This window comes from Eucyclogobius newberryi, unplaced genomic scaffold (assembly GCF_026437365.1).
Source record: "Eucyclogobius newberryi isolate DKJ021-1_F unplaced genomic scaffold, fEucNew1.0.hap1 SCAF_7, whole genome shotgun sequence".
Lineage (NCBI taxonomy): Eukaryota > Metazoa > Chordata > Actinopteri > Gobiiformes > Gobiidae > Eucyclogobius > Eucyclogobius newberryi.
Genome location: NW_027316389.1, coordinates 27,259,237 through 27,331,325, shown reverse-complemented (window position 1 = coordinate 27,331,325; position 72,089 = coordinate 27,259,237). Strand labels below are relative to the sequence as shown.

Below are 72,089 nucleotides of genomic sequence, written 5' to 3'. Positions count from 1 at the left end.
TTCATGTGAGAAGAGAATCCGAGCGTTTGAAATGACAATGAGGGTGCGAGACAAAGTGTACCACCTGGAGTGTTTCAAATGTGCTGCCTGCCAAAAGCACTTCTGCGTGGGCGACCGCTACCTGCTCATCAACTCGGACATTGTGTGTGAACAGGACATCTTCGAGTGGACTAAACTCAACGGAAACAGCCTAGTATAGGACATCCTGCTCTGCAACAGCCTGTCCCATATGCTGAGCCCAGTCCACAAGTCTTCTAGGGCAGCTATAGCTCAATGATGCACTCTACTGGACACCAATGACAAGTGCACCTGCTTTTAATGAAAGTTTCTTAATGACTTTGATGCAAAAATATGAAAAATGCAATAACATTTTGTAAAAGATTTTTATATGCTTGCTGTGAACAAAAATATTTTAGTGGAATGATTGAACATAATGCAAACTATTGTTAACTTTTGGATGGATCGATGGATTTTTGGTGTAATATTCATTTAAAAATATTTTTGTAGTACAAGTCCTTCACTATAATTAACTAAATATATGTTATGCAAGAGAAAAGGGCCAAGGCAATAGTACACCATATGCAGTAACTTTAGTTTTGCTTTAGCAGTTATATACACAAAAATATGCCAGTATATTATATTGGGACAGTGCTTCCTTTTGGACAAATAAATAAACAATTGATATTAAAAAAGGTGTTTTTGATATATTGCCCATTACTGTTTCCCTATTGTTGTCCTACATTTGACACAATAATAGATTTCGATACTTTAAAGGTGCATTGTGTTCACCAACAACTTCTCTCCATAAAGAGGTCATTGCTTTGAATAGAATATTCTACAGTGTGGTATTAATCGTACCTGTTTCCATAGAGACAAACGGGTGATACCATAACGCTTTTTAGTGATCTGTGAAGAAAACCACTCAAAGCAAGAATGGCCGTCAAAGTAATTTCTAGTCATAAAAATACATCTTTTATGCTATACCATGGAACGTTTCTGGCATATCAAGCAGGCAGCAGACCCTCTACCAGAAAAGGCCCAAAGTGGACCTTTAGTGAAGGTGATTTACATTGTATTGTGCCTTACCCTTTTGTGCCCACTAGATGTCACTAAAAAGCTTATCCTCCAGTAGAGTTTGGTCATAAGTGATTGAGTAAAACCGTGACAGACCTGTGGCTATAGCTAATGCAGTCATGATGTCCTGTGCACTGGAGCTCGCTGTGTTCAAAGATGCTGTCTGTCACTGGCCCTTTCACATGTATTTCCGTCAGCACATTCTGGGGCTGGGATGGCCACAAGGCGTGCTCCTGCAGAGTCCACCGCAGCATCATGTCACCCCCAGTTATCTTTACCACCACAGCAGCTTTAAGTAAATGTGTCTGTGAGGAGGTCTGACTTGTGAGAGCAAGAACGAGAGGCTGACCACACTGCATTAGTCACTCAATGTGAGACAATTCAAAACACAACGATGTGCAGGACCCTCAGGCTGTTATAGCATGAGATCATTATTCACAGATAGTCAAACTAATTTTACATTACCCATACTGCCTTTGGGTCAACCCGTCAGGAGCAGTGGCACATTGCAGTAGTGCAGCGTCCAGGGGCCCTTTTCCAGTTATTGAGGTAAGACCCTGGTGAGAAGATTTTAAGCTTCAATGTATTCTCATGTCTGGTACTGTTGACTTTGTCTTGAGTTTGTCTCTAATATTCATCATTAGCCTTTACAGCCTATGTGAAACCCCCTGTTTTAGCCTCGTAAAAGAACAGTATTTATTGAATGTGACACATTTCTCACACATGGATTTTATGGAGTAATTCCTATGGGTCAATAAACCAGATGGCACAAATGAGACGATTTTGGAGGGCTCCCAAGGACTTGTGCAATCAAGCATTGCTTGGAAATTTTAGGCCTACTGGTGCTCTCGTGACCAGTTTTCCCTCTTTTGGTTTTCTTACAGAACCATTTAGACCCCAGTTCCAAGTCCCAATTATTTAGACAATGTCAAAAAAATATGATGTCACACATGCTATTCCAATCCTCTCTGCGTGTTATGACTGATTAAAATAATCCTTTATTCAGCCTTTATTACATAGGGAAATTTGTCCTCTGCATTTGACCCATCTTTTTCTACAGTTTGAGGGGTTAACCCAAACTGTGGTATAGGCCTAGGCCTATCCTAGACAAACTCCAACTGGATATCAGAATGTGAAGAGAGATGGAGAGTGCTTGATGTGTGTTGTTTTCCAGACTACTTTACAAGCGTCTATAAAGGGATCTTATATTGGGTCTCACCACAAAATTATAAGTAGGTTTGTAAATCTTGAGCTTAAAAAACTTGTGGTACATTGTTTTTTATATTTTGCCATAGTTAATATTCACATGCATTCATTTTCTGTATTGTGCAGGCTTTAAAACAGTGATAACTAACAAAAACGTTTAGGGAATTTTAAAAATGCATATTTTTCCATGGGCTCAATGGGATTGAACAGCCAATATGGGCCTTTTTGAGGCATAACAAGGTGGGCCAGTCTCACCTCACAATATCTGCCCCCCATAGAGAGGTCCTGGGAGAGGCGAAGGGAATCCTGTCTTCTATTGGGCCGCTTGCCTTCTCCTGGTCTGGCCCGCGGGCTGAGCTTTACCAGAACCCAAAAGCAGCCTCAGCCCAACTCAATAAAGCCCTGTGCGCCTTGTGTCATCCCGAGCAGCTGCACACAAGGCCGGGAGTGTAGTGAAGTAGTGTAGTGTTTGTGTGCCGAAAGGAGGTCTGTTTCATCTCCTATGCCCATGCCAGTCGGGTTGAGCTAAAAACAACCAGCTGCGCTCATGGAAACTGAGGAGACTCTCTGAGGGGAGAACCCACCATGGTTTACAGCTTGTTTTTGTCAAAATGTCTGTGCAGTTAAAACAACTTCTCACGAATCTCTCCTCACTGTAATGTCAAGTGTCACCAGCAGATAGCGGTAGTAGTCCAGGTAAACAGTTTTAATACTTTAACCCTTTTTGTCTGGCTAGTGTGCCGTTTCTAAAATTGTGAACTGGAACACTAAAATTAGGCAAAGCTAACAATACAATACTATACTTATTTGGCAGTCATACATTTTCTCAAGTCCATTATTGTTGTCATTGAGTTACTTATCATGATTTTATCCAGCATAAAGAGCAGCCTCTACTTAAAGGTGCAGTCTGTAACTTTCTGGTGGAGGTCCGACACTTGTTTATCTGCTAAAAATATCTTTAAAAACATTTATTTTGAGTGGGCAAGACTTTGAAACACATGACGAAGTGAGAATAGTGCAACATTTTGAATTTGACGTATGTTTGATGAGTCACAGCATTTTTAATAAGTCTTGGAGCAACTTTGTTAGGTCTGTATAACATCAAAATGCTTGTTATTTAGGTTATTTATATAAAATTGGTTATTTATATAAAATTGGTTATTTATATAAAATTGATTATTTATATAAAATTGGTTATTTATATAAAATTTATTATTTACATAAAATTGGTCTTAGGGCCATAGTTTGGACACCCCCGCACTAGAGCCATGGCCGCCCCACTGTGGCACTTTAATATGATAATGTAGGTCTATTACTTTCAAATTTAAAACTCAGAAACCTACCATAAATAAAAATCCAGTTCTTAGATTAGTGTCATCCATGCAATTGCTCAGTCAGGATTCTGATCCTGTACCTCTCAGTCCTGACGCCTCTGGTCTCTTCTTTCCTCATAAAAAATCCTGCTGCTCTGATGGAGGATGTGAGAGACAGAGTGGACCGCTCAGTTTGTTTAAGCCGCAGTTGCACAGGAAACTTTCATTGCCTGATGATTTATGACTTGCTCCGGCTCCCAGAGGAATTAGAAACGCTTTTTTCTGCATGTAATAAGCCAGCGTAGAACATAAAACTTGCATTTGTTCTTTGTTGTGTTTATCCAATGTGAAAGGTGTTAGGTCCAGAGAGAGCAGAGACGAGCCCTTAAAAAATCCAAACACATCTGCTGAAGACCGCAAAACCAATCGACAAACTGTGACCACAGATTTTGAGTGTGGAGTGATAAGGGACACTGTTTGTCTGATTGTTGTTTTGATTTTGACAAACATTCAACAGCCTTGTCTTTCAGCACAAGCCACTTTGGCACTAACCTCAAAATGATCGATGGGTTTTGTTAGAAAATGTCAGTGTGAACAGGTCCAATTTGACGGAATTATCTAATAAAATGGAACAGAATAGTTTGTTGTCATTGTAAGCTATATAATCAGATGATTCACCCTTCATTCAAAAGGTTTTGCCGTTACCACATAGGCCTAAAATAAAAAGACAGCATCAACATTAACCACATGCACAAGATCTGAAATGTTTTCATTTGCAAACACGCTATTGCCAAAAAGTAATCGAATAAGGCTTGCAGTTTGCACTTTGTACAGCACGATTTCAAAACAAAATGTATTCGTGCAATAGAATATTCTTCCATTTGTTGATAAAACATATTTCTAATTGATAACACTGGTAAAAAGATATCTGTTTTTGCACATGAGCTAGTTTTTTGAAAGTAGATAGTTCTTTGCCAAATCAAAATCGCATTCATTTAGTGATGCAAGAAACTGGGAGACCACTATACTTTAAAGATACAAGCAATACATATTTATCAGTGTTTTACTTTAAATATGCAAAGCTTATAATTTTGCTGTTTTACTCATTCATTTTATCTCTCCCGGGGTGATCCAGAATGCCACACTAAATAAACAAACGATTCTTTAAAAAAATAATATTGCTCTCCCTGTCTTGAGGACCCTGTGGCCTTACACTCGTCCCATGTCACATTCAGTATGGTGCCCACGACGCCCCATCCCTTGACAGGAAATAGCTGAAGGAGGGCAGGAAATGAATCTCATGGGACATCTCCTCTCCTCAAGCGTCACCACTGTCCTGTGTGAGTCACTGCCTCGAGCATGTGTTCTCTGTCCACACGCCGTACATTTAGCTGATAACCACAAATGAATGACCCCGCTATCCCATGTGAGGCCACCACAGAGCATTATCATTACACAGGGTAAGGGTCGTTTAAGGGGGGTTACAGTGAAGGATCGCGGCTTTGGAGTCATTTCCTCACTGGTTCTTTTTTTTTAGAGGGACCACATTCCCATATTTTGTTTTCTCTATGCTGGAGGTTAATTCTGCTGCTGCTGCATTATATTTTCCCAAACATCAGGACAGACGTAGATTTTTTTTTCCAATAGGACAATATTTTAGTGATATTACTTTATTGAACTATTGCTTCTATTACTATATTACAAGAGGAGAAACTGGGTTGGACACTGCTTTCATGAACATTTCTCAAATATTTTAATGGAATCATATGACATAAAATCTAGCTTTTAACATTATTACAACCGTGTTTTCTCCTCATTAGTTTACTCAAAGTTGTGTTCTATAACTGAGGCGCCGAAAATTCCTGTTTTCGCCCACCCTCTATCCCTGCCTACATCCCTGTATTTATTTGTGATTATTTCGAAAGACTCTGAGTGATTCATATTGGGTTTTAAAATGTAATAAACTTTTCAAAAATAAATACATGTAACTAATAATCTGCTGCTTGTTATGGTGAAATGTCACTATAAAGAGGCGGGGATTATCAGTTCTGCAGTTTTGAACAGGAAGTTCATGGATCCGTTTTTGTTGTTTCATATCATTACAGTTTACAATGAACAAAATTTAAAATAATTATCTACTTATGTTATAATTCACCACTAAGAATCTGGAAAAAGCATGATATGTCTCTTTTAATAAAAAAAAGAACATTTCAAATTGTGCTTTCTTCCTGTGATGGCAGGTGCTTAAAAACACTTACCCATTCACACACACATTCATACACCAAAAACAGAGACTAGAGATAAGCAGGCACGGTGTCTGGCTCAAGGACACAACAACATACTAAATGCACTGTGGGAGCAGGGATTGATCCGTCAACCTTTTGGTCCATTGGTGAAATACTACTAGTGGAGTTATTGCAGTACCTATTTTTTTCTTCTTCATATAAACTGAAAACAGGGGGGGAAATGCAGACAAAGGAAAAGTAACTTCAGTCTTCATAATTAAATGTCAAATATTGATTCTAATAATTTAGATTATTATATTTCCTCATTTTGCCGTGCAAGGATTTGAACTACCAACCTGCTGATCACACAGGTCCCAAGTGACCCCACGCACTCGAGTCCGCTCGGGTCAAGTACTGTGTGTTTCTGACCTTTGCCCTTTGCAGCAGGAGGCTTTCTTCTTGTGCAGAAGCATTGAACACTGTTAGACGTGAGCGTGCCATAAATCACAGGGATGATTCACTGCTGTCCCATATTCACAGGATTCATAATTGGAAGCACATTTCCCAGAAGAGAGAGACAAACTCTTGAGCAGAGAGGTGGGGTGGCTCAGAAACAGAAGATAAGAAGTTGAAATGCACTGCGGAGGGAAGAGGGCAGCCTACTAATGCGTGTTGACTCAAGTAATTTGATATGGTTTTCATTTTGGTGTGGAAATGTGCCAAGAACAGCTTTTAGTGGTTCATTTTCAATTTCCATTTGTAATGTATGTGCTCCATAATGAGTTGCATGTCCTTATTAGCCTATTCGTCTTTACCATCCCCAAAAGTATGTAAAGTACATGTGACAGGCTAGACTTATGATTTTATTAACTATATATAAAATGAGTAGAGTATTCGAGGAACAAGTCCACGGTGCATATTTTGTGTTCGACTTGAACCTCAATCAAGACATTTACATGCACATTTTAGCACATTCCTGACGCACTGTTATCATAAAAAAATCAGTTTTGGAATATTCATTTTTTTTCAATATTGCTCAGCCCAAAACCAGGGTCCTCATCTTTTTATTCTTTTGTGTTTTCATTGATGGAAAACATCCAGAGCACCTGTAGTAAAAGTCTACGCATAATCTTTTTCTGTCACTCAGTTGTATAAGAAATTGAATACATTTTGAAGTAGACGCAGTTTTATATTTACAGAGCTGCAGATGTGCTTTGAGCTTTAAGGAGAAAGACTGTATAGTATTATAAAGCTTAGTGATAAAACGTGAGATGGGAAGATCTGGTGGTCTCACGCCAGAGTCCAGGAAAAGAAATGCATCTTAGATATTTCTATAACTTTAAAAGTAAAATTTTAATGTAAACTAGAATCAAATAAATGTAGCAACGCTTTCATTTGATACAAACAAAAATGACATTCAAATAAATTTCATTAGCTCAAAAATGTACAACTTGTTATGAGGTTGTAAGGCCTATAACAAGCCAATCCATTGTACGGTAGTTATGTTCATTATTTTTATTACAAATACAGGAAGGTTAAATGCATTGTTGCATAAATTAAACTTGGTGCTTGGTGTAGGGTCCTAGACCTCGATTTCCCCATGACATGGCATTACATCTTTACATCTTACATTTGGAGGTGTTCATTTAATTACAAAAAAATACCTTGAAAAGTAGCGTGTAGTCTCCTCTCCACAGATGTGACCTGTACCATGTATGTCCACTGCTTGTCTCCATGGAGCTAAATAAGTTGAATGTTGTACAGTGGAACATGCAAGCAAGCAATAACTGCAATCCACTGCAACTCAAATGCACTGCTTTTATTTATTATGTAAGAGTTTTGGTACAGAATAATATGCCGTTTTATTTCCACCTTGTTTTCTGGTTTAAAAAGGCTGAAGGTTTAAGTGAGGATGCAAGCCGCTGTAAATGGCCCCTAAGATTGCATCAATATATTAAGTCTCTTCTGGTTTGATTTAAATTCACACAGTCATTTAGCTGGGTCTTATGTGAGGCAGAATTCTCAAAATGAACGAGATAATATAAAGAATGACCGAACAATGTGAATCAAAATTTTGATAAAAACTGCCATTGGTTAGGTGTTAGTATCGTTGCTTAAAAAAGCTGGTTTTGTCATAAAGGATGTCTGATGTAAAAAGTAGGTAAAAAAGCAGGTGAAACCCATTGAGATCAAGGATGACCTGGGATGACCACCTATGGTTCCTTGTTCACTTTAAAGGGAACGTACAGTACTTTCATGAACTTCACTTTCATCACTAGTTTGCTCAAGTTGTATTTGGATTGGTTCATGCATGTTTGAGTAATCCTGTATTGTTCTGGGTTTGAGGCTTGAGCGCTCAGGAAATGTCTGTCACCTCCCCCTTGCTCCACCTAGATTTTTGGACATCATAAACAACATTTTTAAAAGCATATTTTTTGTCAATGAAAATGGCGTTTCATTGTAGCCAGCAGCGGAGAATTAAGTTCTGCAGTTTTGAACAGTACGTTTTTTTTATTATGTCGTAGATCAATACAGGGGTTTAAACATAATAATTTGAAACCATGATCTAATAGTTTAAACACTATCATAAATAAAGCATACAATTTGTCTTCATTAAAGAACAACAGCAACAACTTTGAATTGGAAAAAAAGAGACAATATTGTGTCTATAATTGGCCACTGTACCTTCTTAAATCTGGTTGAAACTGCCAGTGATTTACTGTGCATGCAATAGCTTTTATTTTTCAACCCAAAAGAACCTATTAACACAGTGTGCCACTTTGTCACATTTACCTCCAAGACATTTTCTAGTGAAATTATGATCATTTTTATGACAATGAAACAGACTCAGAAATGAAACCCAGTGGAAAATGTTGGCCTGCATAAGATTGACATGATAAAAACTGTTAAGAAAAGAGTGTAGATTGGTACTGTGTTTGTCCCCCATGTCCCCTCTGTCCCGCATCAGGTGGACGCTAATGCAGAGGTGAACTTTGAAGTGCCCTAATGGTCTTCATGGTCCCGTCACCAGACCGACCTCTATTAGGGGTGTCAGTGGAGCCTGGCTGGAGCGGCGTGACCTATAAGGTTTAACGAGAGCAGTGTTTGAGGGCACTCTGGACTGCTGCTCTTCCTCTTTCTGTTTATTTATGTGATGGAGACTGGCTGTAGCCCGAGAGGTATACGGGCTCGGCCGGGGGATGTGACTTTAACTACATTTGGACCTTAAAGTTTCAGATTTCTATCAGCTTTCTGAACAACTCAACTTCAAAAAGGAAGTATGGAGAAACTGAGTGCAAGTCAAATTGAACAAAAACAAGTTTTCTAAGCAATAATATGCTATTTGTGTGAAACTGTTTTACTACTACTACTACTACTAGGCAGGCTAAGCTTTCATTGTCAGTGAGGAAAATTCACAAACGTTGAATACTCTTTTGTGGTTAATTGCAAACTATAAGAAAGGGTAAGCATAATGTAATATAATAGGTTTGCACAGTTAAAAGGTTTCATGATTGGGGATGTCACAATATGAAATATTAGCATTACAATGACCAACAAACATGGTTCTTTAATTCACATCATAATAGATCATTCCTCAAATGTGACCAGCTTTATGAAGTCAAACTTTCTTAATGAAGTATGCCTATTTATGCTATTATGACATAACCAAAAGCATTTTATATTTAGGTTTACTTTTTTGGAGTAAGTTTTCTTCTCAATTATGCCCACAATAATTATTTTCATATTTTTCTTGTTTTTACTTATCATGCATGGCTCCAGAGCATAGAAATATTTCCTTCATAAATTAAATCGTACATTTTCTTCAGAAGGCCAATCTCAGCAATTCACAAAAATACATTCATTTTAAATTTTGTGGAACTGTAAGGAAATAGGAAACTACTTTTGGTTTATTGTCAGGTCTTTTTGTTTGCATTTATTTCACTTCTATACCCCTCTCTGCTGTTTTTTAACATCTCTTTAGGTAATGCATTGGGTTTGGCTGATGTCAGATTCTGCACTGTACTATAATATTTTTAATCTTGCTTTGATAAACAGGATGCTTTCTTTTTTCTAAGTTTGCTCAGAAACATGAAAAAAACACAGAAAAAGGTAATAGTTTCCTGTTTATTTTAGCTTTAGCCACGTCTCACAGGGCCAGTGTTTTTATTATTATAAATATTTCCTGCTTGAGATACATAATTTCCTGTAGAACGTCTCAAAAAATAAGGCTTGCTTGAGTTAAGCTAGACCTGCACAGATCCTACCAATGTCACCAGTACGTATAACTGGAAAACCTGTGCGATCCAAACGAGACCAGCCGGCCATCGCAGTCAGCAGTGAATGTACAGGAGACTGGATCTGAGTTCTGTTGTTGCCTCCTCCAGTTTCCTGCTACAAGACATACCGGTATAACGGAAAAGAGCCAATCGAAACATGCCTTTATTTTCTATTTATGTGTCGACGTTTATTATGTTTTCTTGTTTTCTCTTATCCAATCATCTCGCTCCAGTGTGTAGCTCCTCCTCCGTCAAAGAAGGCTAGACTCCTTTGGAAGGTACCTTCAGTGGACTCCTCCAACGGTTCCCTTAAGATAGATTTGGGGTTGCATAGGTCAGGTTTGGTTCAAGCTGTTGGTGACTAAGACAGAATCAGTTGTCAAGCCAACACATTGTTTCAGTTAAACTCTTGCACAAAAAATTCTCACAGGAAAAATAATAATGGGTGCATTTTGCAGAGTTTTGCTAAACGTGTGTGCCATCACTGAGGATCACATTGTCCCTGTTGACATTTTGTTATTCTAAAGAGGATTTGGGATGTCTTATGAAAATGTTTTGTTGCAGACCATTGTGCGTTGCATGACTAAGCTCCCAAACAAAGAACATGTGTTCAAAACAATGTAGCGTTCTGTGTTGCATGACAGAAAACTCACGGGCGGACCATGGCCAGGCAGTTACAGAGACCACCTGGAGGTATTTAAGGCCCATTCAAACTATTAGTCTTAACTCTGGTCTAATGGTCGACAGGAGCATCCCTTCTGGTGAATGCCGATGGGACCAAGAATGGATCCAACTTTATGCATCAGATTAGAAGGTATCATGACAATTACAGTTTGAATTGTACAAATGTCCAAAATACACAAGATCACTGCGTCCTTGTAAGATTAGGACGAGGACTAGGACTAAAACAAGTAAAAAAGCATTCATATAAAAGCCACTAGTTGGGCCAAACGTCATTATTCAGAGATTTCAAATAGCCCAATCACACATATCAGACAATATTTCACTCAAGAAACAATTTTATTTTATATTCACTCCAAAACAGCCATCATCAGAAACGGTAAGTTAACATTGTCCTTCATCTTGAAAGCATTATAGTTCATTGCAGTGTAAATATGGACGGCCTTATGGGAAACTGCACTGTCCCTCTCAATAATTTACAGCAATACACTTTATGGAAAGGCACAATCTGGTTTAGAAAAAGATTAAACTATAAAAAAGCTGCATAGGAGAGTTAGAAAAGCATTTTAACACTGTCAAAGTCAACCCTGGACATCATAATACTTCATTGACTTGTCTCCGGAAGTCCATTGTTTGACAAATTAGCAAAAATATGTACAAGCATAACAACAGTATCAGCTATTGTTCATATTCACACAATACAATATCATAACTGCTTAAATTCAGTAGTATCAAAATGGACAGAGCTGCACCAGAGCAACAGGCAGTAGCTCTCCAAAACAGTCACACACACAAACATACATTCATTTAGGCCACATCCTGTTGGGATATTGGGCATTGGGAGTCATTTACCATGTTTATTTTACAGCACAGTGCAAAGCTCCAACAGAAAACTACTAATAAAAGCATTGTATAATAGGATGGATTTGGGCAATGTGGATAGTGATGGATGTATTATGCAGCCATGTTTCGATATGATTCCTGGTAATTTAGTCCTGGTTTGATCCCAGTTAAGTCCTGAATCTGGTAGTTTAGTACCAGTTGATTTCAGGTTTAATTCCAGGTTTAGTCCCAATTTTGATGTGGTGTGTGAGTCTTCATATTGGGTTATGATTGACTAAACATTTTAGTTATCATGTTATTTCCAACCCATTACCATGGTATTACTGTGTGGTAAAGTAAGCATTCTTTACAAACTTTTGTTAATGAGTGATCTGGGTCCACACCAAATAAGCCACTTTGTCATTAACTCTTTTTCACACCTCACTAAGCCCTTTGTACAATACTGTGACTATAAAGATCTGACACATCTGTTTGTTGTTGACAAAACAGTTGGTCACTTGAGATTTTGAAATGGCTTGATGTGTTAAATAACTCCTTACTGGAAATCGTGGACTAAAAACTATGCCTTTAATGAAATTGTGATTTATTTAAAAAAAACAAAACTGGCAGACTTTCCAACATCCCTCAGAATGTAACCGATTAGTTTTATCATGACCAAAAGACTGTTAAGTTTTAATCTTGGTCCATTTCTCAGGGCTAGCATACAGAGACCCTCTTGCAATCACTGGATAGCCTCTCCACATTCCCCCCTACAGTCATCTCATTACCTCATTTTAAAACCACTGATTTTGGCTGCTGTCTCTTGGCATTTGACAGGCTCGAGCTAAAACCACCTCAGCTTAAATTGATGACCGCAGTCTGTTCTCACCATGTCCTTCGTGTTCATACTATTGCGGGGCACACGGTTCACTTTGAACTTTAACTAAGTGTGTCTATTCCCGTTGGTGGCTGATTACGGTGACTGAGGTGCGTTGGTGTTGAAGGCTGCTGCTGTGCTTCATCTATTGGAGAAGACGGGTATTTCCTGTAACCTGAATCTGTATAGTTTATGAAGGAAGTACTTGAGGGGGGGACGACCTGGGGGAGGAAGTGACACAGTGGGTTGAAATCACTGCCAATGCATCACCCACACAACCTGGACATACCGTAACCTACACTCTACTAGGCTGAAACCACATTTTTGGCTTCAATGTGTTGTGCAAATGGAACTTATGCACGATCAGATCATGCAAAATCACATTCTTTGAAAGAGTTTCACAAATTGTCTGTTTTTCTTTAAATCTAGGAATTATAACGTTGGGCTGGTTTGAAGGCATTGAGTAAACTAGGACAATTGTCTGGGGAGGGGGAAGTCATGGCATTGCTGCTTTGGCTAAAGTCCAGAGAAATACCATTACTGGAGACAAAATATGTGAAGCATCTTGTAAACAATGAAATATGACAAGTTCTGGTAGCACGTTTCTGATACCAACGAGCGTGTAAACGGTTAATATTGCTTATTTAACTGCTTGTAACACTGTAGTTTATCAATGACTTAAGAAGGCACAAAAGTTCAGCGTGACCTGAGAGATGAAGAATCAGAAAGTCTCTCATCTGTAGAATGTCACCATCACAGTTGTTATCAATGGACTCGCAATGGCCTCTTCTATCTCTTCCTGGGTTATCATTAGTGCTCTCAGAAAACTCCCCACATTTGAGAGGACGGTTTTGGAAGGGGTGCGCAGCGGGTCAAACTTGATGATCGGCCCGGGACATCATGTAGCCCAGGAGATGGCGGCACTGTGCTCCTTGGCCTTCATTCTCAGTGCGGCTATACTGGATGACTTCCGGTCAGGGTCAACGTTAAGGTCGTAACTGTTGATGCCGCCACTCATGGCGGGCCCACCAAAGAGGCTGCCCATGTGGGTCTGTCCCATGTGACTGCTACTGGGGCTAGGCACGCCCAAGAAGTCAGACACACTGCTGGGTGCATGTGGGTGCGGGGGCATGCAAGACTGAACAGTGTCGCAGGGCACCACACATCCGGGGACAGGAGAGGCGGCGCTGGTGCTGCTGAGCCATGATGGGTTCTGGATCTGAGGGAGAAAAATTATGTTTCATTAAGAGACATTAATCAAATGTTTCCAATATAACCCAATTAAACATACAAATTATGGTGGACAGATATCTTATTCAATTAAACGTTGACAAGAACATACAATACCCAAAGTCTAAGAGAAACTGGTATAAAAATGCAATAGTCAAATTTTGATCTTTCCTGATCAGTGGATAATAGACACTATAAAGAAGTGGATGCTGTGCTGCGGTGGTGGAGTGGTTAAGGCACAGCACACGTATGCCAGGCTGCAAGTGCTGCCAACTGCAGTGTCGAGTCTGAATAGCGACTCTGACAATTTACTTCATGTCCTCCCTTCTCTCTCATCCCCCATTTCACACTTTCCTCTCCTGTCTAATAAAGCCTTTAAAAAATCTAAACCAAACTTTTTTTTTGCTGCCTCGTTCCAAGTAGATCAAAAATAAATCTCCCATTCACTTTATAAACATTGGTGCCCATTTCTTTGTATTTACTGCTGTTTTAAAATGCTCTACATGATCCTGTTTTTTATTTTGAGAGAAGATAAGATGAAGATATGAACTCACGTTAGCAAAAGGTTTGTTTGTTTGTTTGTATTTTTGTTTGTTTAATTGATAGCTAGCATGGCTTTTTGCGTGGGTACCTTCAACAAACTCACTCCTGATTGGCTCTGTGGTTGCCATGAAATGCGCACTCCAAATATGGAACTTGGTTCCCCATTAGCTGCAAAAACTTCTGCATTTTAACTTAATTTGCTGCAGCTGAATAGTATGACATCCCTTCGTCCACCTCTCTATATTGTCTATGGTCTGGATCAGCATCAGTGTAAGACTTTTTATTAAAGAGACAACCATTATTTTTATTTGAAAATGCTCTAATCTTAATGTCTCTTTTCCTTAATTAGAACATTGAGGGTGAAGAAGTCTGATGAGCCTAATTTTCTGCTGCTGTAGCTGAGATCGGATTGAACTTGAGGAATGTTGCAGCATGCAAGGGAGTCAGCATTTTTATGAAAGAATTGAGTGGTGTATGAGAGGGAGAATTGGCAGGCTACAAATGGTTAGTGAGTCAAGAACTTACGGTATAACTATTTGCCGATACCTGTGCATAGTTTTCAGGCCGAGCGAGCAGGGGCAGTTCGTAGGCTGTGGAGAAATGTGTGCGGACCTGCTGCATCTGGCCAAACCTTTCTCTCTTCCTCCATTTGGCTCTGCGATTCTGAAACCACACCTGTAGAAACATGATAGAGCAGCCATCAGCATGGTAGAAAGAGCACTGAAGATGTGTACGCACGTTACATGGCTAAACGTCTGCTCAAGTACACGGATTGTTGCTAAAATGTAATGGAAGTGAAAGTGAAAAGTATGCATGAAAAATACTGAAATGACTAGTTATATTTTAATGAAATTTAAGTAGCATTTTAGATCATGGTTTAACACTGAATTAAAGCAACAATGTGTAACTTTCAAGAGCTGGCTAATCGCAAGCCTGACAGTCAAATCCTTATTTCTGAACATTCCTCTTTCTACTGTTATCAGTGCAACAAAACGTCCAAAATGGGTTTTCGCACTTGGGTTTAAAGTTGTTTAAACAACTTTCAACTTATTCTTATTCTGCTTATAATGCAGTGATGTAGTGCTGTTTCATGGCTAGAATTCAACTCAATTACATGACAAAGTACATATTTAAAACATCTTCTAAAAACACAATTACCCCAATAAGGAATAAAGTAACTTAAGTTTTTCTATTTAGGTAATTTTCCACCCCTGTACATCAGCTAACAAATATCAGTGACATTATTATGGCAGTTGTGTCACGACAGCAGTGTAGTAAAGTGTTGGCTGCCCATTGAGACAGACTGTTCCTCATAAAGTGAAGAGCAGGAGAATAAATAGTGGCGCAGATGAAAGTCCAGTTCCAGGACTTGACGTGCCTTTAAAGTGCAGTCTCCCTGTGCTCCTCCCTTTGATTCTCCGGGTCTGCCTCCCTTCAGGCTGCCAGCGCCGACAGATCCACATCTGGGCCTGTAGCCGCCCATAAATCACTAAAGAGAGGTGCGTTCTCCCCCACACGTACGCTCAGCGGGGTCCAGGGGGGAATCCCTCAAATTATCGATGAAACTAAGGTACTAAAGTTCAAATTTGGAGGGGAAAAAATGCTCTATCGCTCATTCTGTTTGTGTTTGTGTAAATATTGTAGGAGTAATATGAAGTCTGAAGTTGAGGGTAAATTGTATGTCCGCAAATCTAGTTGGACACGGTGCTTCACAGAAAACGGGTGCGCGCCACACCTGCTGACAGACCAAGTGCAGGCTACTGAGCTCACATCTGACACTGGAGCACAAGACAAAAGAGGCTCTGCATGTTTGACAGGAATAATTGTTTCTAGTTTTTCTATTCACATGTTGTACAATAATAGGGATGATACAATATCAAATTTTAGCTGTGCGATTATTGTAAGAAGAAACCATTATTGACACATAATAAAACTAAAGAAAAATCGTGGTTTTCTTTAATTCTTTTACATTACTGTTAAGATACGTAGTATGTAACCAGCTTTATGAAATCAAACTTTTAGAATGCAAAAGACAATGTGTATAAAAAGCTACAAATGAAATATTTTTTTCTTTTAAAATAGTCACAATTATTAGTTTTGAGTTCTTACAATTATATTGCGATCTGAATAATCACAAATATCAATTAACAGAATAATCTTGACAAGCCTATTCACCTTATTTTACCCGGATCCAGGAAATACATTCACTATAATGATGAACAGGGGAAAAGTCTCTCAGCTAAAATATGATAGTAGTAGATAGATTTGTGTAAAATGTTCAATGTTCATGTGCACCAATGTTCATGTGTGTTCATGTCAACACTGTGTAGAATCATTTGCTATGGAGATTGGCAGCTCTATGTTAAACGATACAAGCAGAAGGATGGGCACAATTAATGGCAGGGCCCATGGCAACTTCCGGAATAAGGTGTACACCTTAGGGTTTTTTTCCACTGTTGTTTTGTTTTTGTTGTTTCCATTTTGCAATGGAAGAATTAACATTTCGGAGCAATTCCAGTTAGAATTTCATTGCTCTAATATATGTATATAAATATATAAATATATATATATATATATATATATATATATATATATATATATATATATATATTTATTTTTATTTTTTTTATTTTTTTTTACAGGAGCTTAACGTAATGTTTTTTGTTTTGTTTTCTTTCCTTTACATCAGTGGTCCCCAAAATACGGCCGCGGGCCACATCCGGCCCGTTGGGTCTTTCAATCCGGCCCACCAAGCTTGTCCAAGTTATAAGAAAAAAAAATAGAAAAAATAATGTTTCTTTTTTTTTGCCGTAGGCTTTATTAGACAGTAGATGGAATGAGAAAGAAAGGAAGGGGAATGATGAGAGTGAAAGGAGGACATGCAGCAAATGTCGGAGTCTGGATTTGTTACAAGTTACAGGTCAAATCTTGCGTGTAATTTATTGTAATTCATTAGTTCACACAAACACACCATATTTTCCTGGCCCACCCCTTCGGCCAAATTTTAGAACCCAATGTGGCTCTCGAGTCAAAAGGTTTGGGGACCACTGTTTTACATTGTATCCCAGTCAGGTTAAGGTTAGGTTTTAGTTAATTTGGTTAGATTTAGGGCCATGGGACAGGGGTCAAATGCAGAATATGCAGGGTTATATTGGTCTATTTTTTTAGCTATTGTGTTTTTTTGTTTTTTTTTACAATCACTATTGATATTGTGCATAGTGGCAACAATGAGTCACTTTATGATATTTGTTCCTTGTCTGATTCTCTCCATCCCTTAGAGAGCACGGGAGAGAGATATACAGAGGAGGAAGACAAGAAAGAGACAGAGTCATCTTTAAAGCAGAAAGAGCGGTCCTTCTCCATCGCTAAGTCTGAACTTGGATCCAAAGTTGATTCCCAGCCTCAATCAGCCTGTGGTTTTCTCAATCCCTCACATGCAATTTCCCCTCAGTCAACCTCTTCAAATCCCCTGGAAACTTCAATACAATGAACTTTAATGGCTGTAATTTCAATTGGAAACTTCGTCGTTAGCCAACTCTCATCAAATGGTATGTTGTTGTGCTATTAAAATGTATAAAACAAATGGGGTAGTACAACAGTGACCTATATTTCAAATTGAAACGGACCCAAATAGTTTTTACTGATGATTGCACTTAATTATATTAATCCAATTTTGGATTGACAAATTTTCTTTATTGAATATGATTTCCTTGTTAATACTATTTGAGTCATTTTTGTCCTGACTGGTGGTGCCCTGACCAACATTTGAGCATTTGCTGCAAAACAAATCTACACATGGCAAGTAATGTTGAGTCATAAAGGGGACATATTAAATAGTCAAATTGACTTTGATGAGCTTTTAACCATATTATAACAACGCTTCCTCATCATAAACATAACACGTTTGAGTAATCCTGTATTGTCCTGCATTTGAGGCTTTTGTGCTCAGAAAATTCATGTTTTCACCTATCCCCTATCCGGGCCTACTGCTCTACTTTCTTGCGATTATTTAGAAATTCAAACTCTGGGTCATTTATGTTAAGTTCAAAAGCCGTTTTTAAACAATCAATACAAGTAAATGAACATATGTTGCTTGCTTCGGTGAGCAGCAGTGAATCAGTGCTGAAGTTCTGAACAGGAAGTCAGTATTTCAGTTTCTATTTTAAAGCCATTTTAAATCAATATTACTTTATTTATTTGACAGGGATATTGAGGACAGTAAACAGAGATAGCTACAAGCTAAATTTCATCTGAGGCAAAGTGACATTTAATGTAGAGCTCAAAATAAACACAAGACAAACAGACACCAACACCAATCACTAGGGAACACCTCATCAGCAATTCCAGAAGTCGTAATTAGGATTTACAATGAACAAAATATAAACTCAAGATCTAATTATGTTAATGCTAAATATCAGGGAGAAAACGCACAATAAGTCTTCTTTTGATGATGTCCAATAAGTTTTGCACTAAAAAACCCAGTGGATTTGACAGAAGACACGGATAAATGTGTATTGTTTTGTGTGATTGTAGACTCTTATCAAGCAGAAAAGTCCCCTCAAAAATGCTTCAGCCTCAAACTCAAGCCCATATATGGCTTTTCTGGCATCATGTTTTTGGAAAAGCTGACGTAAAGAGATGTCGTCTGTCTCCAAATTCCTCTTTCGGTGGCGACAGGAGGACAGCCTCACAGAGCGTAAACTGATACCCAAGTTTGTGACTCAACCTCAATGTCAAGGTGAGGGGTCGCTGGCCTTTGAATTATATCATATGTTTTAAAGTCCCAGCGTAGCTGGCCCCACAGGATTAGAGTCTATTATTGTTTAAGGTTCAGCGTGTCTCCTCTCTGGTCCTTCTTTGGTCAACACAACGTCATAAGTTTTTATTTAAAATCTCAAGAGACAAAGCATAGGAAAAAGGAGACTTCTCTGGTTTTAATACAATAGCTTCAATCACTTTTTAGAATTACGTCAAATAACTTGTCTCTTCATTTTGATGTGACTTTCCCCCTTCTTCTCTTTCTCTCTCTCTGTCTCTCTCTGACCCCAGCGCCATGTCTCCTGCCGCCTCCTCCTTTTAAGTCACTCAGGGGAAGTGGGGATATTGGAAAGTGAGATGGGAGAATGTTCAAACTGGAGCTTGTTTTCATTTCATGTTTAATTTCCTGACGCCTAAGCCCTTAGCTTTCCGCGGCTAACCCTCCTGACCTCTCAAAGGCGTGCAGACCAGAGCGACCGAACCAGCTTCAACACACACACACACCCCCACACACACATTACGCACTCAAAACACTGTCAGGTACAACGTTATGGGTATAATATGAAAGTTAGTCCATGCTAAATGCCTTGCTTGCTCTCAAACGCTCACTGGAGGCGCTGAGTCAATATACAAACAATTAAAAAATCAACACAGCATGAACAAAACATGCACTGCTGCTATTTGATCATTGCAGTGTGTCATGTTTCACTTGTAACACCAGTGCGGCTGGGACCAAGCTGAATACTTTGGCATGAAGATCATTCGGGAACATTGTCAGTCAGACGTGTCCTTTGTTGCTCCATGTCTCCAGTTCCCCACTCTATAAACTTCTCTGCTTTTTAACGGGAAGCTTTGGCCTTGCACATTTTCCAATTAAAGGTGCACTATGTCATTTTCAAGAAGAGGATGTTATTGTTTTGGCTGTAATGTGACAGCATGATATTAAACTTTACAATTTTGTTTTTATTTAGTTGTTTCTATTTCTTTCTTTCATTACAGGGCATGTTCCAAAGTGTTGACCTGCACCAAATGAACCTAATCCTATCCCTGACCTTACCTTAATTGTCAAATAATATATAGTAGAAAAGAAACATTTGCTAAGAAGATGCGAAAACTTTTGAACACTACGCTCTGCCCCCGGAACGAAAGGCAATTTTTTGTTTGTGCTACTGCTGGAGTCGTCACCTGCTTGAGTTTAAAGAGGCTGTACCTGATTTTTATTTTATTTTTTCCCCTTGTAGAGATAGATTGTAAAAACAGCTATTTGTGTGAAAATTAGTCCATTGTGCGCTCTTTGCATCTAATTATAGAGCGATTTAGTGCGCTGTTAGCATGCTTGTTGTTGTTAGCATTACCATGATAGCAAAATTCCCTCTGTTCACAGACAGTTGTGAAAAGCACTTATAAACTCATTGTGGTAAATATTTTAAGATTCCCAAAACAAACAGCAGTCGTTCCAAATGAAAAAAGCTCAATCCCAAATTAGTGTTCGTGTTATTTGGAGTCATCTGAGAGTTAGGTGAATTTGGAGTTTGGGGCGTCCACACAGTAATTGCTAAAGACGTTGACAGCAGAAGGCAGCTTACAGACCATTAAAGCGCTGAATTTATGCTCCAGAGCTGGTCGGCCCGGAGACGAGAAGGGAGCGAGGGAGTTCAGAGTGCAACCGCTCCAAAAGCAGCTTTGAAGTCCAACCATCTCACCTCATCGCTGTCATCCAGGACCGGCCCGATTGATAGACTGGCTCATGAGTCACTCACACACCACGCGGCCCTCCATAATAACTCAAGGTTCCAGTCTGAGGCCTAATAGAACTTAATAAACCAGTCACAGCAGAAGTGATTACGCCAAACTGTAGCAACTTTATGAAGACATTTATCATCAAACTCAGACGGAAACTACAGGGCCTTGACACTGGCATTGGCTGAGAACACATCTGTACCACAGGATCCAGTTGTTTGTGAGTTCAAAAGATTTTTAAGATCTCTTGCCAAGCTCGGAGTGCCCCATCTACAATTGCATATCCCTGGACTTTGTCGTGATGGACCTTCAGATGAAATTGGGGGCTTTAGTCTTGATTGCGTGCATATTTTTGGGGTATGATTTTGAAACGACGGGTCAAACCACACAGTGACTCAACATAGTGGGCTGCAGTGTGGCTGTCACATGAAGAACGTAATTATACTCATCTGGGAAAAGGGCTGTGTAAACGCAAACGCACTTATTTCACTGTACCACCACAAAGCACAGACCTGGTTCGCTGTCCCTGACTATGTCTCCAACTCGCCCTGGAAATTGGAGCTGGCATCTCAAAGTGTTTTTTTTACATATCCTCGCAAATAGCCCCGATGGCTTGTCTTTTTTCCATGTGTTTTTCCCCACAGAGCGGCGTGCATGCTGCGGTGTAGTTTCAACATGGTGGCGCTGGAGAGAAACAATTGAACTTTGACTTTTGTACAGAGCCTGCAGCATGTACAAGCCAAGAGTAGTAGTATTCCCAACATTCCCACTCCCATCCACAACTGGTGAGCAGAGGAGATGCAGAACAATGGGATCTGTTATGTGCTGTTCCCAGAGTTTACTGACAGTGTGCCAGACCAGCTCTCCCTCTGCGTCAGGACCCCAAGAGCCTGTACACATGCAAACAGGCTGGGTTCACACTGCACAAAAGGCTTTCAAATCTGATTTCGTCAAGTTTAATATGAGTTTGAGTTGGTCCAAGGTCTGGAGTTGCTGTAAATTGGAAGAAAGCATGACATACGTGTATCTAAAAGTCCGCAACTAAATATTTTGATGTTTTGGTAAGTTACGTAACTTTCCAAAACAAGCTGACTGTATATATTTCATGTGAGATGTCTAAATAAAACATGCAGGTTTATCCTCCAGCTAAAGGTGCTCCTCCTGACCATTTTCCAGGATCGAAATCTAAACGGTGCATTGCAACCTCATAAAGAGTAAAACACATTTTTGTATCCTAATTTCAGATGTATAAAATAATGACACCAAAAGGAACAGTATTGTCTTCTTTGCACCCCTTTGAAACTGCACTGTGATTCCCCATTTTGAGTCATTTGCCAAATTTGATCATGCAAGTGATTATTTAAGTTATAAGAAACTGTTAAAATGTTATCTGTCAGTTGTAGTTGGTCAGTCATTTAAGTCACCGTAAACGGACTTAGTTAAGAATCATAATGTTTATTTTTAATGAAGACACTTGCACTAGCCGTAGTCACCACACATTAAATATGACACTAAAGTCAGTTGGCCTTGATGTTTCTCAGCACTGATTTGTTTGCTTTAGTTTATTAGCAATAAATGTTGTGTCATATTTAAAATAAACATGTTAAAGACAAATAATATGCATAGTATATTAAATATAGTTTGTCCACCTACCGTACATGTTGCCGTATTAAGAGACCAACGTTGATAAATTGAATTCCTGTACAAATTCCTGTTTTATTTCACAACATGAAGTGAATCTAAATCTTCCATTCCACCCATGTGATTCATCAAAAAACAATGCTTGCCCTGCTAAAACCGACCATTTTGTTTTCAACACCCACATCCCAAAACAGAACGAACGGTACGAGTCTGAGCTCTCATACCTGCACACGGGCTTCAGTCAGGTCCGTCCTCAGAGCCAGCTGCTCTCGTGCGTACACATCTGGATAGTGTGTCTTCTGGAACACCTTCTCCAGTTCCTCCAGCTGATAGCTTGTGAAGGTAGTGCGGTTGCGTCGTTTCTTGCCCTTGTTGCTCTCGGCTTCGCTCTTGTCCAAAGGGCTGGACAGATCTGAGCTGGGCCTCTCGTTGGGGCCCTTCACAGAGTCCTTCAGGGTCAAGTAGCTGCTCTCCATCCCAGACGACTCCACGCTGGGGGGCAGGTCGGACTCATTCAGGCCACTGCTGTCTTTGCCTGGAGGTCAGAGACACATGGGGAGTTATACAGGTCATAACTGGAAGCATTTTAAAGGTCCTATACATTATTCAGACATTCAAATCAACCTTAAAGCCAAAGTTGACATGACATTTGTCCATGTATAAGCTAACTGAGGGCACAGAGGTGGTCATTACCAGGAGCATTCATTTATATTAATTTAAGCTACTGTCAAAATGCCTGAATGCATTGGGGACAATTTAGCAATTATGTCTGGCAAAGGATTATGGACAAAATCTATACAAAGAACTTTTAACCATTTTTCGTCATCAATAGTTTACTCAAAGCAGATTGAGATTGAGTAAACTTGGGTGCTCAGAATATTCCTGTTTTCTCCTCCCCCTATTCCCATCCTTCAGGTTCTAAAATTTCATGTAGCCATTTTTCAGATATAAAACCAGCAAATGTCACTATGAAGAGGCGGAGCTTATCAGCAGTTTTGAACAAGAAGTCAATGAACCTATTTCTACTAATAAGTTGATATTTTGATTAATTTTTGCAGTTTAGAATAAACAAAATGTAAATTTATGATTGACTTAAGTTTTAGTTAATTAGTGAAAGTACCTGAAAAATGCACTAAATATTCAGAAATAATAATATTATAATAACCCTGAAGCAAAATCATATTTCCTTCCTCTTACTTACTGCCACCAATGCTTTACAGAAAAATGCACTCTTTCATCAGTATTGTGCTTCAACACTCCTCCTCTCCCTCCCCATCGTAAGAGCGATCATTTATCTAATCATGTTTTGAGTTTTAAGGGTGATTCATTTTTTCAAATCACAATCAAAATCATTCATACAAAAACCCCTCAGCACCAGCACTGTCTGAGCCACAGAAAGAAGCTAGTTAATCTAACAATATTTCTTCATCAAATTTCTGATCTCCTTGGGGCCTGTGTAAGTCTGTACTGCAAATGTGGAAATACTTATTTACTATTCATCTCTCTAGCTTTTATGAAACTTCAGATGACATACATTCACATAAATCACTCATGTGGGTGCACAAAATTGTATTGATAACCTCAAGTCCCTGCTCCCCATCAGCATCCACTCAACATGACAGTCCCTAGAAACCCACAGCACCTTAATGTTTTCCTGAACGTTCAAAGCCCTCGTCTCGAACGCTCAGCTCGTTCTGTTTGAAAGACCTGTCACTCCACATCGGCCTGAACTGTGCCACAACCCTCTCTGCCGTCTGCCCCGCCTCCGCCCCGCTCTCAATCACTCCACCTGTAACCTTATCCCTCAGGCCTGTGTATGGGGCTGTGTATGTCTCTGCCCTCTCGTGTAAACAACATTGCGATTGTCACCTTCAATTTACGGGCGTCCATTCTGTGACAAACCTCACTCTGTTGCTGTCAGCGCACGCAGGCTGTGAGCTTTGTGTGAGACGTGGAGAGCTGTCCCTTTTTACTTTGATAAACAAACCGTGGAGTGGATAAATAAGCTGCCGAGCCCTGGCTGCTACCCACAGAACAGAGCAGAGCAGGCACTGGGCAAAAGAAGAGCCCTTTACTGCAAAACACATTGGACACAATAAATGTTGAATGTATTTGGGCAAAGCATTCAGGGATGGGTGTTAATATATAACAAATAATAAAACAGACTTCTTACAAAACAATTCTTAAAAGACTTTCTTTCTAGGTATTTTGAATTACTGGCCGACAATATACATGCACACAATAACTACACCTTAATTAGCTTTATTAAAACATAATTAAAGACTTAATTCATAATGATCAAATAGTTTATTTAGAATGACTCTGGCTTAATACTTAACTACTGAATTAAGGGGTTAGGCATTAGGGTGTTAATTAAATAGTTTTAAGCCTGAATCATTCTTAAATAACAATTTGTTCATTATGAATTAAGATGTTGTTGATGGTTTAAAAGTGTAGTTATTATGAGGTGTTACCGAACAGATTCATATACCAGTTGCTTTATGATGACAGATATAGTTGATAGTGATATTTCAAATAAGACTCCTCACTGTTTTTACAAAAGATAGCATTTCGGGACCTTACAGAAATCAAGAATAATGTGAATGCCATAGGATTTTTATTTTATTTTAGTTTTGACAGAACTTACAGAAATCACCCTGCATAAAATGTTAGCAAATTAAAAATGTAATTTGAACAAAAGCAGATCCATGCAGATTTTAGCATTGTGTTTTGCCCTGGCGCCTGTCCCAAACCAAGACACTAATGCACCCACACAGATCAGCAGCTAGAGGTCGTGACCCTGTGCCGCTGAGGCCCACCTGTCAGAGCCTCTTATAGTCTGTACTGGGGCAGATGTTCTGACATCAGCATCCCCCTCCTCTACCCTCTATCCATCCATCCTCCTCCTCTGCGCAATATGTTTGGCCCTGGGCACGAGCACCGCTGCAATGGAAAGCAGCGAGATGGGTCACGGTTTGGTTCCTGCTTGCATTTACATCGGTATAAGAGAAAATTTGAACATGCCCTTGAGCAAAGCACATTTCCTGTTAGGCAAAGGCTACAGCTGGGGCCAGACAAAAGAAGGGAATGCTGTATTTTCCTGCTATAAGACTATATCAAGAATATTTAAACTATAGTTGACACTGATTATAGCTGTTTAACCTTGATTCCCTTCTCCTTGTCACGCAAACCGCTCGCCCCTACACCACAAATATCTGCTCTCATTGCCGCATGCTGAGCTGTCTTTTCTGCAGTTTTCAACACACTGTTTTTTTATGGCAGCCAAGATTCCACTACACCAGCTCCAGCTCTAGCTTTTTGGCACTTGAAGGAATGTGTTTTTGCAATTGCCATTCCCAAGCAGCCCCGTTCCTTAGAGATGTAAATGTACAGAAACATCACAGGCTGATCCAGCAATTTGCCAGAGTTACTTTTTGACAAGATGCAGACCTCTTCAGTTAGCCCAGGTCAGATGTTTACTAGGGTCAGCAATTTAATCACTGCTGAAAACAGAGAGAAAACATCAAAGTGTAATTTAACTGGTTGTAAAGCAACAGGGCACCCTCTCGTTTTTTATGGAAAAGGACGGGGAGGGTCAAGTGAAGCCAAATAAAAGACTATAAATTAGTAACCTGGGGAAGGGTTAATGACCAAATAGTAAATAGGGAATGGGAATGCTTTTAAATAGAGTGCATAAGAATGTGAATCTTAAAACTGTACACTCACAATGTCGTACAATCAAACTAAACCAAACAAAATACAAAAAACAAAGTTGATCAAATGTATTTATCATAATATGCCTCTGTTTTTATATCTGTTTTTGTGCATTTTGCACATAAATATATATATGATAAATCAGTTTTTATGAGCTTTTGATCTTGTTACAGATGTGTTTCCTCATCATTAATTTACTCAAAGTAGTATTGTGATTGATTCCTGCATGTTTGAGTAATCCTGTATTGTCTGGCAACTGCACCTCAAGTGGAGGACATTGCTGTTTTCACATACTCCCTGTCTCCGCCCACATCCCTTTAGTGAGTTGTGATTATCTGAAAAAAAATCTGATTGGAGTGATATATATGGGTTCTAAAATGTCTTTTAGCCTCCTTTCAAAAATGAAACATGAAAATATTTTTTTTCTGCTTGCTACGATGAAATCTCTCAATAAAGAGGTGGGTTTATCAGTTCTGCAGATTTGAACAGGAAGTCAATGGACCTGTTTCTATTATTAAGCCGTTTTAGATCAATTTGGCAGTTTACAATGAATACAATGATCTACTTATGTTATTGTTCAATTCTGGAAAAAAGAAGGGAAAAAAAAAGATGTCGCCATTAAGCAACATGATTTAGACTTGACAGTTTCTTCTTGTTTCTCCATTACTTTAGCAACATTACTTATTGCACAAATGTAAATAATCAGCTATGGCATGTAAAATAGAAATGTTAAATGCTAACACCTCCAGAGCAAAAGTCACAGTGTTGCTTTGACCTCACAGTTCATCCTCTACGTTGACTCCTGATTGGGACAGATGTTTTGGTCTTGGCCTACTCTTCCTCTGCTCTTAGCCTTCCACTTGGTCTTGTCTGTTGTTTCCTCGTAGAATAGAATGGACGGGAGGATCCCAGATGTTTTGGAGGAGAGATCTATGCCAGCGGCTCACACAGGAATGCACATTCTCTGGGAAAGCACAAATCTGTCTCAGCTCCTCCTGATGCATGACCTCACTGCTGTCAGATACCTGTCTCCTGTCAACATGAACTCAAATAGAACATACAACTTCAATAAAATACTGTTTTTGAATACATAACACATCTTTATGGTGATCTCTACCTTTTTTCACAGGGTTGTGATCTTACATCATCAATGTCAAATGTTATTTCTAAAGGGCGGATATTGTCTGAAACATTTGAGTAATCCTGTATTGTCCTGCAACTGAGGCTGGAGAGCTCAGAACATTTTTGTTTTCACCTACCGTCTATTCCTGCTTATGCTCTATGCTTCTCTGCAATAATTCACAAAATGTATAGTTCAACAAAAAAACACATTAAAAACATGTTAATTCTGCGTGGGGCTTATCAGTTCTGCAGTTTTGAACAGGAGGTCAATGGACCGTTCTATTAATAATGCACTTTAGAATTAACAAAATGTAAATTCAGCATGATAGAGGAGGAACCCTCAGTAGAGTTTTATCCAATCACAGCAGCCATCGTAGCAACCGATTCTTATGCGTGTAAGTTAGTGTTAGCAAGTTGATAAAAGGTTGTTGTCAAATATAAACTTCCTGATCCTCACCAGAAGTTGAAAGATCAGCAGGACATGGATTCTCATAAGTTGAAACTCATGAGTTTGAAGACTTAAACCTCTTGACAATCCAATTTGCAGCGTAAGGTTAGAAAGAAATAGTTTCTCACAAAAAGTACAATATGGTTATTCAAAGTGTACAAACTGTGAGACTTCACCTGTATCCTTCAATATCCCTCGTTATTCACACTATCCAAGCCCTGTTATTGATCATTGATGACTTCACATTTAATATGTACTTAGAGTCTTTTATTTTGACAGGAATCTTTTAAAGTCCTGCCAGAGCACTCAGAGGTCATGTTTCGGTTTTCATGCCCTGAGAAAAATGTTTTACATATCATAGGATGCTTGACGTGCCTGTCGCGGGAGGAGTGTCTCTTTGAGTTTGGATTTATGACAACCACTCGGCTGTTTTTCATAAATGTGCTGAAGCCTACAGCAATATTGAGATCAGTAGATGACTGTATTGTGGGCCAAATCAGAAAGCTTTGTTCAAACTCCAAAACTGAGTGTAATGATGGAACTAACTTACATATGATAATAAAGCATTACAATCATGCAGGGACATTGTATGTCCAAGTCATCATTATCATTCATAATTACTTGTAAAAACTTCGTAGGTCAGAATGCAGCCATGTGCCTCTGCTTGAATTCACAAAAATATAAAAAGCATTAGTACTTTCAAAGTTGGAATAAAATTGACAGAGGTTTTTACGCATCAGAGCAGGCTCTCAAATTTGCCTTTTTTACATTTTGGGTAATATTTTGTCCTTTCTAGATTCCATAAAGACATGCCTGTGATTCACATTTTGAGGTGCAGATTGTACCAATCACTGTTGTTTTTTACTTCAAATAAAGAGTAAAAAAATTCTCGACTTTTAAGTTTTAGATAACATTAACCTGTAGCTCTTGTTTATTTATTTCTTCTTCTTTAATATGTTGGTCCCATTCGACAAGTGCACATTCTTATGGGATACCATAAGTATAGTTGTCATTTCCAATACCAAAATTCATCATGAGAATATAAATGCAAATACACTGGCATCTGTGTGGTTTGGAGAAAGCTTTCATTCTCCAGAGCCTCTCAAATCATTACCCAATCCATGTGATTTGCTGCTTATTTGTTCAGAATGTTGTAAAGTCGGGGTTAAGTAATCAGCGCGCACAGTGGACATGAGGCGTCTGTATGAAAAATACAATAGGAGTAAAATGCACATCTGTGTTAACTTAATGTCTGCTCTCTTGTGGCGCTGACCTGCATTCCTCTGCTCTCCATCAGACTAAGGCTTTTATTTGAGTGAATGTGTGTGCTCAGGTAGATGGCCCCGTCTTGCTCCTCTCAATGGGAATATGGTAAATATCTAAACATATAATGTGTGAACAGGAACTCATTTAAATCCCCCAAAAATCTGGTGTTAATGTACTTTCCAATTATTTTAAAATGTCTTTTGTGTTTTTAAATACTTATCATTATAACAAACAGTAAGAATAATTACACATAGGCCTCACTGAAACCCATGCTCTAGTTCTGTAGTATATTGGACCTGCATTTTAGTTCATGAATATAAATAATCACTTTGCTCTACGTGAATTGTATTTGATAAATATTATAAAACAATTTGGCTACGGCCATACTGGTAGTAAATTCGTCTGTAACGTTCATGAGGGTCTTTCTTCTTAAAGAGAAACACAAGCTATAGTTGCCATGTAAACAGTTGAGATGAAGTTGCCATAGCGCATACTTCCATTGACTTTTGTCATCATTAGTGAGTCGTATATCTGCCACAGCGGACCACACATAACAACACAAGTCTGTTGACGCCTGAGGCGTTGGCTCTGGCCCATAAGATCCTCCTCGGAGCCACGGTGCATTCATCTGGCTGCAACATTTTCAATTAAAAGCACAGCGCGCGGCGCGGCGCGGGGACGCGACGTTTAAACGCGCCTGTCAGCGCACTTCAGTCCGCCAAACAAACCAACTTATTTACAATAGTGCACTTAGCTTATATTGCCATTGGGCTGTAATTATATAATAGGCTCCTTATTTATGTATCTATCCAGGCCCATTTTACCCATAAGCTTTCACTCTCAAAAACTTTAGAAAATAGGCATTTGCAAACACCTATAACGTGTTGGGAGAGAGGTGAGTCTAAAATGTAGTCGGCCCTAAACACATCTTTCTTACTCTGCCTCTGTCAAGTTCATTCCACAGGAGGTTCTGCTTGCATCATTTTCTCATCGCTTTGCGTGAAAGTAAAATGAATGATATGGATGTCTGCACGCATGTCCAGCACCTATTCAACATTATAGGTTGTGGTCAGTGATATTATTATGCGTGCAAATTCAATAGGTGATTATTTTATTTCAGGTCACTGAAATACGATATTTAATTTGAATAATTTCTGTAACTGGCCTAAAATAAATAATATAATAATAATAAATGAGCACATGCTACAGCATGGTCCGTGGACCACATCAAGTGGTGTCTGCTATGCTATAGTGGGGGAAATATTCAAAACCGTTTTTCCTGTCGGAATATTGCTTTTGAAACAAAAACGAATAATTACTTTTATCATTATCTTTGTGCCTAAAACGCGCACCCATTGAAACTCATTGGTCGTTACAACAAATTGCTGTGGCTCGTATTTAATATTAGTCTATACTTTATGTTTAAATTGGCCCATACTTCTTTCCCTGCCCACATTCCGAACATAGAAATGAGACTCAGGCACATGTAGGACACATGATTGACTTTCCCGGGCAGAGACTCACCGTAGCAGGTCAGGAGCGTGCCGTTGTGCGCATTCTCCGCGTGCATCTTGCCTTCTTCTGGCGGAGTCTTGCAGCCGGGTCTCTGCATGAAGAGATGGTACTTGAACGTGCCGTCCTCCGCGCCGGCGCCATCCAGCGCCCCGCACTCTGGCTGGAACGGGCTGCGGGACTTCTCTCCGTACGCCGGGCCCTTGGCGCCGGAGAGGTACGTGGGGCTGTACTTCGTCTCGGTGCTGGGAAAAGTCCTGAATGGGTTGCTTTGATGGTCCCTCGCTGGCGCAGTAGACGGACTATAATATGAATCCATCGATGTCATATCGCAGTATGAGACGCACGTATCTGCGTTCATACCTAAAGTGATTTTAGGCTGAAAAAACTCCACTGGGCTTGCTTCCCTCCCCTCAGAGAGCAGACTTCAGATCCCCAAACCCTGCCGCTTTGACAGGCGCTCACTGACGCACCCCTAACGCACGCACGCTCTCACGGCTCAGCATCTGGATCTGCTTAACAATGAATCAGATGTTTTCCAGAGACTGAACAAATGCTAAAAGCCCCCTGAAGGTTTAGCGGGGTAAAGAGAGTCTCGGAGCGGTGCCCTGCTCAACAATGAGGTGCGCTTTGGAGACACTGTGACATAGGCTTAGAGTGCGCGCTCTGATGTAGGCCCACTCTGCTCCACTCACGCTATTATGCAGTCAGTAGGACTGGGAGGACGAGCTCACAAGGAGGACACAACACATGACAGTAATGTAATTAGATCTGAATACAGCGCCTTTGATTCTAGTTCCTTTTTTTCTTCCCCTACCGTCTTGTTTTTCTTTTCCCAAAGACCAGCTCGGCTTCAACTTTTAGAGAGTATTTTGCGTTTGGAAGAAGAATGCATTACACACAAACACAGAGATGATTCAAAAAGGTGAGATGTCCGTGAGATTAAATGCAATTTAATAAAATAAACATTAGGTTTAGTTATTTTTATTTCCAGATCAGGCTATTCTTTGGCTGAAGAGAGCCATCATACGCACGGACACCTCGAACGTATTTCTCTAAATTAGGATATTAATAAGAAATGATAAATAACGCTTTGATATTAAATGAGCAACTAACACTTGCATCGACTCTCTCATGAGAACACACCACGTCCAGGTTGAACTGAAAAAGAAGGCCGTTTCAAAGTCGTTGCGCCCTGAATGAGACAAGTTGTGCATTATGCAGCCTCACTCAACCTAAATTGCTCCTATTAACTTATGCTCTGCTGCATCATAATGACATTTGGGAGTAATGAATCCGTCAACAAACAATAACAATTACATCCGTATACTACCTTGCTTGTCAAATCCAAAATAAACTGTGTTCATAGAATTCAACATTTATTTCGGTTTATTTAATTAAAATAACAAAGAACTGCTACACTTAATAATAAATCATTGGCCTATTATTCATCTATTTTGACAACGATTCTATTGTAGAAACAAATGCTTTTATTAAAAGTTAAATAATGTGGAGTGTGAGGTTCCAAAAGCCAATTCTGCTGGTTTAGATTTTATTATTAAAGTTTGGTTAGCTATATATATAAAAAAGAGGCCTATATAACTCAAACTTTCCCGAATCCTAAGGCCCGGGCCGATCATTAGAGCGCACTAAACTCATGTGAATCCCACGCTGTGCCTTTAACCTGCTGCTGTAAACGCCTCTCCTGAAGCAACAGCTTTTGTTCGGAAAGGATTATTATAAACAGGTCACGTGTAACATTGGACAGGTTACGAGTGCGTGCGCACAGGTACGAGACTGTTATTAAAGGGCCGGGACTACGGCATCAACCTGATGACAAAACAGCTCAGTCCCGTTACAGTTCCACATTTCAAATTAAAACGATTGGTTATAATAAAACTGAAATTATTTACAGCACTATAACGTTTTGCATAAATTGAACCCATTCATAAAAAATGTCTCGTGAGTTTAATAGTAGAACTGAAATAGGCTTATGTTTTAAAAAGTTAAAATAATTCTAACATTTTAAGATATATTGAATCAGAGCAAAGACGTGCCACATACCAGAGTCTCAATGGCTCAAATGATTTCTACTGATTTCCAAAAATTCAAAAAAATTAAAAAAAACTTACATTATTGTTATCAGTATAACATGTATTTATTTATTAAATTTTTCTTTTTCTTTTCAAAGTCAGCTACATTTATATCATTGTATGTAAACAAAACACCTTTAATACTTACTTTACTTCAATCTTTCTGAAGATACAGAGAAAATAAAGAAATATGCGCTATATGTTATGTATTTTTCAAGCAACATTTCAGTGCCGGTTTGTGAGTTCGGTTCCATAGCAGGTAAGGCACTGAGTGGCCCCTGCTCCTTTATGCCTAATATAAACCACAGTGAGAGCTGCAGGCTCAGGCTGAGGCTCAGCTGTCACTGATACACACTCAGCCGTAGCGTGAGGGCGCCCTAAAAGCCTGTGCTAAAAGGCCTTGTCTGGGGGACGTCCAGCAGGTATCCAGTGGCGAGGGCCGGAGGTGAAGTTTGTGTTGGCACCATGCGCCTGTCCATCTGCACTTTGGCCCATCAACTTCTGGACAAGTTTCTAATGCAAGAGAAATGCTTCAGGTTTAATTCCAGGACCTCATGTGGCCATATTTAAGGTCAGGCAATGGAAGATGGAAAGATATTCCGGATTGTTGTTACACAGGGACTTTTACAGCTAAATGCATTTGTGCCGAAGTGAAAACTTTTTATGTGTAAATCAAATGTCTCAGTTGTCAGTCAGACAATAACCTCCAGAGAATTTAGATATAGCTGAAAGTTTTATATAATTAAAGGAATGTTGAGAATCCATTCACTGACTGGCAGGCCTGTCCCATCCCTGCTCAAGTTATTTTCAGTTCTCCACTGTCCCCTCTGCATTAGGCTTATCTGTACAGCCATTGTGCATTACATTACATTTTGAATTATGAATGTCCTTTAACCTACAGTGAAAGCTTGTGGATTTAAGAAGAGCTGGCACATTGATTAGCAAGTGTTTACTTTCATTCAAATTCTCTATAAATTATTCTGTATATTCTATTCTCATTCTATTCTCAAGTGTATGAATTTAGCTAAAATTAGAAATTGAGTTAGAGTTAGATAGATACATTTGCTATAACAAAATTGTATTTGAGCTAAATAAAAAGTACAATGAAAATTGTAAAACATTTATATTTGTATTAGTGTTTGTTCAATAAAACCTAGAAATGTTAATATAAATATAATACAGTACAATAATTTATATATTTTTATTGTACTCAAAGAAACCAAAAAACAACATGTTTTCGTCATTTTACCATGAGAGAGCGAGCTTGCCTCTCCACAAACCTAAAATAATTTTGTAAATCCTTTAAACCAGGTTCTACTATCACTTACACATACAAGTCGTTACAATTTGCCAAATAATTTGCCCTGTTTTTTCAAATTGTATGTTATTCTGCAGTTAATCCGAATTTCTCCTCAGTGTTGCCTCCAATCAGAATATAGGATGTATTACAGACAATTAAAGATGTGTTTCCATCTTTCTCCTGGTACAACTGCACCCTTTATGCATGTGGAGCGTGTGTTCAGAAATAAAGGCAGGTTTTGAAGATGTGTGGAGCCAAATGAGTTTCACATGAGCGGGGCACACACAGCATCAGCAGATTCTCTGATCAAATTAAGAGGAGATGAAAAAAGAGTCAGCGGTTATACTCATGTGTAATTCAATAAACAGGCAGAAGCAGTCTCCATCTCACAGTTCTGTAAAGCCCCATGCAGCCTATAGTTAACCCCCTCTCAATCAGCACAGACGCCCAAACACAGCACAGATATGTTATTAGCAGTAGGCGGGAGATGTTATTCATTGTGTATTATGCCTCTCAATAGAGTCAGTGTATCAATATGAATAAAAATATATTAAGAAGTCCTAAAATATATTGGCTTCATTCGGTTGGTCAGGTGTAATTGTGAAATCATTTCCAACTGTATAAGAATAGGTTGTGTTCATGTTCTAGAATTTGATTAAGCCGTCGTCTCAAATGGCCCAATGTAACTCTATGGGAGATTTACTGTTTCTGAAAAGAAATATACAAAATATTGAAATATCCACAAATGTTGAAGCTTATTGTTATTTGTTGGGATCGGCTTTAAAAAACTAGCAATATAAAGCTCTGTTAAATTAATTTAATCTGACAACAATTTCACTTTTGTGTATTTGTGCTGACAGAGAAGGCATTGAACTTTGTGCCAGTTTTTGTTTCATGTGGATAGGACCAGTAATTCCAGAGATATAAACAATAAACCAGGTCAACAAATCTGCAATCTGACAGTTAAACAACAAATTGTATTAAAGAAAACTGACCCGACCTCAGGTTTAATTTAAAACTATAGGGAATGTGGAATGTTGTAATGAATATTGTGATAAATTGCCCTTATGTGACAAGCTCTAAATTTCCCTTTGATTTCATATATCAGCTTTTATCAAACATATTTCTTCAGTTTATTATTGTGTGTATCAAAATGCTAAACATATGAGAAAAAACATTGGTTGAAATGAAAATCTAGTAATGCCAGTTTACTTTATTTATGTAATAGATTCTGGAGACTATCTGAGTAAGTAGACGATTCATTGATGTTGTCATTATTTAATCAATCTTTGCTGTTGCCTAATAGTTTCAAAATCAAATTTGAATGTGGATTATTGTGAGTAATCTGAAGTAAACTCAGTTGATTTTGGTAATAATAATTAAATGTTTAAAGATAATTATGATACATTTTACCAATTTGGTTCTTGAGTCTCTTACCTAACTGGATTAGCACATGGTTAATGCAGTAGTGGAAGAAGTACCCACGTTTGTTTCTTAAATGTACTGATACAAAATATCTCATAAAAAGATCACGCAGTGTTGTGAGTTCAAATTCCGACTCTGCCAATTTACTGCATGTCCTCCCTTCTCTCTCCTCCCCATTTCACACTGTCCTTTCCTGTCTAATAAAGCCTACAGGCAAAAAAAAAATCTTAAACTAAATTAATTCATCAAATCATTGTTATGCATATGACTTTTGACATTTCAGGTGTCTCAAACCTACAGGAAAGTATTTGACTTTCCAGTATATTTAAACAATGTAATAGAAAGTACCTGCTCCCAAATGTAGTGAAGAAAAAGCAAAAATGATTTGATAAAACATAAAATACAGATACCTCAAAACTGAAATAAGTACAGTACTTTTTCGTTGACTTAATTCATTTTGATTTAATAAATGTTATTGTCCAGCCCTGGGTTAATGTAGTCTAAAGACATGAGTTGGTGTAATCCATCGTAGAAAAAGTTTGTCATCTGGACAATGTTTTAAAATCCAAAGACCTTCAAGTCCCACAAAGGACCACAGACGACCATAAAGTAGTCATTGGTCGTGCATCTTTTTCTCTGTGTGTGGCGTTAATATATTCATGGAGGTGTCTGGCTGTAATAACATCCAAACTGAAGCGGTGGCAGTGATTGTCGAAACTCACGACATGTGTTGCCTTCAGAGAGAAATCTTTTGTGGACACATGCCACACACAACACTCGCACACACAACACTCGCACACACAACATTCGCACACACAACACTCGCACACACAACACTCGCACACACAACATTCGCACACACAACGAGTTTCAGTTGTGTAGGTTTTGTGGTGATGGCAGCTCGATGCATCTTCAGCCCGAGCTGGTGGATAATGAAGATAATGGCTGTGTGTGTGCAGACAAATAGAGCCATGTGCCAAACATTCACAATGGATTAGGTTAATATCCTGTAATTTTGACATTTACTTTAATTCTGGGCCACAAAAGACAGATGTGCTTTGATCCAGATCGTCAGGATCATTAAAGCACCAAATTCATAAAGTTTCGACTAACATAAAAGCAATATTTAATAAACCTCTGGTGGTGGTTACAATAATCCTTGCGCGAGATGAATACATAAAAGTTGTAATCCCACAAGAGAAGATATACATTCGCAGTCCTTGTTATATATGCAGTAATTATTTGGTGTGAGCGTGTATTCTGTCCTGAGAAAACCTGGTTCCACTCCAGATCCACCAGAAGTACTGACCCAACAGGATGAAACGGTCGTGATGACTGTGAATGATTTATTATGTGTTTAATTTATTGTTAATTAAATAAAACCGGTATACTTGTTATTGTGCTGGGGATCATTTATTCATTATATTACACTTACAGTAAAAGTATCAACACAGTCATTTCACCAAAGCCTTTTAAGTTTTTAAATTATACCTTTTAAAAGTTTTTCTGACCCACAAACTTGATAAATACAATGAATTAGATTTACAAGTTTGTGGTCTCTAATTACATTGCCAGGCACCATTAAGCAGTAGTTTATATAAAGCAATAATGAGTGATTGCTATAGGCAGTTTTGTTGCTACATTAGGCTCATTGATAAAAATATGTTAATAGTGCTGCCCGGTGGGTGAGTGGTCAAAGCAGCACATATGCCAAGCTCTGTGCGGCCGGCCTCAGCGTTGTGAGATTGATTCCTGGCGCTGTAAAGCTGCTGAATGTCCTTCCTGCTCTTCTCCCCCATTTTAAGAAGCCTATAGAGCTCCTGCATGCACCACAAAACTCCACAATGCAAAGGTGGTGGCAGGGATTTTGAATTGAAGGTAACGGCGTTGGCTGCAATTTATAAACTTTATTGTATTTTCAGAGATTGGGGATTCTTTTTGCGCATTTTATCGGATTCACAAAGCTCCACATTGATGATGAATTTAATCACTATTTTCAGGTGCTTTTTAAATTGACATGAATAAATTCGCCTGCTGCCATTTACAACTGCTTCACATTATAGAGTACAACATCTTTTCACTTAAAAAAGAAAAATTAAGATGAGCTTTATGATAAATTATATTTCTTATAATCATCTCTAGGGACAATTTTGAAAGTGGAAAATGTATAACTTTAAAGATGTATTGTTATTCACGGCTTTAGTTAATGACAAAGATAAACTCAGGCTCGTTGCCACTCATTACAATTATTTCTTCCAAGTAGTAATGACGTCCTAAACAAATTTAATCATGTTGGCGCAGGAGCTCTATGGGCCAAAAATAGAAAAGATGCAAATAGATTATCGACAAAAATGTATGACAAATTTGACTGGGTAGTATCACTCTTACTCTTTTCCGAGCCACAGATCTGCTTTCAGTGTGATACATTTTTAGCTTGTATTTTGATTGTAACACAAGCCCTTATGTGCAATGACCCACCCTGATCTTCCCACAGCAGCAAGCACACAGAGATACAGACCCCAAAATCCAAACAAACGGGTTGAGGGGATCAGATCAGAGTGTCCAATGTAGGCCCACAGTCCGCTCCTATCTCGATAAAGTCCCAGTCACATTCCCTTTAAATGAGCTTCAGTGGGATGAAAGCTTTGTGTGAGCTACCAGTGTGACCTCTGACCCCGGCTGTATTTGTGCAGGGGGACTGGTGTGATCCTGGGCTCTGCGCCTCCCTGCAGCGGGCTAAGGGGTGGTCAGGCCTGCCTGTCCCGCGGCTGTTTGGGTTTGTGGATAAAAAGAGACCTTCAGATGAGCCGGTACTGTCACAGCAACGACCCTTCACCCCCGGAGGTGCTCCACAGGACACCGCTCCTGCTTGGGACGTCCAATATGAGGGGTTCAAATATGTTACGTTCTGATCCAAACTTCTTATACGTTCTCATACATTCTCATATTATATACTCGCTACTTCATATGGGACAAGTGACAGCCTTTGAAAATGCTCTGTCATCTGAATGTTAAAAAATAAGGCAGAATTAAGTCGACTGCAGCATTTTCTTACTATTTAAAATGATTGCATGGTCCTTAGGTTTGTTTGGACTGGACAGTGTAGCATGAAATGTGAATGAGAGAGAGAAGGATAGTCAGCAAATTGTCAGGGGAGGAATCAAACTGTCACCAATCAGGCTGGTGCATTTTCAATTATTAACTGACAATTGTCCTTAGTAGAAATGTTGGAATATAGGAAAAAATCCTGAATATGTATTGTAATAGTACATTTAAATAATTGAATGTATACATTTATATTAATTAAAAAAATGCTGTATATAAGCTTCACAAAAGTAATAAAATATCTGTATTGTGATGTCAACATTATTGTAAACCTAAAATAATCTGTGTCTGTCATAATCTGCTATTGTAAATGTCTTTCATCCAGGCTCTGATATCGCTCACATGTATGCAAGAGGTTTTCATTCAAAAACACCTTGGTTTTTCATATTTTATGATATTTTGTGGTTAATCCCAGTTTCTTTATTGAAATCACAATATTCAATTGCCTTCAATCTGGAAATTATAATGCATTTGTTTACAAACTTTCAAAGGGGCTATAAGGTGTAGTAGCAATAGTAGTAGTAGTAGTAGTAGTAGTAGTAGTAGTGTAGTAGTAGTAGTAGTAGTAGTAGTAGTAGTAGTGTAGTAGTAGTAGTAGTAGTAGTGGTAGTAGTAGTAGTAGTAGTACTAGTGGTAGTAATAGTAGTAGAAATAGTAGTAGTAGTAATTGTAGTAGTAGTAGTAGTAGTAGTAGTAGTAGTAGTATGTTGCGGTCACACTATCCCTGCATGCACCACAAAACTCCACAATGCAAAGGTGGTGGCAGGGATTTTGAATTGAAGGTAACGGCTTTGGCTGCAATTTATAAACTTTATTGTATTTTCAGAGATTGGGGATTCTTTTTGTGCACTGGGAGGTAAAAGTGATTGAGGCAGAGCATTTTATCGGGTTCTCAAAGCTCCACGTTGACAAAAGAAGTGGATTTCTGACACTAAACTGACTAGAAGTGAGTCAAGCCTCACAGTACGTATGCTATAAATATTTCTGCAATAATTTGGGTTTTCGGGAATGATTTGGGGAATGATTTAACCACCGTCTCATACTGATTGAAAATCTTTATCGGCGAGTCCGTTAATCATGAATCTAATCAGAGAGAAATTCAAAGTGTATTTCAAACACACTTTTTGTTTACACACTTTGAACTATGAAAGGGTTTATAGTTTGTTTAGCATTCTCAAAATATGGAAAGTGTTCTAGCAATAGTAATAGTAGTAGTAGAAGTAGTGACCATAGTCATCGTTGTAAAAGTAGTAGTAGTAGCAGTAATGGTAACACAGCAGCAGTAGTAGTACTAACAGCAGTAGTAACAGTAGTAGTACTAACAGCAGTAGTGGTAACAGTAGTAATAGTAACTGTAGCAGTAAGAACAGCAGCAGCAGCAGCAGCAGCAGCAGTAGTAGTAGTAGTAGTAGTAGTAGTAGTAACAGCAGTAGTGGTCAACAGCAGTAGTAACAGCAGCAGTAGTAGTAGTAGTAGTAGTAGTAGTAGTAACAGAGGTAGTAGTAAACAGCAGCAGCAGTAGTAACAGCCGCAGTAGTAGTAGTAGTAGTAGTAGTAGTAGTAGTAGTAGTAGTAGTAGTAGTAGTAGTAACAGTAGTCGTTGTAGTCGTTGTAGTAGTAGTAACAGAGGTAGTAGTAAACAGCAGCAGCAGTAGTAACAGCCGCAGTAGTAGTAGTCGTAGTAGTAGTAACAACAGCAGTAGTAATAGCAGTAGTAGTCAACAGCAGCAGTAATAGTAACAGCAGCAGTTGTCGTAGTAACAGCAGAAGCAGCAGCAGCAGTAGTAGTAGTAGTCGTAGTAGTCTTAGTAGTAGTAGTAGTAGTAGTAGTAGTAGTAGTAGTAGCAGTAGTAGTAGTAACACAGCAGAAGCAGCAGCAGCAGTAGTAGTAGTCGTAGTAGTCTTAGTAGTAGTAGTAGTAGTAGTAGTAGTAGTAGTAGTAGTAGTAGTAGTAGTAGTAGCAGTAGTAGTAGTAACACAGCAGAAGCAGCAGCAGCAGTAGTAGTAGTCGTAGTAGTCTTAGTAGTAGTAGTAGTAGCAGTAGTAGTAGTAGTAGTAGTAGTAGTAGTAACAGTAGTAGTAGTAGTAACAGAAGACGCACTGATGCTCCCTCTCCAACCGTAGATGAATATCTCCTATCTAGCCTATGTGTGCGAGATTTGAAAATCAGCTCAAACTAACATGATTCACTCTTCCTGCCAGCGATACACTGTGGGAGGATTTGCGGTATACTTTAAATCTTCTGGCACCTTTTTTTTTGAGCTTCAAACAGTTTTAATATTGACTCAAAAGAACATTATTCATATCGGTCATGTGGCTCTCGCGTACACGACCGGTCTATTTTGTGTTGCCAGTAGCGCTGAGGCCCCTGGCGTGTCTCCGAACTTCATATGTGTGCGAAGGTGAGGAGAGGAGCTGTCAGCACCGACCGTCCAATACTTTAATCTCATGCGGGACAGTGCGCTGATATCACAGCACCCAAGGGCCCACAGAGGGAATAAAGAAGAGAGCTACAGGTTCACATTAGACGTTCATGAAAGTCCAATTATATCATAGCCTAAAGTTTTAATATATATACAGTCCAGTTAGTGTCACAATTGAGCATATTTTGTTTCAGTTGCATGAAGGTTTTTTTTAGAGTTAAAGCCGCTATACCTGATTCTCATTGTCTTAGAAAAACAGAACACATTTGATTTCTTTGCAGCAATGTGTTACTCACTCACCTAATGCAGCCTGAGTATCCTAATTATTGTTATAATTATTAATGATAATAATTGTTTATACGAGCTTTTCACACTGTATTTTTTCATTTACAAAACAATAACGCACCATTTAAAAAAATATTAAGATTGCATCATACTAGGAAAACAGTACATTTTATGCTTGTCAAAAAAGATAATTGATGGAAATAGATAAAACATAAAGCCATAAATAATTGTAATGTCCAATTTGTGTTGGTTGAAATTTTATCCTCATTGTTTTAGAAAACGAATTGAACATTTAGTTGATTAATGTAATCCTCATAATCACAAAATATGACTTACATAAATCCAAGTATTTAGGTCCCCACCATTTTTTAAAAGCTTTAATAAAACAAAAATGTACTACAAAGGTTTACAGGTGCTTTTCACAACTTTCACAGGTAAGATAACAATACACTTCCTGCTTTACGGAGAATAAAATGGTGTATAATTAGAGTCTGACAGGACACAGCAGTCTAGTTTTAATCCAGATAGTGGCGTTTATAATATATCTGTGCTTTTTTGTCTTAATTTTGTGGAAACACTACCGTGAAACAACAAAAGGATCATTTTCACTGTTTAAAACCTGGACATTTGAAATAATAAACTAAACAAAATAAGTTATAATGAACTTACTCCTCAAAATAACTTCTATAAACCATTTTTTTCAGTTTTTTTCAGATCTCAGACTTGTTAAGAATCTGCACGTATGAACAGACACTCAACAATGTCCAAAGGAAGATCAAATCCTTCTTTGTCTTAGGTGGCCATTCTGTGAACTCCGGCAGCACAAGGCCCTGAATTAAGTAAAAGTATTAAAAGCTTTGTATCGCGTTCACCATTTGAAGTAGGGGTCAACATCAGTCCGTTTTAGGTGCACATGGGCTACTCTGGCTCACCTCTGCCCTAGCCCTTACCCCTCACCCTCAGGCAGCGCAGGATGTCGGCCATAGCCCCAAACACACCGATCACAAACAAACACAGATGCCCTGAATTCCACTTTCACTCGAAACATTGTGTGACCCCCTGTTCACTGCTGAATGCAGACTGTCGCTGCCCCGGGCCAATGTTAATCCAATAGAGGTCCACTTAAAAGGTGGTGCAATTGGAGGAGTCAGTGCTTACTCTATGGTGCATTGGACAACTGAAAGGTTATATTCCTGTGTGGTAGTAAAACGCTGGAGTCTTAGGCCCTGGGTGGGTTCTGCACTAGTTGAAACAAATGCTGCGTTCATGCGGTCCTCGGGTGCTCGGCTTTCTGACACGAGAAGGTTCCCATTTGTTTGTTAGTGTGCTTTTTATCTGGGAAACTCATGTCACCACTAACCAATGATAAAAGGATTAAGTCCACAAGTGTTTAATAAAGCAAATAGTAAGATTTGTTATAAGTTGCCTCAAAAGCTAAACCGTATCGCTTTGAAAACATCCTCTTATTTTAACTTTAGCGGGCTATCGTTACACTGATAATAAATAAAACAATAGTGTCGAGTTTTTCTTGCACAAATCTGTTGCTCTTATGAGATGAACAACTGACAGTCACAGAAAGCTTTTCGTCCAGACCCCAAATGTTACAGATAAATCTTGTGTGGATCATGTGCATCTTTCAACCCCAAAAAACACTTTCCTGGGTTCTAGAGGACCACATGAATGCATCAAAATACTCAATTTAATGTCATTCACAGACTCCAGAGAGATTACAATTGTTCTTCTTGGGGATCCAACCCACAACCTCATTGTTGACAATGATCATACCTGTTTTCTGTCACTTTTCAAAATATTTTTTAAGCAGTTTAATTAAGTCTATATCTATTCATAAATCATGAGTCAATTCTTTCTTCTTATCTTTCCCATTGTACAGCAACCATACAAAGTCCAATAATACACTTTTATTGCTCAGGTCATTTTTCCTCGGTCACTCCATCACTAACCCTCTTCTCTCACTTCCAGTGCCAGGGTTTACCATTTGTGAAAGTGCAGGCAATATCCGGCTAAGATTTTGTGGTTACAGCATTAAGTTTCCTGACTGCGTGAGATTCCAGTTTGCATTTGAGAAAAATGTCTGCCTCCGACAATATTACATCGAGAGCCAAGAGCCAAACGACAGTGCACTATTTTACCTCTGAGGTCACCTCTTGCCTGTCATGTTGAATGCTGCTTGACGTGGTCACATCATGAGCGTGAACATTAGACCAGTGTTTCTCAAGCTCTGGTGCAACTTCAGTCTGTGTTTAATGTTTAATGTAATGTTTTATGGTTTAAAGGTGTAAGGTGTGTTATTTGCAAAAAACCCAAAACAAAACAGATCTACAAGTAATGTGGCATTAGCTGCTCGTCTTCAGGGGATAAGATAAGTTTTAATGCCATACTGTGGAACAAGTCGGTGTAATTTGTCCAGGAGTGATCCATTGTAGAAAAAGTTTTAAATGTAGTAATCTGGACAATGTTTTAATCAAGACATTTTGTCTTCTATCCAAAGTTAATTTAGTCTAAGAAACCAGGAGTTTCACCGGAAACTAACCTGTCTTTCTTTACTTGTGGAACATTTTAGCCAAAGCAATGTCAGAGGAAAGTGGTCCTCAGAAATGTTACATAGTGCACCTTTAAAGCTGGGGTTCCTGATTTTATAATCGCGAAGAAAGAGGATGAAGGTGTTTAAATCTGTCTAAGCTAGTTCTTACCAGCTCTTTGACACATAATATATTCACATGCATTCATTCTGGTGCACGCATAGTTTTAGAGCTAACATCCGGCTTGACAAGAAATAAAATACCAGTGCAGTAACCTGATTTTTGGGGAAAAACAGAATGTACTCATTTACAAAACTTAAGTAAGGAATCCCGGCTTGAAGTTTGTTGTTCCCATTCATATTTTAAGTTGAATGCAACGTAAAGTAATTCACAACGAATGTAATTATTATTGCAAATTGTGATGAATTGTGAGTTGAGATGCACAAATAAGTTGGATTTGTAATTTCTTCAAAACTACTACATTGTTTCAACAAACTATTGGCAGACCTCACTGATCTGAAACTGAATAAAACTGTTCAACACTCTGGCCCCATTTGAAACCCAGCACTAGGAACTGGACTCTCCACCTTCCGCCCTGGTCACATGGTCCGTGTGGTGCAGGTAGTGACCCAGAGGACAGGGTGATCTGCAGAGGCTGTAACAGAGATGTACTCTTCGTCCTAATGATTAGGAATGTCCTCCAGAGACAAGAAAGCTGCTCTTTCACATGCCCCATAATCAGAGTCATGCTCCTGCACCAAACACTTGTTCAACAACAGCCTTGTCCTCTTTCAAACGAACGCACAAACTCACTGTCCCACTCACCCCCCCGGAGGGGGGCCAAACCAGATATTTTACACAGATATTATCAGAACTATGTGTACTCATAAACAGGGTTATTATTTGTGCCTGTCCCTAAACCTGAATATGGAGAAGACGACATATCAATATTTAAATCATTACTAAGAACGTGGAAGTGGATGTACTTGCAGCAGTAGTATTTTACGTATTATTTTCTGTAAATTAACTCTTAGTCTAGTCATACTCCACCTCTAGTGACATTATTTTTCAGTGTGCTCATGAGACGTGTTTGTTTTTCAGGGGAGTCTTAGCCCCAGAGGGGAGGAGCCTATTGTACATGATGTAGTGGTAGGGCTGGGGTGTACAAACTGTTTTCACCGAGGGCCGCATTCTTAAACTTATACAGAGCAGAGGGCCAGCGACGAGTTGGCCACTGTCCAGGGTGTACCCCGCCTAAGGCCCGAAGTCGCTGGGATAGGCTCCAGTCACCCGCGACCCCGTAAAGGAACAAGCGGTAGAAAATGGATGGATGGAGAGCAGAGGGCCACAAACAACTTGGCAACATCGAATTTGTTGCATGACAAAGATAATAATTTTGCATTTGACATTGTTTGGATGAGCCTCCACACCTTTAATAAGACTTGGAACATTAACATTAGGCTGGTATAACATAAAAATGAAAAAAGTACTACGGTACTTTTTGTTGTTTGGATCAACTTAGCAGGAAGCCAGAGGGCCACATTTGGCCCCAGGGCTGTAGTTTGGACATGTCTGTGGTAGGGGAAACCGGGGTAGCCAGAGGAAACAGACGCAGACATGGGGAGAACATGGAAAGGCCCCACACCAACCAGGAATCGATCCTTCTTGCTTTCTCCAATTCAGCCACTTCAAACATATCCGTTTTACCCGTCTGATACTATTTAGTTATTTAATTTATTAGTCAATTGAAGATTTGGAAACAATTCAAGCACCAGTTTCTAAGAAGGTGCGAGACAGTGTTTGAGTTGAGATGGAGGGCATCAAGCTCACAGAGAATGTACAACAAAACACTTTTGAAGGTCAAATTGAATTCTCAGTAAATTTCTAAATACCTAAACTAATACAAATAATCTGCTTCCCACTCAGTGATATGCAAACAGATTTACCCCAGATGCCCTACCCTGCAGTGGCTGTTTATTCATATTCCACATCTACCAATTTGAGCACAGAAAACACATAAAGCTTATTTTTGCTGCTATACCAACAGAGAAGGTAGTGGCACAGTGGTTAGATCTCAACACAAAGATGGATCCTAGCTTGAATTAAATGCATTGTTCTTATTGTTATTTATTGTTGGCTCTCTGTGTCATTGATTTCTCTTGGGTTTGTAAGATAAGATAAGATATTCCTTTATTGTCCTTTATTGTGTGAGGTGTAACTCAAAAGCTGTAGTCATGTATTAAAGTTTGTACCCATTTCTGTTCTAGTATCTTAGAAAAATAACTGACTACTGGTACTCTAATGGTTTAGTCATATTTGCAAGATATCAAATCCACATTCTTTTTTGGCCTTGGTGAAAAGTCTGTAGTATATCTTTAACAATATTACAGTAAGCAGGAGGCTGAGCAGCATTAAAGACACATGTTAAACTTGACTATATGTAGGTGCAGAGATTGCTTCCACAAGGGCGCAAATGGGGGTAGATCATCTGACAATCCTGCATTAAAACCTACTTTCTTTTATTCTTTATAACGAGCCTTGAGTCAGTAATCCCACTGTAATCGTGTGTCCCTTTGGTTTACGCTGAACAGTATTTCAGACTTCTGCTCGCCTGCACGGGGACTTTGTTTTAGTCGGAGAATTAGCTTGAAGCAATTTATTTCAATTCATCACAGTAAGCAACGGAGCAAAGATTCTTAATTTTCTTTTGTATATGCCAATGTCTCCTCCTGCCAGATTTGCCTGATGCGTGTCATATTGACAGTAAACATGTGCGTGAACAGATGACTAATGGATCCAAATGTGGGGGTAATATTTCAAGCAGGGATACATTCTGTCATAGTTTAGAGCAATTTTACAACTCAGCATCACTAAAGCGTTTGGAGTTTGCATTTTTCTTCATCTCTTGTTGAAAGCCGTCAAGTCGTCTTTTCATTGATGACTTTAGATTTATGTCGACTGATCAGATTTAAGTGACGGCAGCCATTCCGAGCTGGTTGCAGTCAAGGGAATTGTGGATTGAATTGAGTAACTTTTGTAATAAATTGTAATTCTAATCAAAGGGTATAAAGAATAGTTTCTTGTTTAATAACTCAAGGATAGGTGTTAAATCTTTGTCAATATTTTTCTGGCTTGAAGAATGTGTTAGTGAAATGTGGAGACATTTGACAAATAGTCAGAGCAGGAATGTGAACACCGATATAGTAACAACTAAAACACGTGCAATTTTCTAACCTTCCCACCTTTGCTTGGACCTATAATATCTAATAGAAACCAACTGCCAAACTAGATCTATTGTCCCCAGGATTTGTGACAATAATAACTGAAAAATGTGTGAGTTTTCTGATATCTGAACTCTCACATGGCGAACACAGGACACGTCCAGGCCAAGCACGGAACCAGCAAACTGCGTGGCTCCTTAAATTGGCGGCCTTGACTGTCCGAGTGGAGGGCTGCAGCAGGGCACCGGACGGGGGCAAATCTGGACATGTGATTCTTAAGTTACAGAAGGTAGCAGCGACGCACACAGCTCCTGGACAATGGACAAACTCACGCGCCCGGCCCTTCGCTGCATGATTGAATTACATCTAATCATTCAATTAAAGTCACATGGAGTAGAGGCCGGAGCAGTCGTCTCAGCCGCTGGCCCTGGACGCTGCATAACGGCCGCTGTGTTTTTGTTCGTGGGAAGTCTGAAAACAAGATGTCTGAGATGTTAGCAAACTGATTTGAGGCACGGAATATGGCCAACAATTTGGGAAAGAATTGTAAATCAGATAAACATCTTCAATAGTTGACTTCTTGCTGTGCTGAAGTTATTAATATCCATTCTTTGACTTTTAATGACGAATGTTATGGCTGATGGCTGACAATAATAGGCGTAAAAATAGACAAAATACAAACATCAATATTGTTTTCTCTGCTTAGAAAGTGTGGTAAATATATTGTGGTCTCATTAATTCTTCAGTGTTGCTGCATCTCTCCCGGCATCAACAAGAAATAGTGAACTCAACAACTTACACAATGCAGTTCTGCCTGAAAGATGACATCAGAGGACTGTGAGGCTCTGTGGACAAATACATCAAGCAATTACTTATAATTCTATGTCACTTCAACTTAAAGTGGATGATATTAAGCAGTCAGTGAACTTTGGAAGCCTTTCAGGACTTAGCGTAATGCTTTGCTTTTGAAGGCCAACACCAGAATATTGGCGAAACAAAAGAGGCATGTAAATATCAATAACACATATTTAACAAGAGACAATAAATAAATGAATATGTTCTTATGGGCATTTAAACACATTATTCTTTAGTATTAAAATGCAAAATACCGTACCTACCTTAATATTGGAACCATATTTACTTTTAGTTAGAGGACTTTTGATTGTGTATCGATAACTGACTGTATTAGATAATGGATAATTATACCCACCAAGAAGTAACTTGTCTTGTATTGTTTTGCAAAGCCCCTGTTGTGCATCTGAGGCTGTTTGCATGTCACCTCTGGGGCTTCTCCAGTCTCCACAGGCTCCTCTGAATTTGAACCTGGTGTTGAGAGTAGCAGCAGTGAGCAGGAAATGGGTTCTGGCATGTTGATTCACGAGAAAATCCCCTCGGACTTCTGTAAAACGCCGCTATTAGACTTTAATCACAGCAAAGTGCGCTAGAGAATCCGAGAGGGATTACCAGCAGCGTGAATCCAGAAGCAACAATTAATGCGTTCAATGGATGAGTGCCCTAATTCAGTAATGGGACAATCTGATATCTGGATAAGACATGCTGAGTTTTCTTCCTCTCAGCATATCTAATAAAATAATGGAAATATCAAATCTACAGAAGGTGTTTACTTCATTTTGTTTGTTGACTGCTGCTGATTAGGAATATTAACTTTGACAGGTTAAAAGAAACCGGTTGGATAATGCATTTATAGCAACAGCAAATTCTTTCCCTCAAAATAGATCCGACCACATTTGATAGTGCTACTGCAGCAGGGAGGTGACAGGCAGACAGGGACGAGCAGGGCCAGATTGTGTAATGAGCAAAGTTTTTGCTGCAGTTTTGACAGATTTTGGGTGTGTTCTGTGTGACATAGATGTGAGCCCAAGAGCACTCTTATTAAGCATTTATAAGTTGCTATCAAACTGTCAAAAGTGTCTGACCCGTCGTGATGATTGGGTAGTTCAGTTGTAGCTTCTTCCTGTGTGAGTGAAAGTACATACGGTATATTCTACCTTTTTCACAGAAACAGTTGATTCTCAAACAACCATTGCAGAATATTCTCCTGATCAGAGGACAGTTTCACATTGATAGTGTTTACATCAGGATAGGCACTCAAAAAAAAGAGTTGGCTTCATATAATAAGAAATCAGAAAGTTGGCACAGTTGGGTCATCAATTATATAAAGGGAAAAAGTAATGGTCCAAGTATACTACCTTGTGGAACTGCCATACTTCCAATTTTAGGGCTTGGATTTGACTTGACCAATTTTGTCAAGTTGAGACTGGTTCTGGGTTGACATATGTCTGCTATACAAAACAGACTGGTTTACAAAAAACAATAAAAACAGCCCCTGTAACATGACATTTGTTTAATTCAGAGTAAAAATCAAAACCACTGTAAAACTATAAAGGTCCTTTGTTCTTATTCCAGCACCCTAAAATTGAATATCTATGTACCCTATCACCTCCAGTATCTTGGGTTGACATATGTCTGCTATACTTTCCCTCGCTCTATATTGCATACAGACTTTATTCCCACCTGCTTTTAAACAGTGGCTTTCTGAAAATTAAACTTGAAGAGGCGTTTTGAGTTTCTTCATTATGCTTCATTATATTGAACTTCTCAAGGACTTTGCAGCCGTGTTCCCATGTCTTTTTGTTTTCATTACTCACTGCACAAAGAACCCATTCTGTTGTCTGCAAAGCGCCAGTGAATTGTTTCAAGATAATTTGCATAATGTTTAGTGACTGAGGCTCTATTTTAAGCTTGAATTTATTCCAGACATTGGCGTTTTAGCTACTAAAGAAGAAGGGGGGAAACAAGTGTGGAGCAAAATGCACTATCAAAGCAAGGGCTTAGGCTTTTATGTTGGGACAGTTTGATTGTGTTACAGAGTGGTTCCAGGTGAGGATACTCGAAAGGAAAGGAAATCCACCAGAGGATACAAGTGCCTAACTGAGGATGGCACAAGTGAGAGTGATGCATTGTGGGAAGTATTGGGACAACAGGTGGAGACAATGGATCAGGCTTGAATGTTGTGGTCAGTGAGTTGGGTGGTAGCTGCGCATTTATCTACACAATTTTTAAAATGTGATGTTGTGCATTTATATTCAAGCATATTTGTTCTCGGATTTGTATATTTAAGGTGAACAAAATGGTGCAAGATAACGCAATAAATAGTAAGGTGTTAGGATAAATAGACTTACAAAATACAAAATATATACAGTACGGACAGAACAACTAGCAGTGCAAATAGATTACTATAACTAACTTCCTCTATTTCTATTTCCATGTATATCTTAGGTTCATCTTGTATGTCAGAAAAAGAAGTGAACTGAAGTAGATTTTGATCCGGAGACACTTTGACTCTCCACAAGGTTTGACTATTTCTGAAAGAACAGGTAAGAGAGCTCCAGAGGTGAGTAGAGCAGAAAAGAAACACACAAGTTGAAGTGAAGGGAAGTTGTGAGTGACCCAGATGATTACTCAAATAAGTATTTGGATGGAATATCTGATTTGATCATAGTGCAATCAGACATACAAAGCTTTAGGGCGAAAAAATCTTAAAAAACAAAAGATGTTCTTCCCATAAAATATTATCGAGGTAGAAGTGAAAAAATATATATTAAAAAACTTTAAAACATTGTACATTGTCCCTGCTCACTGCACCACGATCCTCCAGAGTGATTGGAAGCAGGCATCGCGTGAGAAGTCCAATTATATACGGAAATTGCACCACATCTGAGCACTGTGTAGCCTGCAATAGCTGCATGGTCACTTACCTGCACATGTGCGTGGATCTTTTCAAAGCAGCAGTATAGCCACCTTTTCCCGGCACCTTAATGGTTGTTTTCCAGCGCTGATTGCTCCACAGTACAACACAGTGCCACGGTCTACTTCTCAGTAACGGTTGGGCTTCCACTGATGAGAAGGCGGCCAGAGACCACTTTAGATTTGTTACAGAAGGTCATTACACCGCTCATCTAAGCCTTTAATGTTGAGATATGGAGCAGATCACATATTGTCAGGGTAATAATAGGTTCTCATTCAGCTATTTTATTGGTGAAATGAAAGCAAGTAAACTGACCCTTGCACAAAATAGCTTTGGAAATGTAAAATGGCAGTTTGGAGATTACTCTATAAAATGTATTCAAATGGTTTCCCTTGATCTAATCCCAGGAGTATTGAATGTCATATATTCTCACACTCACTAACATAAGGTATGTTCACACTTAGTTTGGTCCTGCTTTGAGGCCAGTTTAGTCATAATATAGGCTTGGTTTGGTTGTGTTCCAGTCCTGGTTTAGTCCTGATCAGAGGAGGGTAAAGTAGCCAAAATATGTACTTAAATAGTAGGAAGAGTAGCATTATTTTAAAATAGTATTACTAAAGTTATCAAGTCAAGAAACTAATGTGAGAGTACTGTGTAACTGTAAGGGTTTGGATGCAAAATGTATTTAAAATAGGATTTGTTTAAATGTAATTGCACAAAAAAGTTAAATAATGCACAGATTCTGGTATAAGAATATACACAAAAACAAGTAATTACTGAGGGTAAAATTTGTAAGCATTTAATTTTGTTCATGTATATTTTATTTTATGTGACTATTCCAATAATGTGGAAAACAATGAGCGACAGCTAAAATGTACCAGAATATGTAAATTACATTATACATTACAAATGTTCTTGGGAGAAGACCTCCAAACCCACTATTACATAAGAGTATTCATTCATTTTTAAAACAAACATGTAAATGCTGATGAATAAATGGCCCGCTTCTCAAAAGATCGAGAGTCACTTATTCTTCTCGGTCCACCTCTGATTTTTAAACATGTTTGTCAAATGGTGGGCCACAACCAAAATCTTGCTTTGGGCCACCAAATGCCTAGAGCCAGCCCTGAGTTTAGGTAATCCCACAAAGCTTTACCTATGTTGTATAACCAAGTAAATTCATTATTTTGCCAAACAGTCCATAATTCAGATTGTAGGGATCATTCCTTCTCGAGCCTCCTTTATGACAAATTTACAACCTACTATTCTCATTTTTCAATCAATACAGTCTTTAAATTCAGCCTTATTTATCTAGGACACATAACATCCATGTATATACTGTTGCTATGTACCCGTGGTTTAAGTCAGATCACAGCAGAGCCTCCAGTCACAAGTGAAACTGCTTCATCAGGAGCCAGGAACACACATGGGGATGGTTTGAAGAGAAATGGCCATAAGACAAGAAACACATGTAAAACCAAAATAAATGTAGTCTTTTATCACACAGTTCACATTTCAGCAGAATTATGGCCACACTGTGCGGGATGTCTTCATAAATGTAATAATCAAAAATAATAATCAATAATATTTTTTTTTACAAACATTCAAACAACTCATCTTTATTTATGTCATTTATATTTTTGAACATTTAGTCCTAAAATACTTTAATTGTAATGTTACTCTAAATTAAAGTATTACAATATTGGTAAAAGCGTAAATTAAAAGTCACAATAGTATCAAACCTCAAATAAATTGTTGGGTTTAGCCTACACTTTTCAATGTATTATGTTTATCAGTTTATATTTCAGTCTATGTTAATGTGCTTGTATATGTCACAACATGTGCACTTTGAACAGAATCCAACTATCAAAACATCAATCTCAAATCTAATCACGTTTGTCTGCCTTCAATTTTTTAGTATATGTAAAATGCAAAAGTAATGCACACACAGTGGCATTTTGTTTATTATGAAGAAATTCCAATGCTAAAGCATCCAAAATGTAGAACTATTGGAGTTTGAAAGCTTGTCAACGAAGAGAAAACATATATTTATTTTGTAGCGAATTAGAAAAAAACAAATGTTTGAGAAGTTCATTATTGTGCCTTGGACGCTCACTTTTGTCTGTCAGAGGCTGTGGCCTGCAGCAGTAAACATTACAAACAAGCCAGAATCCATCACATCACACACGAGTCCATATGGCTCATGCACAGGGAGGACAATGGGAGGCGAGTTTGAAAGGCCAAAGATTCAGAAAACACTGCAAAGGGAAAGAAAAAAAAGGAAGGTAAGATAAAAATAGTTGACAGTGTGGGGTAAAGAAAATATAAGGTGCTAGACAGTCTGAAGAAGCAGCTCAGTTTTAGGGGCCTCTGAAGTCCTCTATAAATCCTCGGCACATATTTAATCCATGGCGCGCTGAGCCAAAGGATGCACGCTTGTTCCTCACCTCTCTCACCTTTACGCGCCGTCACCCCGCCTCTCCACCCTCCCTCTCCACCCTCCCTCTCCCGCAGCAGCAGCAGCCGTCCCGGGACCAGACTGCAGGCGCTACGGTCTATCGGGGAATCGCAGCAGGAATGTGCGCCCCCGACACGCGCTTTTCCACGGAGCGCAGGCCGAATGTGTTCTCACTTAGGCTCATCTGATAAAGCGCCGGTGGAACTCGAGGCGCTCTCATCAATAGCACTTGACTCGTGCTGTCAGGCGGCGGCTCGACACTGACACATCGCGTTGTGATTAATCGCCGCGGTGCCGCAGTCGATAATTGTCTCGCCACATCTTCCTTTTGTAGGTGTCGTTGAACTCCGCTGTCAATGACGCGAGCACTTTGAATACGGCGCGTCACGTTCAATCTACGTTCAATTTATCTTCCTGACGCAGGGAGTCACCCACAAACCCGCTTCTACTTCATCTACCTGTCATTACGTACCAAACAGACCCCGAGCAGAAGAATCATGTTTACGCTGTGTAATGGCAGGGCAAGTCACATTAAAAAAATAAATAATTTAATTTAATTTTTGAATGAGTAGGTCTGAAGTGTCACTTTTAGAAAACACATTTTAATAAAACGTTAATTATATATTTTGACAATTTTTGTTTATAATGTTACTTCCTGGTCGGACGTGGGCAGCAAATATGAGGTAATAGAGGTAGACGTAATACCACAACTGCTACCTAGCAACCATACTTAAAACAGCCAAAATCCATATAAATGACTCAATAGTTATGATTTGATAAAGAATAATACCACATAACAACTTTCTTTGGTTGAATGATTATTTAAATTGTAAGAAAAGCGTGTCGGTTAAGTGTAAATTGTCGCTCTGTTTTCAATGGGACGTCGCATATTGATGACATCACAGAGGGATTCCGTTTTAAAACTTTAGAACTTCCTGTAATTTTTAAGTATTATTTTTCGTAATGTCTTCACAAACTGCAACGGAGGTACGATAGATATTTGCCACAGGTGATAGTGCATCAAACTAAGTCACAATTAGAAAAACAGGAGAACCTGTCAAATTATAGTCGCTAAGTGGGTGAAAAGTAGACATGCTATTTTACCTCTTTGGCAATAAAGTGCTCTTCCTGGTCCCTAACAGTGCATATAACATAGTGCGCATGATTATATATTATTGTAATAAATTGTGTTTATTTCCCCCCATTTTTACTATTTTGGAAACATTTATAATTGTACTTACTGGTTGGATATACTAGATACCAAGGCTAGACATAATTCCACAATGAACCATACTGTGTAAACAAGGGCCAAAATCCATTTTGTTAAAAAACATTTTTTTTACAAATAAATACCTGATAATACTTTTATTTTTGTTTAATGATTGTTCAAACTGTCAGAAAAAAAATGACAATTGTATGTAAATTATATAGCATTTTCGTTGGAATGTCACTTATTGATGATACAGACAGCGGGATTCCGTTTTAGAACTTAGCACCACTTCTGTCATTTAAACATTTTATTTTCCAACTTTCCTTCAAAAACTGCAACTTTACTGATGTAAATCAATGATGAATATTTACCACAGGTTTTATCCAATCAAACTAAGTAATATTTAGAAAGAAATATAAGCGCATGTTATATGCACTTTAAGGTAAACTGAAGTAAATAGATTGATTGATTGATTGATAGATTGATAGAGAAATGCAATGGGGTAATTAGCAGCCTTAAACTAATTGCACTAAAACTGAATATATGGGCACTTACTATGATTGCTTGTGTGTTAAAGTATACAAAGTAGATGCACTGCTTTATTTTGGCCATAATGCAAATATAGTATGCATTTAAAGGAGGATGACTGCCCCCTTGTGGCCATGTAACAACAACATTATGCTCATATATAAACCTTCACTTTAACACAAGCAGTTTTAACCCCACCAAAGCATAAAACCAATATTCATTTTTGGGCTTGTCTCTACAATAAACTATAAAAATAAGTACAATCTTTTCACCTTTTCAAGTTGCTTTAGTAACTCAAAATGTTCATTAAACTTGTGTGCTTTTATTATCAATTTAAACTACAGTAAGCTTGTATCATTTTGTCTCTTGAAAGGTGCTTACAGTTAAAAGTCGTACCACATAAATAAAGTTTATTACGGCCATTACTAATTGTGATAGTGTGTTTCTGCTGGCCCAGGGCATATGCACAATACAGTAGCAGCCTCAGTTCCTTTTCATTTGAACTGCCATAATGAGCTGTATATTGGAATGGGGAAGCAGAACTAACAGTAGTCAGATGGCAGCGGCTTGGTTCACATCACTGTAACAAGTATGTCCATATATTCAGGAAGTCCAAATGTGCGTCCTAATAAGGCTGTTAGGAAAATTGTAATCACATGTGCTCTCTACCTCCAAAAGGTTTCACTTGGACACTATCCATAAATGTCATTAACAGCCACTATGTCGGACAAAAGAAATACATGTAAAACTCATATATTGAAGAATTTGTGTTCAAGTATTTTCACTTTTTGAATTATGTTCTTGGTGAACTAAATGTAACTGAATGTCATGTTAACTCCAAATATGAAATGCTATAAATTCTATTTTATTTGACATTGGTTACATTTGAAACCAGCACAGCAGTCTGTCCATTTGTAGAACCTGCTCTTTACAAAACATAAAGATAATGGTTTTACACATTAGTAACTGCAGAGGTAACAGAAACACATGCTATGTTTCATCCACAGGGCCATTAATAAACCTTTGTAAGCTATTATTACCATCACATTATCTGCATTTACTGCTGCAGCTGCAATGACCCATTTCTGCGAGCATCATTACATATTCTCATCAATAATTATAGCGTTTTGGAACTGAAGGGGGAGTCAATACAGTGATGCATGGTGTTACCAGCTAGTATTCGTATCTTTATGTGAATCATAATCATTTGTCATGCTTTTATATACTTGAATATGTGAAAAATCAATCCAAAAAATCCATATTGATGCATTTCAGATGCATCACAACACAGAAATACATTTGAATGTAAAAACAAAATTATGCTCACTTAACCTTCACTTTAACACAAGCAGTTTAACCTCACTAAAGCATAAAACCTATATTTATTTTTGGGCTTGTCTCTGCAGTAAACTATAAAAATAAGTACATTCTTTTTTTTATAGTTTATTGCAGAGACGAGGAGCTTTTTCTTAAACGTGGCGACTTTTTGGTAAAGGGTCTGCCACATAATTGTCTCCATAATGATGTTATTGCTTTGCCTGGAATGTCCTATTTTGTATATCATTAGTGTATTAATAGTGTAGTGTATGTGTAAATTCAATGGCCAAGTTATAAATGATCAGGTTAAACATTTGTAGATCTTCTTTTGGATATCTCTTATGATATTTTAGGAAAACTTTTACCTGCACCTTGTGGGTGTATGACATTCTCTCTCTAGTATCTGAAAACCATTATAGAATATAGAATACTAATAAACACAAGCATGGATGTGCGTGAGAGTAAAGACACAAAGACGGTCATTTCAAATGCCATTTAAGTCACTGACTTTTCATGAGTCTCGTACAAACACATACAAACCACAGAGCAAAACCACTGGATTCCCCTGAAGAGACACATTGCAAAGACCATGGCAAAAAGCTGCAAAAGAGAAAACAAAAAACTAATTGTTAATATAATATTGTCAATGAAATCGTCTACGCTCAATTGTAAATTCAAACATGTTTAACTTGATTTATTTACTTGTTTAATATTTTATCCAGTTGTAGAACATATTGTGTACTTTGACATGCTTATAACAGGTCTGAGCTACAGTAGCTCATCAGTGAAATTTAACGATTAATGTTTTATTTTTGTAGATGCCCCTATCAATTTTGACTTTGGTTAACTTAATTTGGCAAACTATTTTGAACTACCTTAAAAATGTATATGTAACCAAATATATTCTATAATAAAGAAATACTAATAAATATTCTCTGTGTGGTCATAATGTTATGCTTAGTGCCTACACCTAGTTGCTGCACTGCAATTGACCACCAGATGGCGAACTTTCCATTTGCAATACAATTATCCCCTTTCAATAACTGCAAACACAAACACAAAATAAATAAACACTTTCACGTATAAAATAGTGCAGAACAAGCATTGCAAATGCAGGGCAATGATAGAGATTTTCAAGTGCCATGTGTTTTATATAGTGTTGATGAGTCCAACAGCAGAGGTGAACACACTGGAGAGGGTCTGAAGGGTCAGTCACCTCCTGCCTGAGGGAGCGACTATAGTCTGTGTCCAGGGGGAGGAGGGGCCAGGTCAGAGGTCACCTCACTTCTCAGCAGAGTCAGTCTGTGTCTGGCAGAGACTACACAGTGATGGAGGAAATAAGCAGCTGATGGTCTGCTGCCACTTGAGGTGTTGGTGATGGTGCAGAGAAAGCAGAAGAAACCCAAGGTCACAGTGGTGATGGCTGTGACCTTCGTGAAGTCCAAATGATCTGTTCCGACGTCCAGCTCTAAATCTCCAATTCTGCACCAGGACAGAACACGCTGCTACATGCTCAATTATTTTAGAAAATAAACACATTGACACAAGTTTTGAGTTTCTTTTTTAATTTGTCTTAAATTAAGCAAATTAAGAATTTAAGATTTATTTGATAAAGTTAAGAATAAATAAAACCAATAATAAGCTTTATTTAACAGTTTTAAGATTTTCTTTTTATGTTTTATGCTTAGTTTTAGATTATTTGACTTAGATTGTTACTTAAAACAAGTGTTTTTAGCTTATTTTTACACTTAGAAAAAAAATCTTATTTTTAAGTAAAATTCACTTACTGCACTGGCAGATAATTTCACTTATTTCTAGTCATTTTTATTTTATTATATTTCTGCCAATTGTCGTCAATTATATCTTAAATGTGATATATGGGCTAATGCAAAAATAATAAATAATAATGAGCAGATTTAGACACCAAAGCAAACAAACACAATATTACTCAAGTAGAAGTAGAAATATTGTCTAGTCTTTTTGGATTTAATCCCGACTGGTTCAAACTGTTGGGTGTGCAGCCCAAAGCTCAGATCAGTCAATAATCTGTGTGGCTAATTGACTTGTTTGAGCGTGTTTGCTTCTTATCTGTGAACACAGATCATTCACCACACAGGAAACAGGCCCCCCTGGTCTAATCACTGTGGGATGAAATCATAAAGTAAGGTTGGTAAATTCAACTTTGTTCACTGCAAACTGTAATGACAATTATTAACCACATCTGTGACTATGTTTCGTCTTGTTTGTGCCGGACAGTCAAACTGCTCCATGAGATCGAAGCTGAACTCACTGGGAAAGATTTATATGGGAACACTTTCCTTTAGGTGAGAACTTCTTAATGGTGTGCTTTCTTTTGGGCCATTCAATCTTGAAAGTACACCGAGATTCACTGTCTTTATAAAAGTAGAGTGGTATAATAGTTTCATTTATATTCTAATAACTCTTTCCAGAGGCCCAGGAGGAGGTGCGTCAGCTGAACTGGGACGTTGGTTTTGTCGCCTCTACAATGCTGGATATTGGACTGGAGCTGCCACGATTTCTTGACGTTAATGAGCAGCTTTTCAAAACACAGGGATTTGACTTCTATTAATCTGTTTTATTTTGTTGGTTCTAAAAAGACTGAAGAGCTGTACTAATTGTTATGCCTATGGCATAGGGTGACCAAATAAGACAACTGATTTGAAATAGAATTTGCGTTTATTGTCAAAACAGTTCACATAGCTTACTTTTGTTTTGTTCCTTTTGTATGACATGTTTTATTGCAATAGTGTATTATTGTAACACTGTTTGGCCAAAATTGAACGTGGCAAACTGGCAGATAATGTTAATGTTTTTGTATGTTTTGCGGCTTGAAAAAGACTGTTGACTGAGCTATTTCCGGCATGTTCCCATCTCTTATAGCACATTCAGGCCCTGCAACGTGTCTATACATTTGTTTTCCTCCAGGTTCTTTTGTTAATCTTGATTTTCTTCTCGGTGTGTTGAAGAAGAACAACTGTAGCTGAGCCAAGTTATCACTTTACGTTGTGTTTGCAAACGTCTAATGTCAGTGCCATGGGCCAATCAGCATTGAGTTACAAACACGTGGAGGACAATTGAGATTTCTAATTGGTTTATAATGCAAGGGTTACTATGGCAACCGTTGTGATTGACACGCACACTGTCCAAAGAGATCACTTTTTAAGGCCGGAGCGCTGCTTCTCTTCACCATTTGCGGTGCGGCAGACATCAAACCGGGACACACGGGACGAAGCCTGCGCTAAACCGGGACAAATGACTGGTGAATGAATGACTGGTTTGGGAGAAATGCACCGAGACAAGGGACATAACATGCAACATTGAGACTGTCAGGTGTAAATTGGGACGTCTGGTCACCCAACTTTAATATCGTCAGACGCCAAAGGAGAAACACATGGTGTGGTCTTCAATTAGGCAGTGCACAGGTAAAACATTCCCCTATGCAACATTAAAGCGGAACAAATAAAAGGTTCCCCCTCCTTGCGTGTATTTCTGCTGAATATAAAACAAAAGAACATGAATTCAACAAAGATTTTTTTTTCTTCTAATAAATGTGTTTAAACGGAGTATTACAAAATATGAACTAATAGATGAGAGTTGTGTAGCAGAGTCTGGGACCTCACGGACACTGCTGTTCAGTTACTCAACAGTCTACATGCTTATGTATAATGAATGAAAGTTTGAGGTGTTTTGTCTCCTCAGCTTCAGACGTGGCATCTCTCTCTGGTGTGTCAGAAGAGGACTATTGTCTGCAAGGGCAGAGTTTACAGCTCCGTGCTGTTCTCCAGGTCCCTCTTCCCTCAGAACTGGTGCAGCAGTTCAGCCGTATCCTTTTTGCTACTTATACATCTTTTAATTACATCATTTTGAGTTGATTGTTCTTAACTTTTCCAAAGATATGCACTCTCTGAAGGGGGTATTTCCGGAGATCGCGAGAGCATGGCTCAGCAGTGACAGAAAATCTTAATGTGGAAATATGAAGATGGGTAAATGCATTTTTTGAAACACTGTTCAAAAAGAAATTTGACAGCCAGATTTCTCTTAAGTAATAGAGAGTGGAGATTTGCAGTGGAGATTTGGCCTATTTTAATGGCCTTGAAAAAATTGTAGCAGTGGGTCTGGTAAAACCAAAGCCAGGTGTGTGTTCACAGTCAACAATGCAAACACAATGTCTATTGACTAATAATATCATGCTATTGTATGTTTTTCTACCAGGCATTCTGGTTCAACACAGACTCTGTTGGTGTTGGCCACACTTGGAAAGGTCCTTGTGCGGGGCTCATCTTTACGGGTAAGTAAAGATACTGTCGACCAGAGGTTTTGCATTATGAATGACAGTTTTTTGTTTTTTTAAGTCATATTTTTTCATATACTGTATGCGTGGGGGTGGCAGAGGCATGATTATCTTCTTTTTAGGCAAGATTATTATCTTTATCCGCCCTCCGCTTCCGTGTGGTGCAGCTCTTCTTCACCCCAAACAAACTGCATAATTCTGCCATCACAGCACTCTCAAAATGTCTGCCCTGATCTGAGTGCAAGTGCTCAGGCACCCCATATTTCATGAACCACTCTTTTAATATGACCTTAGCAGTTGTGTCTGCCCTGAACTTTGTGGAAACATCTGTGAGCACAAGAACATTCTCACACTTCTCACTTGCACGGTCGAGTACAATGTAGTCAGCAGCAACAACTTCAAGAGGACGGGTAGTTTGGAGTTTGGGGTGCACGAACTTCGGGTTGTGGCAACTTTGTTAACACACACTTTTGACAGTTTTTGATACATTTTTCTACATCCTCATGCATTCCTCCCCAAAAACACCTTTGTCGTAAGAGCCCTAGTGTCCGTTCTATCCCTTGGGGTCCCATCTGATTGTGCACACTGGCGAGAACTTTTTCCTTGAGGCAGGAAGGCTCAATCTCAGGATACAAGAGTCCATCTTTTACTCTGAGACGGTGCCATTGTTTCAGTTGGGACCGTACTGGGGTGGGCCGAGTTTGTCTTTCCTGTAAAGAAGGTTTTTGTCTTTTTTTGCCTGATCGCCATTAAAAAAGGTACAATCTGTTACCCTCTTGGCACATACACAATGGACCTCGATTGTACATCACCCAAAGAAACAATACTTGACATTACTGCATCATGTTTTCGACTCAGTTCGTTAAGCTGTAACTGTAACCCTAACAACTGGTTACTCTCGATTAGAAGTGTGGATGAATCACCTCCTGCCGATTCACCTCCTGCATAGCTAGGTCCAGGCATTGAACCGCCTGATCCATCCTCTCCGTCTGACATCTTGCAATGCCTTTCTTTAAGTTGCAGTTTCTTGTAGTCCTCAAGTCCTTTGGAACCGTTTCAGTGGATACTCTTCCTCACAGCAGCAGTGTCTTCAGCTGGGTGGGAAACCTCTTCACCACTACTGTTGTCTTCAAATTAAATGTTCAAAAAGAAAGGAAAACCGCCAAATTTACCAGGAAATCTCCTGACACCAAAAAGAGGGGGCGGTGTGTGGCCAGGTGGTAAAATAATGGACCAAACACCAACAGCTCCAAAAAATAATGTGGGTATTTTATTTCCTGACTGTCCCCTGCAGGAGAACAGCATTAATTTTGGTTTGATTTGGCTTTCTCAAAAACATTTCAAAGTCTTTTAACATGTGTCAGGAACCTGGTCAAAACTAGACAAAAGAAAAGACAACAGTAATGGGCTTATCCTATAAAAAACAAATAATAAACACAGCTTAATCTATATATTCGACTGTGGATACAAAAAAAATAAAATAACATTAGAATCACATTGTATGACACTGAACTATAACTCACTTGAAAAAGCAAACAGACTGCTCAGACCACACCCAGTACACAAGGGCCACGATCATCTCCCCTCTGAATTCAAACCACATGTACACATTTGGTCAACAATCAAAAATACATTCTTAAACATTACATTTGATCGATATTTCAACTCACGTCGTCAGTAGTTTCAGACTTCCTCTACGTAAGTAGTGACACGCTTCACAGGACGAGTAGTCGATCTACATCAATCCTTGTTTTCTACAGATTTAGTGGAAAGTAATCTTAGAGCATGTTGCAATTTAAAGGGTTATCTGACAATATCAACGATTATTTTTGCAGTAAAAGCTCATTTTAATGAAAGATTACCTATAAACGAACCATTTTCTGTTTAATTTGCTGTCGCGCTGTGATGACGTTGTGTGTGCGCAAGTGCGACAATTCTCACATTTTAGCACAGTGATATCTTCTGGCTAAACTGAGAATTGCAACTAGCTCTTAAAACTAATATTATATTTTTGACCCGGCTACATATACACAGGGCATCTGGGGATTTTTAAAAGCAAACACCAAATCTCTTTATATGTTGGTATAATCCCTCATTCGTCCAGGAGTGTCCCATTGTAGAAAAAGATTCAGTTGTAGTCATTGGGACTCTGTTATTTTTTAATCTAAATGATATGTTTCGACTCACATCCAAGAGTCATTCTCAATCATATTTTTGTGTTGCAGATGTAAAATAGGAATTAATTTGTATTTCCTTCTGTTAAAGTCAGTGGTCGCAGCTCAGGAACAGGACTACTGGTATATTCATTCAATCAATCAATCAATCAATCGTCAATCAATCAAGTTTTAAAAACAAAAAGTATTTTTTTTTTAATCAATTCTTAAAGAAATGGGAAGCCAGCGTTCTGTACCAGCTGAAGGCGGCTGGGAGACACCGACATAAAGTGCATTGCAATAGTCCGTCAAGGTGGTCGGTGTGATTTAAAAAAGGCTTGACTTTAGCTAAAAGACATAATTGATCAAAACTCTACCACACTGTCAATTTGTTTGTCAAATTTTAAATTGTTGTCAAAAACAACCCCAGACCCCTATGACTTGGGTCGCATCATTATGGCAGGAAAAGATGGCTGTCTTTATGAGTTCTCTGTAGCAGACGCAGGGGCTGACGCGGCACAGTAGAAAAATAAACCATTCAAAGAGTTTACTGTTCCTTCTACAGGTACTAAAAAATACCACTTTATTTATTCCTCTTTTTCTTTTCTTTTTTTACATATTCTAGCTTGGGGGTTGAATTGTATATGTATTGGTTTGTGTGTCTCCTACAGATGCTATTGTGCAGATTGCAATTGACAATTCTTGAAATGTCCTCTACACTCGTTCTGAGGAAGGAGTTTTGGAGGCATGTTTTTTTTGTTTTTAATTTAAAATGGTACATTTGCTTAAGTGCTTCTGATTGTTTCAGGTGTATTACCTTGGTGATGATGGCCAAGGCATGAGTCATGTGGCAACAACATCCCAAAATGCCATTGGGGCAGCAGCTGGTAATGTTGCCAGGTATGTTTCTTTTATTTGGGTGTTTTGTGTTGTGTGTTCATGTTCACATTTATTTAAGTGTTAAAATGATTTTACATTTACCTTGATTCAATCTTATTTTGTCCATTCATTGTGATGAGGTAAATCCTAGATCAAAAGTTTCTAGATCAAAATTCTTTGTTTGATCCATCCTCTCTTGATGCTGTTGGGTACGAGGAAATCAGAAATTGTGTTAAAAATTTGAGAAATATTCATAATCCAGCTATATTTTCCTCTTATCCATTGTAACTTTTTTAAGTCGTTTGGGGAACTGTGTGAGGCTGTCTACATCATGTGTCTACATCAGAGATCATGCCTCTGAAGAGGATATTAGCACTCACCTGCAGAATGTCTGTCCTCTGCTGTACAGCAGAGACGACAGCTTACGCTACTGGGTTCAATACAACATTTGATTTACATTTACATAGTATGCATTTTGATTACTATTGTTATAGAAATTTTCTTATTTGTATTTTTCACAGTGTAGTTTATATTTGTTACTTGGTCTTTTTCTCAGGCAAATGAGTTGGTCCAGACATCAATGCTGATTCAGAGAGGGGCAGAGAAGGAGAAAATGGTCACAAAGGTGCTCAAAACCTAATTCAGGATGTTTTAATGCCAGTTTATTTCTATGAGGTCGTCCTGGAGTTGTGCCTCACAACTGCAGATAAGAACGATCCAGAAAGTCTTGGTCTTCTCGTCTATAAAAATGGGGAGCCAGAGGTCGACAAAGTGGGCCAACAAGCTTTTCAGGAAAGGTAAATCATACATGTCAAGAAATGCCAATGTGAGCCATAAAAAATGGTGATTCCATATAATGTGTTTTTACGTTTGCAGACTTGTATGTTACAGACACAATGCAGGAGCTGGGGGACATAGTGGCTCTACAGTCTCCCAGTGAGCAACCAGGACCCTCTGACCCCAACACGCTGAGTACTCCAGAGGCCTCTGCACATGTGAGGAACCAGGGATTTCTTTACTGAGGCAGCTTGAGCATGTAGCACATGTTAAACAAATTTGACCTGTTCTTTTGTAGTTTGAGCAAATGCTGGGACTGGCACAGAGGTCTCAAGATGAATTGTTCCACTTTGCTTTGCACAACTGGCTGATCCAAGAAAAATTCACCCACAAGCTGCGTGAGGTACTTTACATAGATATTTTGTGTATGAATTTCATATTGGCTGAAAATACATTTTTTGCTCCATTGTTTGATACTTGTTTTTAACTAATGTCTTGGTGTAGGATACAGACTTTCTTTAGCTTGAGGAGCACATCATGCATATGAGCGAGCAGGACCAGAGTAAACTTCACAACAGGGAGTTCTTATTCTTATACCGCTATAATTAAAAGAAAGGTAAATTTGTTCATGTCTTGCTCCGCCTTGCTGACATGCAAAGGTGCAGTAAAATGCTACTGCAATGTAGCTACCAATTATATTTACACTGTTTCAAACCTTTTTTTAATGTACTATATGTGTTTTTGCAGTACTGAGATCTCTCTGGAACGTCTGGATTACCTTGGCAATGTTATAGGTTTTGCCGAGCACAGTCGGTCCCAGTCGGTTGACACAAAGTAAGAGTAAGAGAGTTAATTCAGAAGAAGATTAATGTATGTGTGGGTAATGCACGTGACTTTGTGGTGATGTTTTTAACTGCTCATAGAAAAGGCTTTTTTTGCAGCTTGTGCATATACAAATTAAGATTAAAGATGTCCTCTTCCTACAGTACCCTCACCATCCCTTGAAATCCATCCTCTCACAGTTGTACTATAAGCAATTTTATTTTTCTGCTCGGTGGCATCACCTGTAGTGTGCAAAATATTTATCCAGTTAATTTATTCTGACCGTTGCATTTTTCTGAACTTGTTCGACTTTTATTTCTGTGACCCAGTGGAACTATGCATAATCACCTTTTATTTTTCATTTTATTTTATACCTGTCATTGTAACCCAGAGTAAAATCCACTTGTTTCATGCCCAGTTTTTAAATTTCCCAACCTGTTACCAGTCCTTGAATCACTAAGTCACATGTCACCACATGTTCACACCCAGCTAATCAACACTGGACTTCATAACATGTCTTTAATATTGATCAATGGGATTGGCCAGGTGCCCTCATTTGGGTTTACAGATGGTGAGCTTATGAAAAGCCCGGAGCAGAGGACCATCCCTCAGAGTCCAGACCCTCATGCCACTGGTCTGGTAGGAGGCTGTTGAAGCCTGTTGTTCCCTCCCACCTCTCTCTGGTTACTGCCACCACTTCAACGTTCAACTTTCTCTCTGATATTTACTATCTACTATCTACTCACACTGCAAATAACGGAATATTGGACAATAGTGGCACTTAAACCATAAACGTTTGCGTGAGTCTCAAACTGTGCAACATCTGGAACAGAACTTTATCTTTTTGGAACTGTCAAACATTATGTGCACAACTGAATTGAACTATAAATCATTTTGGGGTTAATTGTTTGTATTGTTTTGTATGTAATTCACAATATATGGTACCAACACCAAATCAAATTATCTGCTTTTGTGTGTTTACTTTCCAACACCCTCCAGTAGTCGAATTTAGGTCTTCTGTTTTCCCTATACCAGTCTTTCTATTACTACATTAGTAACAAACTGATGAACTAATAACTTGTTACACCGTATAGTATTTGCTCACCAAAATATTGTGCAGATGCTTTATGAACCAACCACGTTGGCCCATAGAGTGTCCGCACAGCACATTTGTATGAATTAGGTATAATACAGGAGGAAAATTGTCAATGTGTTTAAAAAGTATAAAAAGTAATTTTATATGAAATGTTGGTGGGGTTACGTCTTGGCATGCTAATCATGCTCATTGGTGTAACGTTTTCAAATGTTGCTTATAACAGGTAGCTGAAACTCATGAATAGAATAAAAAGTATTTCAGACATTTGGACTTATTTTAAGTTGTTAGTTCACTTTGGTAATTTAACTAACTTGTTAATAATTAATTTAGCTTTAACATTTTTTATAGTAATAATTATATTTTGTTTTACAGGTGATAAAGCCATGGAGAAACTGGATGATGTCACAGTATCTACCTTAAAAGGTAATGTTAAGTATATTGTCTTGGTGTCTACATGTTCTACATGAACAATTATATGAACAATGCATGTTGTCTTTTTGTCGTAATTAGCTGCCAACATTGATGAGAGCTTGATTTCAATCTGAGGGACCTTTTGCCTGGGCCAAAACATTTCAGAAGAAGGAAACAATTGTGGTCAATACTCAATCCAGAGGTATTCATTATGTTAAAACATTTGGTTCTACAAATGTGCATTATGTTTAGTACTTGCAGTTCATTGTTCTTTTCTTTCTGTAACACAGGAAGACCATACTGTTTCTGCCAAGCAGGCATCTCCCAGCCCACTGCTTCTCCTAATACAACCCCCGTTGAAGACCCTGCAGCTCCCGTGTACACCGGAATATGTGGTCTACACCGATACTGAATTGGAGCAGTGAAGGAAAGTGAAGTGAAAGAACTACTTTAACATGGCTCGCACTGGCAGGGAAGAGTGTGTCATGTCAAAAGAGTTAAGATGCAGGCTGGTGAGGAACACCATTACAAGTATGGTGTGTCTACTTAGAGCAAGCCAGGGTCAAATGGTCCAATATTCCTCCAAAACCGATGTCACTGCAATGGCTAAAAGAATCGTGGAATACTACCCGATGCTGCAGGACAAGGATGACGGCACAAAACATGTTTTTGTTTTTTTAGACTAAATGTTTTTCTTTTTGGTGCAAACATGAAAATAATTTACAAATTGTTTCCAGGGGAGCATTAATGCCTACCTGCTAAAAATATTGCAAAATATAAAATCCCCAATCTTGAGTGACAAAGAATTCAATGAGGCAGATTATGATGCAGATTCCACTGGGTCAACCACCATTCTGCTTTCACCAGCCAGCAATTCTCACAATTCATGCAACAACTGTAAATTACTATTGTTATTAATACATACTTCATACAAAAAATCAGTTAAAAATAATTTTATTTGGTCGTCATTCACAGTAAATGTTTTATACATTAAGTACAGTTGTATTCTTTATCTTCTTAAACATTATTTGACAATATCGGGATAACTCAAAATGCTTTCTTGTCAACCATATCAGCAAGGTATAACCTGAAGTCAGTTCTTAGGCAAATTTACTGCACAAACCACTGCCCTAAATGTTTGCAGTGAAGGATATTTGATCATTTTAGTCATTAAGTCTTTAAGTCATATCATCTTTCAATTGTAAATAAAGGTGGACTGAATAAAAATGTTTTGATTGTTCCATTTTAGTGGAACAGGATAGTCTGCTGATACAAGTCAGGCACAACAAAACACTCCAGGAAATGTGGCAGACGACGACGGCATGCTGAAGATCAAGTTTCCATTCAGCAACAACAGAAAGGTGGAGCCGATTGGGGACTTTACATTCACCTCATCTTTTTTTTTTTGTTATAGCTGATGCCCACATTGCGTTGGTGAAGGCGCTACCAGCACTCTTTCCCTCTTCAGCTCTTCCGCACAAAAAATGGGATGTGCCATTGAGGCTTTATTGCACAGCCTTGAGGTAAAATGTCTTTTATAGGAGGTGCATTAAGAATACACTAGCATTTGACATTTACAACACCCAGATAAAATGTATTGTTTTTCTGTTTCATAGCCTACAGAAGATTCCAATGTTTTTTCTTCAAAAGAGAAGTCTCTCCAAACACAATATTACTCCAGTAGAAGTAGAAATATGAGCTAGTCTTTTTGGATTTATTGCCAACTGGTTTAAGCTATAGGGTGTGTAGACCAAACTCAGATCAGTCAATAATCTGCGTGCCTAATTGAAGCATGTTTGCTTCTTATCTGTGAACACAGATGGATAATGTTAATCAGTGTTCATATTCTTACATTGAGTGTTGACTGTTGCTGTGCGTAGCACTATGTGCATGCTGTCCGCTACGAGCTGCCAGAGTTCCAGCAGGATAATAATCCCCCCTGGTCTAATCACTGTGGTAGGTTGGTAAATTCAACTTTGTTCACTGCAAACTGTAATGACAAATATTAACCACATTTGTGACTATGTTTCAGTGAACTCGAGGCTGAACTCACTGGGAAAGATTTATATGGGAACACCATACTCCATTACTTCTTAATGATGCGCCTCTGCAATGGAAAGCTGAAGTAGTTGGCCTGCTATGTTTTGTTTGTTTAACAAATGCAATTTTGAATAAACTTATTTAATACAATTTGATAGTGGTCTTTTTCTTCCTATATAATGTACATAAAATGTACATGTTAACTCTTTGACATTGTTAAAAACACACACATTACTCTGGTCATCAAGTGTAACAAGCTTCAACAGCATTATCTTTGCGACCTTTAGGGTACACCCGGGTGAGACAATTTGAACAAGAGCGACCTCGCTGATCTGGACCGCACACTTCAGTGCAACTTGTACTTACAGCGGGGTTCTCTGAGTGATTGTCCCCCTCCCCGTCATCTTCTTGAGCAGGGGCGGGAGCTGTGGTGGAGGACCAGGATTTGTGACTGTGCCGTGGCTTGTACTTTCACATTCAGAGCACTTTACTGTAGATTTACAGTCCTTAGCGAGGCGAGTGAAGAGCAGCACTTGAAACAGATTCCTTTCTCTTTGAGGCCTTTCCTTCGTTGAGTAATTTGTTCCTGAATGTCCTACATTTCTTGAGGGGGTGTGGTTTATTGTGCAGTGGACAGTTCTTGTTAATGTCCTTGTTAGGAGTTGTAAGGTTCATTTTGTGCGCAGAGATGGGTTTAGCAGAGTTGAAGTTCCTCGTGTTGGGTCTTGCTGGTACCAAGTGTGTTTAGCCTCTTTGCATATGAACCTACAAAATTAATCGAAAGGTGGAAAATGTCCTCCATTATCCTCTTTAGCCTTGAGACATCCATTTCTCCTGAAGTCCGTGTGGAAGTTTGTCGACGATTGGCCCAATTCCACGAGAAGTGTCCAGATAGAGAAAGCCGGGTAGATAGCCAGATAGCCGTCCTCCTTCGCGCCTTGGATCTCCTGCAACAGATCCCCTAGTTCCCGCAGTTTTACACAATCTTTCTATTATTTCAGGAGCAGCATGGAGACGTTCCCATGCCATCTGCAGAGCTATGGAGTTATTGACATGCACTGAACGAATACGCTTCACCCGATTGCTTGACTCTCTTCCTAACCATTTTGTCATTAGATCAAGCTCTTGAGTTGGTGTGAGGTGAACCTCGGCAGTGGCGCCAATGAATGAAGAGTACCTTGCTCTGAAGTTCTCTGGTCTGTCATCATACTGGTAGAGACCTGAAATGATGAGGTCACGATGTGCCATGTATTATGCGAATGGCTCTGCTAAATGTGACATGCTTGCAGGAGTGTTGTAACAAGGCGTGATTGGGCTGGAGAATGGACTGCGGGCATTCTTTGTTCAACTTTCGGTTTGGACTAAACTTTAAAAGGGGCCAACTGCATTTTGAATAGGCAAAGCTGTGAGGTGGTTAATCTGCTTTGGCCTACTGCTCATGAACGGACGAACTGCAACTGAAACTTCGTCTTCAGCTAAGTGCCCAAGTTATTAATGTGCCATCTGAGGGGCCCATTTTGGTGACAGTTTGCTGGCGCTGTTGGGGAGCCTTGAGGTTTGTTTTAAGTTCAATTGCGACTGGATGTAATCATTTGTTCTTTCTCCTTTTACAATATCTGATACAGATTTTCTTTTCTCAAAACCATCTTGTATTGCCTCTACTTACTCTTGCACATCTTCAGCTTCTGCAGCGTTTGCTTTTCTTTGTTGATCGCACATGAAGCGCTGCATCAATTTTCATTTTTTCCACTTCACTCATTGCTGTTTCCACTTTTAGCTGTGCTTCTATGCTTGCATATGATGCTTTCACCTTCGCTGCTTCTGCTTTAGCTCGAGCAGCACTGTTTGCAAATGAAGACATAATGTCTGATGCGCTTCTTCCAGATCTTCCAGTTGCTAGCTCCCACTTTGACCACGATGAAGCGTTGAATGCTGCCTTTTCACTGTAAGGTCATCGACGTGACACCAAGTTAAACCATTGAAGGAGGACCAGGACCACAGGAGATGTCTTTTTGCGTTTAATTTCCTTCTCCAGATGGTGAAAACTGCAGAATATATACAACATGCTCTTAGAAACCGAGCAGAATGTATCGCAAAATAAAGTGCTAGACTGGACATTAGACTGGACATATATCAACATGTTCCTGAAATTGCAGCTTTACCTTATATGAGCTTCAATGTGGATGGCAACAGATAACAATCAAACTGCTGGCTTTTTCATGTGTCTGTCTGTTTACTTTTAAAAAAAACGGAACCGGAAGTTGCGTGTAAACCGGAAGTAGAATATACGGTAATATTTTATAACTAAAATTACTACTAATATAGAAATGCTTATGCAAAATACTGAGAAATACATTTTTAGCATTTTAAAACGTTTTAAACACATGAACTTAAATAATAACACACGCACGCACGCGCACACACACACACACACACACACACACACACATACAGGACTTCTGACAATATTATACAGAAATCACCCTGGACCCAAACACAGCTCACACCAAACTGTCTCTGGATTGTCTGATGGAAACAGAAGAGCAACAGTTATGAGTAAGACAGATTCAGTCACAGGTGTCAGGTCCTGAGCAGAGAACAACAGAGACAGGCTGTTACTGGGAGGTGGAGTGGAGCGGTGTGTTGATATAGTAGTTTCGTACAGAGATATTCAGAGAAAAGGAAACTCTTATGAAAGTAGATTTTGGAAACAATGACAAATCTTGGGCCTCATTCTGTCACAAAACCAGTCCAAACTTACTGTTCAAACTATTACTGTTCAAACTATTACTGTTCAAACAAATACTGTTAAAACTATTACTGTTCAAACAAATACTGTTAAAACTATTACTGTTCAAACAAATACTGTTCAAACAAATACTGTTCAAACAAATACTGTTCAAACAAATACTGTTCAAACAAATACTGCTCAAACTATTACTGTTCAAACAAATACTGTTCAAACAAATACTGTTCAAACAAATACTGTTCAAACTATTACTGTTCAAACAAATACTGTTCAAACAAATACTGTTCAAACTATTACTGTTCAAACAAATACTGTTCAAACAAATACTGTTCAAACTATTACTGTTCAAACAAATACTGTTCAAACTATTACTGTTCAAACAAATACTGTTCAAACAAACACTGTTCAAACTATTACTGTTCAAACAAATACTGTTCAAACAAATACTGTTCAAACAAATACTGTTCAAACTATTACTGTTCAAACAAATACTGTTCAAACAAATACTGTTCAAACTATTACTGTTCAAACAAATACTGTTCAAACTATTACTGTTCAAACAAATACTGTTCAAACTATTACTGTTCAAACAAATACTGTTCAAACAAACACTGTTCAAACTATTACTGTTCAAACAAATACTGTTCAAACAAATACTGTTCAAACAAATACTGTTCAAACAAATACTGTTCAAACTATTACTGTTCAAACAAATACTGTTCAAACA

At 38.6% G+C, this 72,089-nt stretch overlaps 2 protein-coding genes across 4 annotated transcripts in view; one reads left to right on the top strand and one right to left on the bottom strand.

Moving 5' to 3' along the window:
* The window catches only part of lmo2 (LIM domain only 2 (rhombotin-like 1)), a 3,211-nt gene extending 2,757 nt beyond the window's left edge, over window positions 1-454 (top strand). The window contains exon 4 of one of the 2 annotated variants that reach the window (XM_072435815.1): window positions 1-454. This exon is cut by the window's left edge and continues 27 nt beyond it. In XM_072435815.1, coding sequence (XP_072291916.1) covers window positions 1-199 — 199 coding nt within the window. In that variant the 3' untranslated portion in view covers window positions 200-454. The other variant, XM_072435814.1, reaches the window with a different exon arrangement.
* A 12,629-nt stretch (window positions 455-13,083) lies between these two features.
* On the bottom strand, window positions 13,084-31,144 carry LOC140349448 (homeobox protein aristaless-like 4). Of its 2 annotated transcripts, none has more exons than XM_072435772.1 (4): window positions 30,462-31,144; window positions 22,612-22,922; window positions 14,774-14,923; window positions 13,084-13,694 (listed from the first exon to the last, which is right to left on the bottom strand). In XM_072435772.1, exons 1-4 carry the CDS (start codon window positions 30,808-30,810, stop codon window positions 13,374-13,376), a joined length of 1,131 nt encoding a protein of 376 aa, XP_072291873.1. In that variant the 5' UTR covers window positions 30,811-31,144; the 3' UTR covers window positions 13,084-13,373. The 2 variants fall into 2 exon arrangements, with proteins under 2 accessions (XP_072291873.1, XP_072291876.1); XM_072435775.1 differs by having other exon boundaries at window positions 14,795-14,923.
* Between the last annotated feature and the right edge of the window lie 40,945 nt (window positions 31,145-72,089).

Excerpts from the sequence above, each read along its gene's own strand:
- LOC140349448 (XM_072435772.1), bottom strand. The coding sequence starts at position 30,810 with ATGAACGCAGATACGTGCGTCTCATACTGCGATATGACATCGATGGAT. Across the intron at positions 22,923-30,461 it reads CACGCTCCTGACCTGCTACG|GCAAAGACAGCAGTGGCCTG; the intron begins GTGAGTCTCTGC and ends TCTGACCTCCAG. Across the intron at positions 14,924-22,611 it reads TGACTGAAGCCCGTGTGCAG|GTGTGGTTTCAGAATCGCAG; the intron begins GTATGAGAGCTC and ends ATGTTTCTACAG.